Source organism: Cupressus sempervirens, chromosome 1 (genome assembly GCF_028749045.1).
Source record: "Cupressus sempervirens isolate cs-2001-9-10 chromosome 1, ASM2874904v1, whole genome shotgun sequence".
Classification (NCBI taxonomy): Eukaryota; Viridiplantae; Streptophyta; class Pinopsida; order Cupressales; family Cupressaceae; genus Cupressus; species Cupressus sempervirens.
Window position 1 is genome coordinate 83,007,993 of NC_143118.1, and position 72,089 is coordinate 83,080,081.

General features: G+C 35.9%; 1 protein-coding gene and 1 long non-coding RNA gene across 3 annotated transcripts; both read right to left on the bottom strand.

The window, feature by feature from the left end:
• Nucleotides 1–17,326: 17,326 nt before the first annotated feature.
• LOC149576337 (ubiquitin carboxyl-terminal hydrolase 4-like) lies at nucleotides 17,327–45,723 on the bottom strand. Of its 2 annotated transcripts, none has more exons than XM_089816898.1 (6): nucleotides 45,411–45,723; nucleotides 41,892–42,005; nucleotides 19,060–19,158; nucleotides 18,734–18,922; nucleotides 18,442–18,623; nucleotides 17,327–18,265 (listed from the first exon to the last, which is right to left on the bottom strand). In XM_089816898.1, the coding sequence occupies exons 1-6, from the start codon at nucleotides 45,531–45,533 to the stop codon at nucleotides 17,857–17,859; spliced, it is 1,116 nt and encodes a 371-aa protein (XP_089673024.1). In that variant the 5' UTR covers nucleotides 45,534–45,723; the 3' UTR covers nucleotides 17,327–17,856. The 2 variants fall into 2 exon arrangements, with proteins under 2 accessions (XP_089673024.1, XP_089673018.1); XM_089816892.1 differs by having other exon boundaries at nucleotides 19,060–19,212.
• LOC149576338 (uncharacterized) lies at nucleotides 32,804–33,620 on the bottom strand. Its single transcript, XR_016361445.1, has 2 exons — nucleotides 33,393–33,620; nucleotides 32,804–33,156 (listed from the first exon to the last, which is right to left on the bottom strand). It is a non-coding gene; the product is annotated as an uncharacterized LOC149576338 (long non-coding RNA).
• Nucleotides 45,724–72,089: the final 26,366 nt, after the last annotated feature.

Consider the following 72,089-nt stretch of genomic DNA (forward strand, 5'->3'; position numbering starts at 1 on the left):
TCTCGATCCTTATATAGAAACACTTTTGTGATTACATGATTGTTTGATATTGTGAATCAATTGTCTTTTTTCGTAGTTTGTGCTGAAGTAATCAAAATTACATTCATAACCATTGGTGTATCACCTCACTTAGATTAGTTTTAATCGTTCATTCTTTCATTTCTTACCCTCATCTCAAGTACAATTTAGGATTAAGTGATCACAACTTAGGAACTGACCTAGCTTCTGAAAATTCTTCTCTCATTTTAGCACAACCCACCACCCGAGAGAGTTTCTATTGTTTCACAGGATAGCTTGATTCTACATCTCGCTAAAGGCACAAATCCTACGTGACAACAATAGCAATTTTTGAATAGCAGATCATATGATTAAACTTTCTGCAGAAGTTCAAGTGGCTCTCTCCACCTGCAAAATTTTGCAAGACAATTGGGATAAGACATTATCTCTTATTCTCAAGGTACACTCAGATTTTCTCTCACATTTTGGTGTCTAAATTTAAATTTATTGTATATACATTCTTTGGCATTATTGTCAAAAAGGGGGAGATGAGACTGTTGGTAAGGGGAGATAAGATTGTTGACATTGGGAATATGAGATGAATAAGGAATAAGAAAGACATGGTATAGATAAAAGCTATGCATACCATATGTATGGGGGAGATATGTGAGACATGTAAAATATGTAAATAATAGAGTAAATTAGAATGTCAGTTTTGATTCATAAGTGTTTTTGTCACTAATGCCAAAGGGGGAGATTGTTGGCATTATGATTATTTTGTCATTAGTGACAACACTTACTCAATTATGTATGCTTACCGAGCATCAAGTGGTTACCTTGTAAACTTAGCAGTTCAATAGTTTACACCGAGCAAATAGTGGCTACTGAGCAAATTCAGACAATGTGAAGTCTAGTAGTGTCTACCGAGCTTATCAATATCTATCGTGCTTCACAGTGTCTACCGAGTAGATAATTTGTGTAAGGAAGATTCGGTGCAAACTGAGCTATGAAAGATTCAGTGCAAACCAAGCGATGAAAGATTCACTGTTTACTGAGTGAAGCAAGGTAAACTCAGTGTACAGTATCTACCGAGTGACACTACATCTACCGAGTCATTAGTGGTTACTGAGTTCAGAACTACATCGAGTGATTAGTATGGATCGAGCCTTCATTTCCACTGAGTGCATGATGATGCCAAGTAATTCAGTGGACACCAAGTATCAGAAGGTCACCGAGTCAGTTCAGTGAACCTGAGTTATTTACTATTGGGCCGACTCTGTAATGTATTTGTTTACTTGTATTTTGGCCAACCTTGTAATTTTGTAAGTTTGAAAGGTATATATATAAGATGTATTGTAAGATATCATGTATGTGTGAATGAATGTATGATGCATGGAATGAGAAGGAATTGTGAAGTAATGTGAAGTATATGCAAAAGATCATCAAAAGTAGTTCAAGGTACACAGCAAGGTCAATTCAGAGACTGAAAAGTTATATCCATCACATGAGGTGATCAGTGCATAAGGGATCTTATCAACAATCAGTTGCAAGTAGATCCACTGCTTCATCCTAACAGGTGAATTAGATTTTCAAATCCTCTAACAAGGTAGACTTAACAATCTTTGTACAAATCTCCTAACAGAGTGCATACTTCATTGTATGTTTGCAAATCCTCTAACAAGGTGGACCTAGCAGTCCTTTGTGCTCCTAATAGGGCAGATCACCAGAAGTGGTCAATGTAAGCCTTAAGCGGCCAACTTTATACTACAGTATTGAAGTTTTGTGGGTATCATCCCCACCCCAATTTTACTTTCTATTTTGGAAGGTTTCTGGGTCACCAAATATTGTGTTCACTTGTGTAATGATAGTTTTATGTTTCAAAATTTATGCATGCAATAGTATAGATGGATGTGTGGTAAATTAATAAAAAGTTTTAAGGTTACTGATTCACCCCTCCCCTCTCAGTAACCTATCATATCCTGAATATTTCCAAAATTATGAAGTGCATCCACATACATGAAGTGAAGTTCTATCAAACATTCAAGCATTCAAGTGTTCAAGCATCCAATTCATCAAGGAGGACCACTTTTAGCCATTGAAGGATTCAATCTCTATGGAGACCTCTTGTTGAAGATTTCTCCAACCACATTCATCCAAGCCTTCTTCTATGAAAAGATGCTTCAAGATTGGTGTTGAAGATCTAATGACATTTATTTGAGACATCTTACATACATTTGGAGCATTTTTACTTTTGGATTCAAGGATTTGAATCCTCCATAAGGATGTCCACATAAGCAAGGTGAATGGTTCTGTTTACTTTGTTTATGCATATTATAATTTCAATTATATTTCAAGGTTAATTCCAAACTTGGTTTTGACTGATGTAAACTCCCATCCAAACAAAAAAACCATTTTTCTTACAGATACAGGTGTGGAAAAGTGAATTGGAGAGCAGATTTGGATACCTTTTTCGTCTAACTTGCGAGATCCGCGAACATAGATTTTGTCAAAGTAGTGTAGGTCAAGGTTGACTTTTTGGGGTACAATTGTACCCCAAGGTAAGATTGTGCCCTACCAATAGGCTCAAGCTCAACCTCCCTTCAAAAAGACAAAAGATTTTTGGGTTTTGCCTATCTCGACATTTCCAATCTAGAACAGGGTGCAGATTTTCCAAAAATTACATACAAACATCAAAAAATAGTATTTTCCATATTCAAGGTTAGTATTTGTCTTTTATCTATTACAAGATTTTAGCACATACTCCCCCATAATAAGAAGATCGTATAACCTCCTTTCTCCCTATTTTCCATCACTTGATCCATTTCTGCATTGAACACTTTCTTGTGCTTAATCAATTTGGATCATTCCTTTTGGAAATTAGGGTTGAGAAGAGGTTTCTATTTTCTTCGTATTCATTTTGGTGAACCCAACACGCTTACCCTCTTTTCTTGTGTGAAATTAGATGCTCTATTGTGTTTTAGATTTTCCTTTATATTATCTTGTTGTGTTATATTTCCTTTCATTCATTAGGTATTTTCTTGCATTAAGATTAGATTTAGTTTATGCTCTTGCATTTTAAATTAAAAAATTAAAAAAAAATTGAAAAATCTCTTTCAAAATACAAAAATACTGTTGTTTTATAGTTTAGTTTATTTTCATTGTATTGGTTTATGAGCTTTATTACTTCTAATCTTAGGGTTAGACACAGTAGTAGACTTATGAGTACCTTTGAGTCTGAGTCTTCTTCTCCTTTCCTTAGGATTTTGGATGAAACTTTGATTCTTCTTGATTCTAGTCCTCTTATCAAGCAAAACTCTTCTTACTCATCTCATGATGAGGATGATGCTTTAATAGTTCCTCCTGAACAAGTCCAAAAGCTTTCAAATGAACTTGATAAAATGGATAATTGGCTTCTTCAAGAAAACCATAATCAAAATTCTATTCAAGCTATAGAGTCTCTTAAGAAAGTTCTTCATGATAGTGACCAAGGTTTTAATCTCTTGTGTAATATTACTCACCTTGTGCATTCCAATGTTAAACCTTTAGCTCAAGAAGCTCAAGATTTAGGGTTGTTTCCTCATGTCACTCGTGTTGAACCTTCTTATGTTCCTCTTCCTAGTGTTCCTACTTATACTCCTTCTTTGGTGACTGTGACAATTCCCTCTATCCCTACGAGTGTTCCTTTTGTGTCCCTTCCTATATCACAACCTTCTTATCATAATGTTCATTTTACTTATTATAATCTTATGCCAACTGTAGTGCTTAGTGTTCCTCCAGTTGTGTCTTCCATTCATGTAGCTTCTTACACTTTTAACTAGTGTATCTAATGTTGATATGCCTCCTATTTCTTCTCATGATTCTACAATTATCAATTTGGCTCAAACTGTGTCATCTTTGCAAAAACAACTTGCATCCTTGACTCAAAACAAGTTTAGTATCCCTACTTGTGACATGGGAAGTCCTCTGTCTCTGGATATTATTCGTAATCTCGTTCCTCAGCAAGCCAATATGCCTTGTCTTGAGAATTATAATTGTAAGGGAGACCCTATTCATCATGTTAAAATATTTCAAATCCTTTGTAGTGATTATGCTCATGATCATAGGGTTTTAGCGAAGTTGTTTACTCAAACTTTTCATGCCAAGGCCTTACAATGGTTTTGTTCTTTGACTCATTTTTCTATTCATTCATTTCCTTGACTTGCTAATGCTTTTATTCAACAATTTCAAAACAACATTGGCCTGCAAGTGTCTTTGACTGATTTGATGCATTGTAAACAAAACTCTAAAGAAAAATTGACTAAATTTATTAGTAGATTTAAGAATTTGTGTCCTCAGATTTCCTATCATGTTCCTAATATTGATATTCAATGTATGCTTATTTCAAATTTTCAAAAGGATATTAGAGATAAGATTTGTCTTACTAAATTTACTTATTTTCAACAACTTTGTGCAGTGCTTCATCATTATCAATTACAAGTGAGTCAATTTGAGAGAAGCACTCCAATGGCTCATGTTCCTATTGATAAAAGTGATGTTGCTCCTAATCCAAATAATATTCAAAAATTCAACAACTATCTCAAGGTAAATAAATAAGCAAATGTAGGTGTTGATCAAGTTGTTGCATCTCACAATGTCACTTGCATCCATTTCTTTTCGATTGAATCATACATTTACTCCTCTCTCTAAATATTTACATTCCATTATGAATGGGTTGTTAACTGCTAATATGATTACTTTACCACTTATTCATCCTCTTTTACCTGCTATAATGGCAGCTAAATCTTTTGATCCAAAATATTTTTGTCAATATCATTGCCAGAATGGTCATGATACTGAAAAATGTTATTATTTAAAACATAAGCTTTAGGACTTAATTGATTCTAATGCTTTATCCATTGATAATTTTTATGGTAGTGGGAATAAATGTGTTCCTCCTCCCAATCAAAATTTGCAAATCTATACGAATTCTTTACCTACACATGATACTAATACTATTTTTCAGCCATCTTCTATGGATATTGTGTATGATTTAAAGATGGACGATCTTAATCATGTGGTTAATCAAGTGGAGCATGTGGTCCAGTTTGTACCTCCACCTTAATCTCAACCTCCACTTCAATATCAAGTTTCAACTCCACCTCAACCAAAACCTAAGCCTAAATTGAAGCCTCAACCTAAACCTCAACAACAACCTAAGAAAAAATGACCTCGGGAATTTTGATTACCTTTGATGATTCTGAGACTATCAAAGCTCCTGATGGTCCCCTTTATACACACTCGTAGTTTTCTTGTTGATCCTACTTCCTTAGTCAATGTTATTACAAAAGAAAATCTTTTTATGAAAAGTTTGCACTGTGATTTTTATGATAAATCGGATGTATGGATTCAAACTTGTAATGGTTATCTTTATCCATCCTTTGGTTCTATTCATTTACCGGTTGAACTTTGTGGAAAGATTGTAAACACCACCTTTGTTTTTGTTCCTTCTGATCAATTTCAAGTTAAGCTTGGTTTACCATGATTAAATGTCATGCATATTGTTGCTTCACCTATTCATAAATGTCTTAAGTTTGTTTATGATAATGCAGTGAAGATGGTTAATCATAGTTTATACCATACTTATAGGCCCACGGATGTTGCTACCATTGACTTCTTTTGGCCTTCATTACCTAATTCATGTCATGCTCGACCTGAGCATCTTTTCCATTCATATCAAGTCTATAAGCAGCAGAAGATTCTTGAGCTAAGCTTACCTCCTATGGATCTTTACTGTGGTCTTTTTCCTACACCTTCTATACCTCCTTAATCTATGGCTTCTACATCTATTAATCAAGCTTCTCTTGTTTCTTGTCAGTCTGCTAGTAATCTTATTAATCCCATAGAACATGTGAAGGATCTTGTAATTGTTCCTCCTAGTTCTCAACAAATTTTAAGATAGACAAAATGTAACCGATCTGCTAACAAATGTCGTAAAAAGCATTGTGCTCAAGCTAAAGCTCGTGATTTTGTTATTTAAAATCTTTATCTTCTTCGGATATACCTATTGGCGCTAAAAATTGCCTGGTCAACTTTTAGCAGCTTTGAGAAATCATGCCCCTTAAATCCTTTTAAATGCCCATGTCCCTGGTTATACCTCTAAGGCCTAAGAGGTGTTTAATGCTTCTAGTGCGTCTACTTGTTCCATAGTGATAAATTGCCATTCTGAGCTATTTTGTGAGATCCCATTTTGAGCAATTGTTAAATCTGCATTTTTACCCTTAGTGTCAAACAGCGACAGGAGGCTATGTTTGCTATTGAATATCTCGCACCCAGAATTGCATCATGACTCACCACTTTGGGAGTATCTAGTGTCCATACCCGAGAACCTATGTTTCATATTTTGAGTTATTTCAAGTTCGTTTGATTAGGTTTTGAATCCCTCAAAGTTAGTCAGTTACTGTTTTCACACGTTTGCAAAATGTTCATAATTCTGGGAAGCCGTGTTTGACAAGTTTTAACTTTGACCCAATTGACCAAAATGTTGAATTTCCTTTTGCGTTGTGTTGTAGACATCAGAGACTTGTTATGTTTCAAGTTTCAGCTCTTGACAAATTCGTTTGATCAATTTTCAAATGCAATTCCAAATGCAATTTCTAACTTTCCACTAGTGTCAGCATTTGCAGATTTGTCAGTACCCTTGTTTGTGACATCATAACTTGAGATCCATGATTGGTAAGATCGAATGGATTATACCCTTGCATTTTCCTCTGAAAATACTTTAAGTGTGCCAGTTTGCAAGTCATGACGAATCCATTTGCACACTTTTCCAGGTCAATTCCATTTGCAAAAATTGATTTCTTGTCTTTCTTTCCAGTTAGCAAATCCAAGTAGCTCACTTTGATCGCTCGCCAAATGCGTCCTATTATTCGTCATGAGCCCAGATAGTAGATCTACAATGTCCTCATGACAGAGAACCAATGTCCCAGTTTTTGTTTCCCCATGTGCCCATTTGCCCAATTTTCAAAGCCGATTCTAAACCCGATTTAGTGTTTTCTAACATGTTTATGTGCAGGTGATTCTAAAAGGTCAACTTTGACTACGAATATCTTTTGACCTCAGATTCAACATGAGACGAGATCTGACAAGGTGAAAGTATGCGGAACAGAGATTCAGTATGCCAGTTTTCAGAGCCTGGTCAGAGGTTTGAATCAATTTCTAAGGCCAATCAATGGACCTCTTGGCACCAAATTGATAGTTTTCATAACAATGCTAAAATGGTTTTCAGTTGATTAATCAGTGGTTGAACTTGGTTTTAATCAATTTGAGAAGGTCAGTGGATTAGTTTGAAGGTTCAGTTGTCCAAAAATGAAAAAAAAGAAATTAGCCAGACCCGCTTTAGGGTCTGACTGATTCCGTCAGATCAATTTAGTACCATGCATATCAAGGTTATGTTACTGGGTCCTAAATGTTTGCAATTATCAGATCTCTTAGTATGCTTGTATTTTCATTTGAGGTCAAAAGGGAATGGGAAATGTATGGAGTGAATGATTCTGTCTGTGCGCAAGATTGTGAGCAAGACATCACAGGCTCATCTCAATTGTGTTGATGATAATGTTAGAGATGAATGCAACTCCAAAGAAGATAAGGTGTTAAAGCCTCAGATGGATGGTGTGTGAAGATGCTAGATGCCAAGCAGAACATGCATAAATGAAAAAGGAGACTCCAGTGAAACAAGTTAAGGCGTCATAAGAAAGACATCACATGTTTTGAAAAGAAAGCCGCCAAGGAGGGGATTCATACCAAGAAGCATGAAGCCCATTAGAAGGGTATTAGCATGAAAACGTGAATTAGAACACGCTAAGCAATGGGGGAGTTGTTTTAGAGAAACCATGATTAATGTGAGCTGAATCCGCATAGTAAAAAAGTTGAAACATATCAAATAAGCTCACGCATTCATTGAAGAGAAACTCAGTCAAAACCATTTGCAAGTGAAAACCATTCATGAGGAGAAAGTGTGGATTGAAGGACAGTCAAAGTCGTAGCAGGGCTAATAAGAGCGCACGGCTAAGAAAAAGCCATAGAGCATCATTTAAAAAGGCTCAAGTTGCAGCCTATAATCCATTCATGCATATAAAAGCCACCAGCATGTTTAAAAAAGACTCATGCCCATGAAAGAGCAGAGGTAATGAGCATCAAAAGTAAAATGAGATCACGCAATATAAAATAGGAGGCCACCAAATCATGTTGCAGAGGAGGCGTTTCAAAGAACAGACACCAGGATAGATATTGAAAGGAACACATTAAAAAAAAGGGGACCCAAGTAATTGTGGAGGATTAGTAGACAAGAACACACCAAGCAGAGGAGGCGGCTATGATGAAAAATGCAGGTAAAGTGTATGAGAAATGAAGGAGCTCAACGCCATCTAAGCAAAGCAGCCACGTCTCTAATCAACAGCACACCCACATTAAGCAAAAGGACTTTCACGCATCATAAGCAAAGGAAAACTCACGCTAAGATGTCGCCATGCCAAGTAAAGAACGCAGACATGAAGCAAATCTACGCCTTGCAAGGAACAGGAGAGTCCTCACGCTATGAGAAAACCACAGCCGGCTATGAGGGAGCCATGTTAAAAAGAAGCCCATGCCATTTATAAAAGAACACACTAAATTGAATAAAAAGGGGGCAATTAAGTTTGAAGACAAAACAATGAACAGGGAGTTTCCACGCTATGTTTAGAAGCAAGCTGCAAGTTTCAAGGTGAACGATCAGGGAGGCGTAAAACAAAATAGTAACCCACGCCTCTTAAAAAGGCAGCTCACGGCATTGAGAAGAACTCAAAGCACGCCAATCCAAAGTATTAAGCCGTCGTAAATGGAGAAAGATCAAACACTCAACACGCAGTTTCAAAGACCAGTCCACACCATAAGTAGGGCATTAAAACAAATTATCCCACATTGTTCATGTCGGGGCCTATTTAGTTCTTTAAATACTCCAAAGGCTTTTGTAGCGTTGTGGTTACTTGCGGGTCCCAGCCAGTTGAATGATGACGTCAGTCAAAGGTAACAAATGCAAAATTTTAAATGAGAGTGCAGAGACGCTGATGTGGCAAGAAGCGTTCGGATCGTGCCATGTGTCCCGATCGTGTGGCTTATCGCAACGCTAATGTGGCAAGAAGCGTTCGGATCGTGCCATGTGTCCCGATCATGTGGCTGGCGCTTCCCTGCGATAACAAGATGTGCACTAGATAAATATTGCGAGAATGCGAGTGACTACCACGTGGCAACAGGTCCCGCACATGACGAGGTGGCGCTTAATAGTAGGTCCAGACGGGAAGCGCTTAGATTGTGACACGTGTCACGATCTAACGGCCAGCGCACGCCCGCATTTTAGAGATGCACCCCCGTTAAGTAATGCGGGTAAGCAGGTGAGTGACATGTGGCGCAGGATCAAGCAACCAATGTGAGATTGCCACATGGCAGAGATGTACAGGTGTTGATTGAGCAATGAGGTGGACCAATCGGGCGCTGCCATGTGGCAACTTGGTCAAATTTGGTTTGACCTGAGGGGCCATATAAGGTCAAAATATATATATATATATATATATATGTTTGAAAATGTAAAATTTTTAATATATTTTCAAAAAGGTGCACGTCAATAATTTTTAACTCAAAAAGATTATTTTCTAAAGTTGATACTTCAGAAAAAAAATTAATTTTGAAAAATGAGTTGCAGATCAGGGTTCAATAGCAAGGGGGGACTGTTTTTCAAATTGACTTTCTGGGGGTTTTAGGTACTCAAAACATAGACTCCAATATACCGTTAGAATTGGAAAAAGATGAGCTATCCATTTTTGGAGCTTTTTTTTGCACAGAACACAACTGGTTCATGCTACAAGAGCTTTTGTCTCTCTGGTTGATTTGTGTGTTTCATCAAGTATTTTGAGTTGCCAGCCGGAGAATTCAGTAAAGAAATACCTTAAAACATATTCAGTGGTCCTTGTATCTGATTTGGTAACTTGGCACATATTCGGATTCAGTTAGCAAAATTTTGTCTTTTGTTGAGATATTTTGCATTTGAAGAGGCAAAACCAAATGATGGAGATTTGATTCTGGCAGTTAAGGAGAGAAGGTAGAAAGATTATTTTCAACTTCTTGAGGGAGAATTCTGAAGGGACACTTGTCGATTGCAGATTCAATCCAGGAATTCCTTCAACCTATATCTTTCTCATTGATTAGAGGGGTTCCAGCTTTTGTCACTGAGAAACCAGTTGGTTCCAGTCTTTGGAGAAAAATCAGACACTACTGAGACACCAAGTTTTGGATCCAGTTTTGATGTGTTCCCATACTGTGATACCATATATTTTTCAGCAATTTCTCTTGTATGAACAGTTGTAGAAGGTTAATACAGATAGTTCATATCTGTTAGGTTGATCCATGTTTTCATTTTCATGCATGACTGTATTAATTTCAAAGAAATAAATGCAAAGAGCAGTAGATGATTGAGTTTCAATTGAATCTTGTCTCCTTTATCAGCTAATTTTCAATGTTTTACAATCTTTGACATAGAGCTTAGGTTGTAGTTGCAGTTGCTTAAGGCTGTATGTTATTTCATTGTTGCCTGTGACTCAAAGGGTTACATAAATTCTTCAGGGAAATCAACAGGGTTGTGAGGTTACTGATGGGGATATCATGTAAGAATGAGGTTTAAGCTAAACATTGATGTCTATTTACAAGTTGAATAGATAGATCAGATATCTGAAGATACAAATAGGTATCAGATATCCATATGTGTGTTTTTGATTCATAGATTTTCCCAATGGTTAAGGCACTGATCAGTTTACAGGATCATTAGGTCTTACTACTGCATATTTGAGGTTCTGCTAAAAATCAACATTATTAATCAAATGTGTTTTTCCCTTTCATGTTGAAGGACCTAAATGTTTAACCCTCACTCAACTTATGAGATTCATAGCTTTGCATTTAGCTACTATATATCTGTGTCATTTCATGAGTCATTAGGAGATATAAGGGTTCTCATCTGCTTAATAGATTTAGAGATATGTTTTTGCACCGGTATGGTATCATTTGAATCTGAGGTCTACCAGCCTAGGTTTAGCAGAGCTTGAAGTAGAAGAAAGGTCAAGCCTTATAGTTGGCCCTGTGTCTAAAATGATATGTTGAGAATGGGAGTTAGCTACCTCTAGATATGTCATGTTCTCATGGGGATAATTGAAAACCCTCCAACGTTTTCAAACACCAACAACACCTATGCATGATGTGTTAGAAGAAGTTGTTACTAATAATGATGTTAACTTATTCTAATGATTCTATTCGTATCTTAGATCTTATTTTGTTTAATCTAGATGATAAAGATACTCTTGATGATATTGATGATGTTAGTGATGAGTATGAAACTATTGGCATTGACATTGATTTACCCAATATGCTTTCCTCACAATTGACACTTACACCTAGTATTGAACATTGTGATTCTCAAGAATATCCTTGTTTGGAACTAGCTATCATTCCTATTGTTTTGGAAATAGTCCCTCTTGCGAGTTACCCATGAGTTACCCACCTTCCCTGAATAATATAAAATGAGATGGGGAGAGTAGGCGGCATGCTTGATTGGCTTGTCTTTCATAGTAGTCTTTGTTGTGTGTTTGTTTGTTGTATTATATTTCTCTCATAATATGTTTGCTAAATGTTGTTAGATTCTTTTATACAATCTGGTTTGCTTCATTAGTGCAAGGTGATAAAAGAATCAAACCTGTTGTATTATTCCTCTACATATATATATATATATATATATATATATATATATATATATATATATATATATATATATATATATATATATATATATATATATATATATATATATATATATATATATATATATATATATATATATATGCTTTTTCATGTTATGTTGTACTTGTGTTATTGTTTGTACATGTTTCCTTATGTAATCTACTTGGATTCCCTACTTGGTAGCACTTATTCTTTTTGGTCTCTAGGTCATGGTCTGAAATAATTCTTCTTTGTATTTCTTATGTGATCTTTCCTCCTTTGTGATTGTAGTTCTACTTTCTTTGGGGAATGACGTCAATTCATTTGCAATAATATCATATATATATTATCTTATGATCATACTGAGGCCACAATAGGTAGATCCCTTCTATGTTCTCTATATGTTTATGTGGTATTTGCCTTGATTTGTCTTTGTCTAGGGGCATCTTGTAGTGGAAACATAATCAGTGGAGTTATTTATGTTTCCATCAGTCATTGCTCATGTTAAAGTGTTAGCAATGACTTTAACATGGGGACATATGTTGTACTCACTTATTGCACACACATACTTTTCAATACATATATATCATTTTTCAAGATAACTTTTCTCCCTTTTTGGATTAGTGACTAATCCTTAAAGCATGGCTTTATATTTTAGGATCTCTTAATCCCTCCAATTTCAAATATTGTTGATCCCTTAAGGTCAAAGGTGTCCTTAAGATTGGATCTCTTTTTCTTTTTGGTTTTACTTTTATAGAATAGAATATTCTTAAGAGTGAATCCTTGATGGGTTGACTAATGAGTAGCCACATTTATTAGGCGGTTCAATTATATCTTTCTAGTTGCATAGTTTCCTTGTGTGGTTCACAATGGGACATAAGTTCTCATTGGGTGAGATAATCACACTCATTTTTTATTTTCTCTTTTTTCTAAAGCTATCTCTCTTATTGTGATTTTAGAGTTGATGAAGACTTAAGTCTCTAGGGACTTGAGGATTTCTTTGTCCCTTTGATTTTAATAAGATTATATTTTTGCTACGATCTACTTTACCAAGAGTTTGCATCGAGCCCATACTCTTGCTAAAGTAGGGACTTAATGTATCATCTTAAAATGGAAGCACTTCCATGTTAAGAGCATTTAGCCCTCTGAGTAAGTGGTTTGGGGTCATGTCAAGTGCCTTGAATGGATCTTTACATGGATCTAGTATTTTTTTCCTCTGTTCTACTTCTCTCTCTCTATTTCCAACCTATTTCTAATAAACTACTCTATAAAACTGAGGACTTTGGCCTTTGGGTCAAGGTCGACCTTGACCCTAACCTAGGTCAAGGATGATCTCAACCCTAACCTAAGGTAGGGTCGACCTCGTCCCTAACCCCAGGTCTTATTTTCAATTTTTAGGAGTTTCAAGATCTCAAGCTTCAGAAAGTTTCTTTTCCAACTTTTGGGTCAGTTGTTTTGGGTTTTGAAATGGTAGACTCTTAAATTATATTTAATTTAGGTCTATTTCTAGGGTTAGGGTTAAATGGGATTTAATGCTCCTATGTCAACCTTCTCTAGGAGATCTCTATATAAGGAAGTCTTCTTCACTCATTTTGACATCTACAATTTATCCACTTTCTATGAGCGATAATCTACAATCTATGCATGATTGATCTACTTTTCTATGAGCTAGGAGCTACCCTTTATGAAGTGCATCCACCTACATAAAGTGAATTTCTATCAAGCATTCAAGTGTTCAAGCATCCAATTCATCAAGGAGGACCATTGTTAGCCATTGAAGGATTTAATCTCTATGGAGCCCTCTTTTTGAAAATTTCTCCATCCACATTCATCCAAGCCTTCTTCTATGCAAAGATATATTCAAGATTGGTGTTGAAGATCTAATGACATCAATTTGAGACATCCTACATACATTTGGAGCATTCATACTTTTGGATTCAAGGATTCAAATCCTCCACAAGGATTTCCACATAAGCAAGGTGAATAGTTCCATTTACTTTGTTTATGCATATTATAATTTTAATTATATTTCAAGTTTAATTCCAAACTGGTGTTTCATTGAGGCAAACCAACCCCCCCCCCCCCATCCAGACAAACAAACAAACCATTTTTCTTGCAAATACACGTGTGGAACAGCGAATTGGAGAGCAGATTTGGATACCCTTTTCATCAAACTTGCAATATCCGTGAACAAAAATTTCGTCAAAGTAGTGCAGGTCAAGGTCGACTTTTCAAGGTACAATTATGCCCCGCCAATAGGGTCAAGGTTGACCTCCCTTCAAAAAGACAAAATATTTCTGGATTTTCTCCATTTCAACAGTCTAGAACAAGTTGCAATTTTTTTTAGAAATTACATACAAACATTAGAAAATAGCATTTTCCATATTCAAGGTTAGTATTTATCTTTTATCTATTTCAGAATTTAAGCACATACTCCCCTATAATAAGAAGATCATATAACCTCCTTTCTCCCTATTTTCCATCACTTGATCCATTTTTGCATTGAACACTTTCTTATGCTTAATCAATTTGGATCATTCCTTTTGAAAATTAGGGTTGAGAAGAGGATTCCATTTTCTTCCTGTTCAGATGCATATATTAAGATGAATAGAACTAGAGGTGGTGTTATTCAGTAAAAATGATGTTGCCAATACAGTTGATGTTAGCATTGAAACTTTTATAAATGGCATCATAGAGGAAGAATTGTAAGTGAGTGGGAGATGAAATCAGAATGAAACTAAGAATATTAATGAAGATCTATATCAAGTCATAGAGGGAGTTGTTAAGGAGCTCTTATTATTAAATCATGAGAATGTCTTTTGCATTTTCATGGTAAGTAGAGGTGTTGCCAACAATTCCAAAGAGGGAGATTGTTGGAAACTACAATTAGAACAATTTTTATGTTGTCATTGATATCAAACCTATTGTGTTAACCAAGTCTTTCAATGCTAACCGAGTTACACCAGTATTTCAGTTTTAGCAGAGTTTGGTTTTGTTTTGTGTTGACATCTAAAGGGATCTGGGATTTGTTTTTGTGGTAACTAATTTACCCCTTCCCTCTCAATTACTATTCTTACATTTCCAACAATTGGTATCAAAGCTTTTGGTGCTTGCAAAGAAGGTTTCAAGAACCTAAGCTAAAGATCAAGATGTCTTACAAAAGGGAGATCCCTAAGCTAAACAAAGATAACTTCAAGGCATGGCATGAACTCATGAGACTGCATTTGGAAATAATTGGAGATTCAGGCCTAAAGTACCTAGACACCAAGTATGTGGTACATATTGGAATTATGATTATTGAAAAAAAAAAAAAAAAAAAAAAAGAATCATAACATTATGATGATTGATATTGCTTCAACTCTCAACTATGTTGAATTTGATGAAGTCAAAGACTGTGATACTGCTTATGAGATGTGGATCAAATTGAAAGCTGCCTATGGAGGTGATGATAATGTGAGGGGAGCTAAAGAAGAGAGTCTCAAAGGTCAATTTGATCAGATGAAGATGAGAGAAGATTAGAACATTAAATAGTACAATGAAAAAATCAAAGCCAATGTGTTTGCAATCAGAGCCTCAGGTGGAAAAATTGATGATGTAACAATGGTAAGCAAGGTACTCAAAACCATTCTTCCAATTTATGCAATCAAAGTGTCTGATATTCAAGAAATGAGATGTGATCCTAAGAATGATATAACCTTGGATGACTAGTGGAAAGGTTGACTACATTTGAGTTAGATAATTTTGATAATTATATTCCTAACTCCAGTAACCTTGAGTTTGCATTCCAAGCCAAGCTATCACTCAAGAAGAAAGATGCAAAGTCTAAAAGAAAGAAGTTTGATAGTCACAAGGAAGATGGTTATGATGACGATCTTGAAGTCATTAAAGCATTACTTGCAAGAACATTTCCCAAAAGCAAAGGAAAGTACAAAAGCAAAATTCCTTTGATCTGTTTTTCTTGTGAAGAAGTTGGTCACAATGTTGTTAGGTGTCCAAACAAAGAAGGCAAAGAAGAAAAGAACCGTGACAAGTACAAAGGCAAGAAGGATTTCAAAAGGTATGAGGACAAAGGTAAGAAATCTTGTTGCATTGCTAAAGATTCTAATAGTAGCGAAAAAGATGAAATGGTATACATTGTTGCTAAAGATGAATCAGATGATGAGAATGATAAGATGACCCTTATTTCATATTTTCGTAAGAATGATACATGGATTATTGATAGTGTTTGTTCTCACCACATGACTGGTGATAAATCTAAATTTGAGCACTTGGAACACTATGATGGTGAGAGTGTCAGATTTGGAAATGATGAACCATGTTATGTGATAGTGATCTTTTTCAGTGGATAAGGAAGAAATGGAAAAGGAAAAGGAAGTTTCTTGTATACATAGTGTAGTACACGTGGCCTACATACAACCACATTAGTGGCCAACAAGAGTGGCAGAAGGCTACATTATGCCTTTGATACTAGATTGATTTTATTTTAAAAAAAATCAACCATCGTCAATATTTTGATGTTAATTTGTGATGGCAGTTGTGACGTAAATGTTATATGACCAATTAACGGTCCTTTCCCACGGATAGTCATTGGTCATATGGGAGACCTCAAACATCAAACACCAGACATCAAACATGATGACATCTATATTTTATATTATAGGTTGTATGACCAATGAATCATATTTAGATAAATATATGTAATAGTTTATTGTCACTTCTTCAACAAGTTTAAAAAAAAAATGGGCAACTTTTCTTCCATTAGAGATGTCAAACATTGATAAGGATAAGAGTCTTGCATGTGGGAAAAGCCAAGAGAGGTTAGCAAAATGCCTTAGTTGGGAGATTTGGTTCTTTTTGCCCTAAATTACTAGTTTATACGCCTATATTTAGGAAATATGGAAAATTACTAGTTTATACGTCTACATTTCGAAAATATGGAAACCCTTATTGTAGAGGAAAGAATTGTGATATTTATGTCATCAAAGGGATTTTTGTAGTCATTAAGACTGCTAAGATGGGGTCAAAAAGGAATTATGGTATTTAAATATCTCGAGTGGAAATATATTGTCCATGCGACTAATCGTGGCGCACCCAAAACACAAGCCACTCAATACCCATATGGAATTGGTAAGATACCCATATGGAATTGGTAAGTTGTGTAAAAGCATTTATCCATTGTATGTTGAAAAAAAATGATCCAACAAAAAAGTCATCTCTGCTACACTCTGAAAATGTCTAATTATGTGACGATGAATTTCCCAATTTCAAGATACATAAACCACATGGAATCTCTTTGGACGCTGACCCTGTAACTTAATTTGTAGATCAATTTTCAGTCAGACAAAATGGCACACACACAAAATAGACTAGTTTGACAAAAATAAGATGTTTCGCCCTTGTTCTTCTAACATGATAAAAATAATTTGTATTCCTAGGAATAAGTATCTTTAATAATGAGATTCTGTAAAGAGGGACAAACAGAGAAAATAAATCGATAGGAGCCGTTACTTCCAAGGATTTTCATAATTAGTAGGTAACGTCTAGAAACCCAGAAATATTTTAATAGAAATCATGTTGTATAATCTGCATTATTGCCTATACGAAATTCATTATAAAATATCCACTCTATCTTCGTTGTCATTACATTATCCACTCATAGTAGGGAAACCAAAGCATACCATTCTTTATAGTCCAACTTTATTCCAATTGCAAGCATAACTCGTTTAGAAACGACGAGCAGCTGAATAGCTTTCATCCAAAGTCCCATTCATCGAACCACAAAGAACTGGAAGCCAACAATGCAATATTACACCAATCCTACTTTTCAACATGTAAAGGAAAGAAGCCACTTCCATTTTCATTGCCCAATAATGCACACGTACAGAAAGCTTTTACCAGTCTTGACAAATTTCTTGATATAATACCATTTCTTCTGTGCGAATTGCAAAAGCTGGTCTTGATTTGAATTGTATTGGAGCTTCTGCATATTGCAGCCTGTGGTAAAAAAAATATACACCTGGCCATACGCATCTCTCACTAACTTCCAAGATATATATGATGGTAACAATGTACAACAATAGCAATGTCTTATGAAACCTGAGCTGAACATTCATAGAACAGAATATATCCATGATCCGTGTTATTTGAATATTCCTGTGTTGAGCCAAAGAATGACTGCACAATAGACTCATCTATCATTTCTACATTTTCATCATCAAAAAAGAGCCAATGATTATGGCTCTTCACAAGACTGATATAGTGTCCATGATTTGGACCACTTCCTACGTGAACCACAACTGCAAACAGTGAGTACTCAGCATCTGAACCTGGGGCATCATCAGTTGTATTACATAACTTTAGTTCCATGGGGAAAACAACACGATAGGATAGCTTCTTGTATCGTCCAAGTTGTTCTATATACTTAAAGCGCTTCAAATGGATCACAAGTATACGCGGTGGAATCTTTATTTTCATTCTCTTCTGTGCTTCTTGCAGGCTAAAAGGAAGCACAAAACACATATACTGTATCAGGAATCAGATGAGAAGTTCCAATAATGAGAAAATAAAGAAGCAAAGGAATACAAACAGGTAAAGTTCTGTCCAGTTTTGCAGAGATGCACAGTACTTGAGGCATTATTTGATAACAAATGGCGAAAATATAAAAAAATATACCTGCAGCACTTGTCGCAAAAAAACTTATCCTCGGCATTGAGTGTTTCAGTTGAGCTGAAGTTGCGCAAACAGCTTGTAATGGAGCTATTCTGTTCAATATCAAGACTAAGATCCAGAAAAGTTTCATCCCTGGCAGTAATTGTCTCGCAGCATAAACATCTTGTCTCGTTTGTAAGAGTTCCCTGCAAGAAGGAAAGTAAACACAGCTTTCAAGATCTACTGAAACTAACACTTAGCACCTTCTGGATGAAAAACAGAACTAAATAAGTTTCAAAGTTAGCTGGTCAAATACCTGAAAGATTTTATGAACCCATGTAACAGGCTGTTGTTGTTGGTTACCATTGGCTGTTCCATTCAATTTTCCATTTACAACCTTGTCTGGCTGGGCTATGTTTCCAGAAAGTTTCTTAGCTGCATTGGCTTCCTTTTCCAAAATGTCCACAAGCTCATTCAAGAGAAAATTCAAGAATTCATGTGCATCCTATAGAAAATTTAGAGCACAAAGTAGTAGCAATTAGACTGATGTATACCTCAGTGTTCCAGCCTAATACAGTTCCTTCGCAAAGATGAGAAAGCAAATGAAAAAAATAAGATATAGTATGAATGGGTGAAGCATACCTGGTGCATATAACTTCGGAAAATTTCATTTTGTTTCCTCACCCGTTGCACAAAACGTTTCGGTGCAATGACACCTGTCTTCTTCTTCTGGGAATAAATCTGGATGCAAGAAAAATTGAGACATTTCAGCATGCAGAAAATATTTTGTTGGTCCTGGGATACAGTAGAAAAAGTGCATGGTTCAGATGTGAAAGAAAACTTGAGGGGAACAAAATTAGATCAGAAAGATTTGGTTGACTAAAAAACTTGAGATCATGTACTCACATAAGTAAAGGACAAATTCAATAAATTACTGCAACGAGGTTATGCCATATCAAAATGTAATAACAAAATCCTACTCAACAGCTTTATGTCAACAAATAAATGCTCTCAAAATTTAAGGTTTTCAACTTCAATGAACCCCCGAGATCTCAACAAAGGATTACTTGATGCCTTGCTGCCCTCATACTTGCCTCCCTATACAGAATAGTTGTCTACAAATGAGTGAAGGTTTCAAAACCTTCGATGACTTTATCAAACCATCTGCAATCTATATTAGCCTGGGAGATGTGCTCCCAACACCCCCACCATTCACATGGAAATCATATTGAGACAAAGGATCTCATTGGTAGATTTCCTTGTGCAAGGCAAAGAAACCAACTGGTCCACAACGAATTAGAATGACGTAATTTAAAGAAGTGCAATCATAAATCACTTACCTCCAAGTTAGGTGAGTCCAAAATGTCAATATCTTCATCATGAATCTCCAGTTCCCTTTGTCATAAGTATTGCTTGTATCCGATTTGATGATTGTATTCTTGTATTGAGACTAGAGATAGAATGGATGATCTCATGGGTGGTGATTATACCTTTCAAAATCATTCCTCCAGGTACAAAACCAGTCATGGGTGGTTATTATAATTTATAACTTTCAAAATCATTCCTCCAGGTACAAAACCACAGCATCAGAGATCAGGGCGATGGAACAGTTTTCAATAATAATGTTATCATTTTTTCGAAATTTTCACTTAGGGTGTCACATAGAAAGATTGGCCTGAAGTCAATATTTCGCTCTGCAAATGTCAGTTTTTTTAATGAGGGTGATGAAGGCACAGTTGAGTGTTTTCTGAATCCTTTTGGACTTCTGTGACTTGATATATGCCTTCAGTACTTGCTTGCGCAAATTGTGCCAACACTTTCGGAAAAAGACTCTGGATTACTCACATTCAGTGCATGCTTTATGTTGGTGCATTGATTTAAGGCCAATTCAATCTCATCTTCGAAGATAAGACCCATCAACATTTCATTGTTCATGCATATAGAACCTGGGGATTCTAAAGCCTTGCTACTATTTAAACCTAGATGGTTATTCGCTGCTAAGGAGTGCAGAGAGAAGTGAGATTGCCTCCTCATTACTTTCTTCCTGCTTGCTCAGTTTCAAACACTCAAGGGAAGAGAATATTTGTAAATGATTAACATTATTTTAAGAAAATGAAAGGAGATTTGGGACATGATGTGTCTAGTGCCACGCTTAAGTGATTTGGACCAGACACTGGAATAATATAACTTACAATGATAATTTTTAGAATCAACCATTTGGCTGAAAGTTAAAATCTGCCTACTCTTTCTAAGATGTTAAGGGAACCTTCTCTCTTATTGGTCCATGTGAAGGTCCCAATTTCTAGCTATACTTCATCAAGGGAGGTCTGTTGTACAAAGTTGGAGAAATTATATTGATATTGAGTAATCTTACTTATAATTACATGCTTGTAATTTAAATTCACCACAAGATTGAAATCTCCCCCTTGAACTATCAAGTGTTTCTGGATAGAAGACATGACCATGGTTAAAAAATTCTTCTGAAGAGGGACATCTAGGGAATAAATGTCAATAGATTAAAAACAGACTGGAGGAAATGAAGGCTCAGTGAAATAGCTGCTAATTGGAACCTTGATTTGTAGATAGATTTGTAGTTCTGTCAGACCAAAGGACAGCTAGACCCCTAAAACTCCATTTCCTGTGGTAAATATCCCCTTCCATATAAACCATTTTTTGGTTAGTTTTGCAGCTTCTTCAATGCTTAACAAGGCTCCTTGTGAATGGAGAATATCCAGGTTTCGCACATGTAGTTGACACTTGATTGAGTATCTAAACACACACACCTGACATTTCATGAAAGGATCTTCACGTGGCTACTGAGGACCCTTCCCACTCACTTTTTCTTTTTGTTTCTCAACATTTAAGATCACTTAAAATCCTACCATAATCTCCTCCATGGTTGGTTCCTCTACTTTTGTCCTTCCTTTCCTTGTCAAACGATCACTTGGTCTAACTTATCTGTTTTGGATTGAGAAAAGAGAATGTTACGAGGGAACCAGCCTGTCTGCATTCCTTCCCTAGTTGGTTGTTCCACCCTCAATCTCAGTTTTACATTCACAATAATGATCAAAGTCAAAACTATCACATGGAGGACTACAAACAAGAATACAAGGCTTATCAATTGCTACTTTCAGAGCTGAAAAGGGAGTGGACCCATCAAACCAGGATAGCCCAAAATGCTATCTTTTTTACTTGAAATGGGGATGGGGGAGCAGGAGTTTCCAGCCTCACCTAGAGAGACTGCGCATTATTTTCCTTTGTTGTGACATGGATCCAATTTCCCATTTCTCTTTCTACCCCTCTACCCATCTCAGAGAGTTGTGCTTACAACTGGAACAGATATGGAATTTTAATCTGATAAGTCTACAAATGCAAGGATAGAATTCCATTTCTAATTGACTCGCTCCATTTGCCCAAACCTATATCTAGCAAGATATATTTTGGGAGAATGTGAGCAAATTCTAGCATATACTACTAAGTCATTGTTGATGATTTATACCAATCTCTCCTTCAATATTAAATGCTCTCAATTCTCTTCCTAACGATTGTTGAGACTAACCCAAGTTGGAACTTCCAAGATCTAGAAGCTTCTTGGGTCAAAAATAATTAAGAACATTTCTTGATCTACGAGCTAGTGCCTTTCACTAATGTTGGAAATCCAAGCACAGTTCATCCCATTCTTTTTAGGAGTTCATAAAGTTTTATAGGCCTGAATAACCTATCCAATCTTTTTTAATCTATAACAAGCAAGCCACAAAATGCAAAAAAATCCAATCAATATCATTTGACAATTTTTCATATCAACATTGCCCAATGATAATAAGATTTCTTCAATTTTGCTATCAGAGTTTCCATTTGAAACCCAATATTTAGGTGAAACTAAGGTCTCTGTTTGGTTCATTAGACAAGTGAACCAAGAAGCCCTTTTTATTTACATAAGGGTTTTCCTTGCAACACTTCCACAAAAATCTTTTGTTCTCTACTTCTCCCTAGATCATAAGCATTATGTCTAAGAGAAAAATTGAGCTTCCCGAAGTGGACTTCATCTTCGGGAACAATTCTTATCTTACATAGGGGCTTTCCCTATGACACTTCCACCAAACACTTATTACGCAAAATAATTGGTCCAAAAAATGATTATATTAGCAAATGATCGAGAGATCATTAAATAGAAGTTTCAAGGAGAGAAAAAATTAGAAAGTTTCCAATAAGAAGCTTAAGTAACAAACTTATCTACAATAAATTATTCTAATACCCTCCCCTAATGGTCAATCTATGCACAAAACCAAGTTGTCCCTTGAATTTAACTAACTCATTTGGACCAAGAGGCTTGGTAAGAATGTCTGCAATCTTATCCCTTATTGGAACATACTGCAAGTGAACAGATTTGTCTTCAAACAACAGTTGAACGTAATGACAATGAACATCCACATATTTGGTTCTTTCATGGAAGACCGAATTCTTGACACATTTGAGAACTCCTTGATTATCAAACAGCAAGGGAGTCAAGACTGTTTGAGACTTCTACCTATTTGCAAGCATCTGCATAGCCAAACTACTTCACAAGCTGCCTAAACAATAAAGTGCAACAAATCCCGAACTGAACACATATCTAAAAGTTGATGTCTTATCGTTAGTGGAACCTGCCCAATCTGAATCTGTGAACCCACGAAGTCTAGAATCATGACTCTTAGTGTCCATTATCAGGGGTATCCTTCACACAATGCAAGAGAGTCAAGACTGCTTGAGACTTCTACCCAGAGTAACGAGAATCGCGTTGAAATTGCGTGAATTGCCGATTCAACAATCAGATTCATGCACGCCGATTTTTTCGGTGTCGGAAATCGTGATCGCCGATTTCATCGGGTGAATCGCCTGAATCGCATGTATCGGCGATTCACTCAAAAAATCGCCTGAATCGCCATTAGAAATCGCCAAAAATCGGCTGGCAACAGCAAGCATGTTTAGTTGGAAATAATAAAAAAATCACTTATGTTTTTTGCTTTCTTTTTTACCTTTCCTCTTTGTTATAAGCCTAAAGGGCCTTCTAATTGTTAACCATGACTAGAAGAGAGGAGAAGAGAAAAGAAGAACCATAGGTTATAAAATAAATTTAAAAAAAAAAACGACAACAAATAAAAAATGTTTAGAATGCATAACGGATGATGCCCAAGGGAAGGGAAAGAAATGCATCCCCAAGGGGGGGATGCGCTACCCCTCGACCCCGCCCTGTATCGCGACAGGGAGCGCGCCTGGGGTGCTACCCCAAGACCCCGCGAGGGCGCTGCCCCTCGACCCCGCTGGGGGCATTGCCCCCTAGACCCCCAGTCGCTGCGGTTATTAGTCATGGGAAGTCTGACTAGTTGATGAGACCTGAAGCTGTTGCAGGCATGGAGTGTCTGTGGTGGAGAGAACAACAGAGCAAGCCTTTCGAGAGGGGTGATATGCTTTGAAGCACTTGGAGTAGGTGTTGGATGTGAAGCTGTCTTATAAAAACTCTTTACCCCATGTGGTAAACACAAACTTCCATGTTTATATATGTTAAGTTTCAACTTCTATTTGATGATGTTATAGTGTGTTTAAGTTATATTCAATAAAAGGTGCATGAAATAAGTCTTAAATTGTTAAAATCTATACATTTAAAGGGTTTTTTCAAATTTGCCGATTCATCACCGATTCACCGGCAATTCACCCCCGATTCACAATTCGATTCGGTCGTGCCGATTCCGATACGATTCCGATTCTTGTTACTTCGCTTCTACCTATTTGCAAGCATCTGCATAGCCAAACTACCTCACAAGCTTCCTAAACAACAGAGTGCAACAAATCCTAAACTAAACACATCTAAAAGTTGATGTCTTATCATTAACTGAACCTGTCCAATCGGAATCTATGAACCCACAAAGTCTGGAATCATGACTCCTAGTGTAAAGAAGTCCATTATCAGGGGTATCCTTCACACAACGCAACACACACTTCGTTGATACCTAATGATCAGCCTTGGAGGCTGTTGTAATGCATAAAATATAGCTCACTGAAAATCTGATATTCAGGTCTAGTGTAGTGAGATAGATGAGACTACCCACTTGTTGCCTAAAGTAGTTTCATCAACAAGAAAAGCAGACTTGGCTGACAACTCCAATCCTTTCTCCATAGGTGCAGAAGCACATTTACAATCATGCATACGAACCTGTCAAGCAAGTTCCTAGCATACTTTGAGAAATGAATCATATCAAAATTCTTGCATAGATCTTGTTTGATATCTGTAATCAAATGTGGTAAACTACCAATAATGATCAAGTCATCCAAATAGACAACAAGGAAGAGAATATCATCATCAGAGCATTTGATATACAAATTATTGTCAGAAGGGCAGCACTGAAAATCATCAGCAACCAAGTACTAATCAATTTTGATGTACCACACTCAAGGAGCATGTTTGAGTCCACAGAGTGCTTTCTTGATTCAACATACTTGGTTGTCTTTGCCAACAACCTTGAAACCATGAGGTTGTGCCATGTAGACTTCTTATAACTCATTGCCTGAGCACACTGCCTAAAGGATGAAAGGTGTAACCACCTTCCTAGATAACAAATCCAATAAGCTTGAATTGACTGAACAAAAACACACTTGCCTTTACAATTCCTTTTAAGTATACTAGGAATAATAGATTCCACTCATACCTCTTCTCAAAGCATCTACCTATCTTTCAACTTTGCTTTGATATTCTAGCATCAAGGCTACCATGCATAATCATTCCTCCATATACCATTTGCTCCATGCATTGCAAATGAAGGAAATTACTTTCCTTTGCTCCATGCATTGCAAATGAAGCAAATTACTTTCCTTTATACCAAAAACAAACAAGCAATTAGGTCAGCCAGTAAGGACTTCCCCAATGCACAATTAAATACATAGGACCACACTAAGGCATACATGCCTTCTTAAGGAAATATACACCACTATAAATACTAATCCACATGCTAGAATCCATAATTAACTCTTGTCTATAAAAATTAACACACTAAACCATCCAATCAGCTGCCAGTATAACGTATTGACATCAGCGACCATTTCAGCATTAACCAAATGATCCACAAATCCAAACGTACACGCACAACAGAGTTTTCTATCATCTTCTATTTTGCAAACATTAAGTCTGGCTCGCCAACAATTTATATCCAAAATACAACTGCCTTTGGCATAATTCCATGTCCACTGGTTTGCAACTAGTCTTCACCAAAACAATTGCAACTCCAAATCAACGCATAAGATACTATGACTATAAACATTATTTCTACACTTAACCTACAACACAAAATCATGCTCACATACTCAGAACTACCAATCATTCTCTGCACTGAAATGATCAATAGTCTACAGCATACAGAATCTTAGTCTTTGTGCAACCACAAAACATATGTTGACATTAATGACAAAACTTTTCATCAATGCAACATGTTTGTCATTTCAACAATCTCCCCAAATGTCAAAAATCTCTTCCATTCTCAACAATCTCCCCCTTCGGCATTGATGGCAACATATGGTGAAAAATCATCAATCCAAAAAGTCTTTTGAATAAAACTTTCTAAATATCCTCAACATATACAGCTTCCCAGCTTTTCATATAGACATACCGTCCCAAATGAAGGTTTTTCATATGAATCACTCCCCCCTTTGACATGCCATTTCAACAATCTCCCCAAATGTCAAAAATCTCTTCCATTCTCAACAATCTCGCCCTTTGGCATTGGTGGCAACATATGGTGAAAAATCATCAATCCAAAAAGTCTTTTGAATACAACTTTCTAAATATCCTCAACATATACAGCTTCCCAACTTTTCATATAGACATACTGTCCTAGATGAAGGTTTTTCATATGAATCACTCCCCTTTTGACATATGGCAAAGGGTGCCATAATAATGTCAATACATCCAATCAGATCAAGCCAATCTACAACCAAAAAGACAAATCAAGTGCCAACAAACACTATTAACCAAAACTGATCAAATGAGCTAGCTCTCAGATTTAGCTTTGCTCAATGCAACCACTCCCTCTTAGAAGTGGTACCAAGCATCATGTCCAGGTGTCTGAATGTGCTTTGATCTATAATAGACTAATGCATATCTGCATCAATTAATCTTCACACGGCAAGCCATCACCCCAAGCATACCTCTGAGATACTCAAAGGTGTCTTTAAGCAAAGGCTTGGTGAAAATATCTACAAGTTGTTTCTTTGTGCTTACATGTTCCAATCTTACTTTCCTCTCTACAATTTTCTCTCTCAAAGAATGATATTTTATAGATATGTGCTTAGTCTTTGAATGTAAAACAAGATTCTTTGATATGTTTATAGTACTTGTATTATCTCAGTGCATAATAATAGGGTCATTGAAGGATATACTAATGTCCTTCAACATTTGTTTCATCTAAAAATCAACAGGGTGAAATTAATTGCAACAACAACATACTTTGCATCTGTAGTAGACTGAGATATACAATCTTTTGCTTCTTGCTTAGCCATGAAACCAATCTCCTACCTAGGAAGAATGTTACTCCACTTGTGTTTTTCCTATCATCAATGTTTCTTGTCTAATCAGCATCAGTATAAACATACATGGTAAAATCATTAGATCTATCATACCATAGACCATATTCTATTATTCCTTTCAAGTATCTAAAAATTCTCTTCACAACTGCTAAATAATATTTCCTTAGATTTTGCTTGAAATCTTGTAACAAGTCCAATTGTATTTTCTATATCTGGTCTAGTGGGAGATAGATATTGTAATCCTCCAATCATAGATCTATACCTTCTCTGAAAAGTTCTAGGTGCATCATCAATAGAACTCAACTCACATCCAGTCACCATAGGAGTTCCAACTGTACAATTTTTCATTCCAAACTTTAACAACAAATCCTTGAGATACTTTGTTTGAGATATAAATATACCATCCACATTTTGAGTTATTTGCAAACCAAGAAAATATTTCATTTCACCTATCATAGACATCTCAGTTTCACCTTTCATTTCATCAGAAAATTTATTGCTCATTTCATCATTTCCACCCAAAATAATGTCATCAACAAAAACCTCAATTGATCAAAATACCTTCAAGATTAATTTTCAAGTATAAGTTATTGTCTGCACTACCATTCTTGAAACCTAAATTCAATAAATACTTGTCTAACCTTGCATAGCAAGCTCTTGGAGCTTGCTTCAATCCATTCAATGCTTTCTTCAATTTGCATGCCATATTTTCCTAATATGTCATAGGAAGATATCAAGTTGCTCAATGTATACTTTCTTTATCAATTCTCCATTCAATAGAACAGATTCAACATTGATCTAATACATTGTAAAATTCTTGTTAACTACATATACCAAAAACAAAAGGCTCGCAGCCCTATTAGGAGTTGATGAGAACAAAAAGCTCACTACTCGAGCATATTGCCTAAAGGATGAAAGATTAAACCACATTTATGGATAACAATTCCTTTGAAGTCCATTTGGACTGATAGATTCCACTCATACCTCTTCTCAAAGCATTTGACGATCTTTTAGCTATGCTCTGATATTCCAGCATCAAGGCTTCCATACATAATCATTTCATCATTTACCATTCATTCCATGAATAACAAATGGAGGAAATTACTTTCCTTTATACCAATTATAAACAAGCGATGAGGTCGGCCTATTAGGACTTTCCTAATGGACAATTAAATGCATAAGACCATACTAAGGCATACACACCTTCTTAAGCAATTAAACAACCATTTCAAATATTAACCCACAAGCTAAAATCTATAATTAACTCTTGCCAATGAAGATCAACATGCTACACCATCCAATCGGCTGCCAATATAACATGTCGCATGTTACATATCAACAACCATTCCAACATTAACCAAATGATCCACAAGTCCAAACACATGTGCACAACAAAATCTTCTATCATCTTCTACGCTCGCAAACATTAAGTCTAGCTCGCCAACAAGTTATATCCAAAATACTATAACTGCCTCTGGCATAATACTCTGCCCACTGGTCTCCATCCAGTCTTCACTAAAGCAATTGCAACTCATCCAAAACAACAATTAAGATATTGCAACCATAGATATAATGCCTACACTCATCCTGCAAAAACAAATCATGCCTAGATACCCAAGATTGTCAATCATTATCCGTACTAAACTGATCAATAGCCTGCACCAAACAAAATCTGAGTGTCTGCAACCATAGCACATATATTGACATCAATAACAAAACTTGTCATCAATACAACATGTCTGTCGTCTCAACAATCTCCCCAAGTGTCAACAATCTCTTCCATTCTCAACACTTGCCATAAGGAATCTTAGGCAACTAAACAACTGCAACAGAGAGATTGAGAAGCATGACAACTTCTCAATTTCAATCATCAAACATGTCTTAGTCTACTTGGATTGTGATACGATGAGTCTTTGTGCCCAAAACAGTTGTATCAAGACAGAGATATTCGAGGATTATCAACATGTGCTTCTTCCAGGTGTTTTATTTTTTGTTGTTGAATCTCTAATTGCCTTCCAACGTTAAGTTGGTCAATGGCATCATCTTGTATGTTTCCCAATGCACAGAAAATTAGAAAAAGAGGAGAGGTGATAGCACAAATTCTAAAACATGAATTACAATGTAGAAAACAAAGAAAAATGCATGTACAGACTCCAAAAAAATTATGAAGTACAACTAGCATGGATTTTGAGGAGAAAAAATCTAGTTGACCTTGAAAAATCTAACAAAGCCTAAGAAGAGCTTTCAAAAAACCCAAAAAGAATTTGAAATTAGAATGAAATTTTGAGTAGTACAATATACGGGGCACAAGAACCGAGGTACCCAAAAAATATGTTGACGACCTAGTTGAGATCTTGAAAAACCCATCATGAATCTACAATTAGTTTTTCAAAATGACAAAGGATCTGAGAGTTTTGAGAGAAACACTAACCGCTTGAAAAAAAACATCAAAAATTGTAGATGAGCTTCAAAAATGAAACAATGACCATCATTTTTAACAAATACAACCTTATGGAAGATCGAAAATCATTGATGGAGCTTAAATGTTTCAGACGTGAGCAAAGCACAATAAATCTTCAAAAATGAGTGAAACATCCCCCAAAATGTGTCATGATTCAGGCCATAAATGACAACTATTTGCAAGAAAAAAGACCCTAAAATGGGCTCCAAACATAGCAAGTTGCAAAAGAACAATAGGTGGCTACAAGTAATATTAGAATATTATAATGTTCCTTTAATGGTCATCGTAGTTAGTCTTTAGTTTATTAGGTAGTTTCTATTTTCATCTTTAGTTCGCAATTGTTTCTTTTAGAAACATCGTCTTTGTATATCTATACAAGGAGCTTTTATCTCCTTTGTTTAAAACAACTACAACATCATCATTTTACCATATATCAAAGCAAGTTATGAGATTTCATAGAATTTGATGAATTTTTTAACGAAAATTCGAGCCTCTTTTGATGTGGAATTTTTTCCAGAAATTTGCTTTTCAATTTTTAGAAATAAAAAACGTTGGAGGTATTTTATGAAACTTTTGTGGTTCATCTTCGAGGAATTTTGCTGGAAATTGCAAACCTTGTTAAGGGTTTTGGTCTTGTGATTTCTTGGTTATAGCAAAAGTCTCTGATTCTTAGGGTTGCATGTACTTTCATGTTTGTTACATGTGCTTGCATGTATTGGTTAACCATGCAAAGTCTGTGTTTTTCCGCCCTTAAAAAATTCTGATGGGTTTTTTCATAATTTTTTCCTTTAAAAAATTTCTTATGGGTTTCTATAATTTTTCCCTTAAAAATTTCTGATTTTGTAATTCACAAAATTGTGTGGGATTCCTTGGTGGGTTTATAATTTTTTCCTCAAAAATTATCTGTTGAGTTTTACCATTTTTTCCTCAAAAATAAAGCTTTGTAATTTGGTTTTGACTGATTTTTCACCTCAAAAATCATGTTGGGTTTTGATCGATTTTTCATCTCAAAAATTGTTTCGGTTTTTCAATTTTTCTCCTAAAAATCACGTCTTTTTGCAGTCCGTTTTGGAGCATCATGCTTGTTTGCAAAGTTTGGAGGTTTTGTCAATTTTTCCTCAACATCGTGCTAGTTGTTCTTAGTGTTTATCTTTGTCTCTAGGGAAGAGCAGCTTCATTATCCAACATCAGGTTGGATGTTTTGTGATGATTGATGATCAGATGTTTTGCTGATTCTGGGAGGGTATGTGGTAGACTCATCGCAATGGCAGGCTCTTGTCTCATTTGCAAAGCATTTTGAAGAATGGCACACCCTTCGCTTTCTTTTATTGATGAATTTTGGCTTCTTGGTCATTAATATTTTGCAGATCTAGAGCAGGTCTCAACAACAACAAAATATTTTTTTGAATTTGTGACCAAATTACAATTGTTAGACAATGACCATTAAGGGAGAGTATTAGAATATTATAATGTTTCTTTAATGGTCATCTTAGTTAGTCTTTAGTTTATTAGATAGTTTCTAATTTCGTCTTTCGTTCATGATTGTTTCTTTTAGAAACATCGTCTTTGTATATCTATATAAGAAGCTTTCATTTTTCCTCTATTTAATACAACTACAGCAACATCGATTTACAGAAAAAATGGTTAATGTTCAAAGCCATGAAAATGAGTGCAGATCGTGTTGTAAAATGCATGAAAAACATCTGCAACAAAAACCACGACCAGACCACAAACCATGCACGGGATTTGCAGAAATAATGGTGATCAAATTAACACTAGTCAGATTTGTACTTCCGCAAGGAATACACAGTTACTTCAAAAAAATTGAATAAATAAGTTTGGAAAGGAAATTATAAATTTTCAAAAAGAAAAAATAGCCAAGGCTCTAATACCATATTATGCAAAGTAATTAGTAAAAAATTTATTCTATCAACAAATGATCAAGAGATCATTATAAAGAATTTACAAGAAGCAAAAATAGAAAGTTTCTTATAAGAAGCTTAAGAAACAATCTTATCTACAATAAATTACATAACCAACCATTAAAGAAATAATAATATTCTAATAACACTTTTGTCCTATGCTTCTCCCTTGATCAAAAGCATTATGTCTAAAAACAAGTTGAACTTTCCCAAATGGACTTCATCTTTGGAACCAATTCTTAACCCCCCTAAAAGAGACCTGTCTCAAAACCATAGCACAACTTTTTTCTTGAAGTATATCTAGGCAACAGAATTATTCAAGGTATTGCATGTGGAACTGATATAGCTGCATTTTGCATTTCCTTTCATACATTCTCCCATCATTATTGCACGATTCAATGAGGGAAATCTGATTTGGAATCTTAAGTGCCTCTGTTTCATCCTCTCCACTGCAAAGTTTCTCCACAAGAAACACCACCACCCACTGATGTGTACCACTGTACTAACATGGGTACAGTATGGCACCAATACAGCTTGGATATTGTACTTCTCAAATTGTAAAAATTCATACCCATTTAGCCATGTGGATTCATTAAGATCTTGTTTCTTGAAAAAACTGCAGTGTGAATCTTCAGGAAATTTTCAGTAGAATCACACATTTGTGGGGAAAAACTAGGTTTCTTTAGTAATAAGTATACTTAAAAACAAATAATTTGTACAGCAATTGTTCCATGAGTGATTTTCCTGAAAAAAAGATTCCTGCATAAATTTTTTGCACCATTTTTCTAGCATGATTTTGTTCCATGGTTTTCCTAGGGTTTTTCTGGCCATTTATTACCATCTGCACTATTTTCCTGGCACTTATCTACCACGTGCACCATTTTTCTATGCTTTTTCTGTATGTTCTATCAACAAACCTTTCTCTTTGAAAATGACCTTCCAAATAGTTTCATGTGAGACACAATTTAGGTCACAATCAAAGAGTTTACGGTATTTGCTCTTTCTTAATCAACATTTTTTTTTTTTTTGTCAAAATTATGGCTTACAAGTTTATAATACATATTTTTAATATATATTACAATTTTTCATATTGTTATTTTTATCATAATTTATATTTCATTTTAAATTAATCATTATGTATTAAATATTCCTTGTCAGTTTTAAATATTCCTTGGCAGTTTGTCTTCAGCCTTCTACCAATCAAATAAAAAAATCATTTGTCAAAAGTGTGTTTTTAATTTAAAGTACTTCTCTTTATTTATGTTTGTATGCATATTTTAAATTTACATTAATAAATATTTCCCTTTAATTATTTAAGAATTAGTTGGATTTAGAAGTGTTATTGTTAAATTAGTCAATAAATGAGAGCACAAAACAAACAAGCTTAGTCTAGATATATTTAAACATAAAGTGGGTACAAAATCGAATTCTCTTGAGGAAGACTCATGGCTGGAAGCAAAATAGTTAATTTTTTATGTAAAACTAAAAGTAAATACATCATTCCGATTACATCTTCCTCTTCTCAGTTCTAATAAAAACTAAGGGAGAGGTGGAACTATAGGGTCTAATCTTATAAGTCTGCACTGGCCATGATTGCCTTCTTGCTCAGTATGTCTAACTCAGTTTGTGGCTTGTCCTCAATCCTAGATATAACTCTACCTCTAGCTTCTCCTGGTACTAGCAGCGACTACTAATTCAATTCAACTCAATGTCATCCAACATAGAAACCAAATCCACGCCTTCCTCCATAGCCTGCCTCTTCAAATCATTGATGTCATCCTCTTCAAAAACTCCGCTCCAAACCTGCTGCAAATGCGCTTCGATCAAAATCAATTTGCAAGCATTTGGAAGATTTTTCACTTCTCCGCAAAAAAACAAGTGAAGAAATGAGAAATGAAATTGATTTGGGCCATTTTTTGCCTTCAACTGCTGTTATAAAACTACAACTGAGTTTATAACAAAAATTCAGCAAGTACTTGACAAGTTCTTGCCAATAATTCTGCAAGTTTTTGGTGCCAGTAAAAGTCATTAAAACTCACCAAGCCAGAAAACTCGGCCAGTTTTTGCAACTCGCAGAGTACTCTGCCAGTAGTCCATCTATGGTTATATTTATGGGTATGTAATTCTTATGAACGTCGTATCTCGCCATATCCATATCAATGGTATTGTAAAATGGCAGTATGGGTGTCCATGTGCAATACTGCATCCTCACATGTATCCATGTCCATGCAACTTCCTCTCAGAATTCTATGCAAATCCCAAAAAACGACACAGAAGATATGTAATTTTTTTAGCCTTCTAAATTAGCATGGTGAGAATTTTTACAACCTTCAAAATTAACATTTTGTTTGTTTTACCAGCTTCCACGGATGGAAGAAACATTATGTGTGGTAAAATAGGTATTATACATGATGTCAAAACAAAACAGAAGGTGTAAGGCATATATTAGGATTTCAAAATGTATCTATCTTCAAACTCTAGACGTATGTAATAAACTCAGAAATAATTTCAAAATTTTTGTAGCAAATAATTTCGAAAGAAAGAAATTATTAAATTTTCAAAAAAAATTGAAGTATCGACTCTGATATCATATTACGAAGTAATTGGTAAAATACTTGCTTGTTATTAACAGAGACCAAGAGGTCTATATATACAAAAGAATGGAACGATGTTCCCTTAGGAAACGATCATAAAGAATAGAAACATTCTATTCTAGCTGAACGAAAGCTAAAAAACTAAAGCTAACTAAATATTAGAAACATTCTAATATTTACGATAGCTTACAAATAGATTTTCATTAACTAATAATACACGATTATCTATTATCGTAATATTCTCTTCCTTTGATCTTTCAGTTTGGCTGGAAGAACATTTTAGCAGGGATTTCACATTTCACAACAGGAAATGCAAGGCTTCTCATTCTATTGGTTGCTTAAATCTCTCAAAGGACCACTACTGTATGTTATTGCATAATTGTCCTTCATGTAGAGAGAGGTTATTGGTACCATGAGAGCTCCCAATGCGTCAGTCAGTTCTGTGGGTGTCAGAAGTATAGTAATAACCTGTTTTCAACATTGTGTTAGTTTTCTCTCATTTGTAATGAAGAATGTGAGAGTTCATAATTTATGGATGCAGATTTTTAGTTGTCTCTATTGTTTAGAGTTGGAGTTTGTAGTCCTTTATCTTCCCACAGCTGCAAGTGTGCTACATGTTGTTGAAGATTGTGGCTGCAATAGAGATTTTTATCTCTGATTTTAGAAATATGATCATTATAACCGTTATGGTCATCTTCAGCTGAAGAAGACATTTGTGATAATAACTAAGATACTATTAAATATATTGACATGTGCCATACATCATGCATAGAGGCATGCATTTGGAAATATGAGGAGATTTGTTTTAGGAATTTGAAGAGACCTTCGGTTGTGATGTGCAGCTTCTTTCAAACTCTATATATTTGTATGATTACTTTGTGTATGTACATCACATCAAACAAAACTATTGTACTTAAACATTTTCTTGATCAATTAAAGTGTTATTTTGTTGTGTGGCTGGATTTTTCCCTTAGATTGAAGTGTTTTCCCAGGATATTCTTGTGTGTTTTTTGGCTCTTCCTTATTGTTGTTTATCAATTAGTTCTCAGCAAAACTTATCATGGTTTCAAAGTCAAGTTAGATAACAACAATTTTAGGAGTTCCTCTTATTTATGCTATTCGATTGGCTCTAGTTGTCAATGCTTGCAGACCTCTGATCTTATGAGTTTATGTGCATAGTTGTTTCTTAATGATCGGAGTGTTTATTTCTTCTTTTTGCATCCAGTTGGCCGTATGCATGATCATTGATGATGGCAGCTTGAAGATAACAGCTTCTCCATGAAGAACATGCAGGGGCAGCCGTAAAGTTGTTTTTGTCGTTGCTGAGGGAATCGGGCAGATTGAGTGGCACCTTCCAATTTAAATCAAAATGTAAAGGAAGTCATCATTTTTCATAATGGAGAATGTGTTAGAAAGAAAATTCAGAAAGTAGCAGACCTGGAGGGAGAGATGAACAAGTATAATGAGAATCAACAGGGCAGCTCGTGACAAATCTGCCAAATCCTTTGACATTATAGCTGAATTCTATCATTTCTAATGATCATGTCTGGATGCTCCTGTTATGTTTGATCCTACCAGCAGATCTGTTCTTGTCTTTTTCTATTCTGGCCCCGTGTCTCAACATCTAAGTCAGTTTATTGCTTACATCAAGAGTATTCGATCATTTATGGGTTAGATTGTTTTTGTTTTGATCCCATCGTTTATTTGGAAGTGCTCTTCATGTAATCATATATCAATGAGTGCCAGTAACAGTTCTTGTCTTGCTGCGATGGTGATATATGGTGATCTTTGTAATCTTTGGAGTCAATACTGATTTCACACAAAGCTTTCTCGGAGTCTATGTCTGGCAATTGGTGGAAGTCTTGCAACTCTGCTGGCTGATGATCGATTCACATTTCAAGTCCACAATTGTTTTGGAGTCTATGATAAATTGAGGAGAGTTTGTTTGAGGAGATACAATGCGTGTGTCTCGCTGGAGCTGGTGTTTTGTCTTTTGTCCTACTTGCCAAAGTTTGAAACAACAGAGGAATCTGTCAAGGGAATTCCAATCGAGGATAATGTAATGCTTGAGCATTGTGCTTTAGTATATGCACACTGGCTGGAAATATTTATGGAGCACTTTCTCTAGCAGATTCACCTAGGTGAAGGCATTACTAAGTCAGGGCCTCTTCCTTGAAAAAGATGTTATATCTATATTCAACACTCTGTCAAAACATTCCGGGTATATATGAGTATCATAGATAAGAAGCTTGCCTTCTGCATCTTGAGGTTCGGGTCAACACGAATCTGTATGAGTCATATGCATTCTGGGTCGATTAACAACTACCGTTCGTTTTCTTGGTATCATATAGTTCCTGGACATTCGATGGCATGTACAATTAGCTCATCATGTTGGAACACTGAACTCTTATGAGTTTTGTTTTGTTTGGTCAATGAAGCAATGCGAGTACATAAAAATGTGGAGGCGCAGAGTTTGTACTGAAGAAAGGGAAGCTCATTTTGTTCAAAGAAATTACATCACCAGGGAGTCGAAGCCCCACACCTTTTCTTACCTGCCTAACTGTCAAGGGTGCAAAAGATGTTTTGAAGAAGCCGTTTCCATTCAAGCTCTCCACAAGCAAGGAGAGAATGTATTTCATTGTGGATAGCAATAAAGAGAGAGGAATGGATAAATTCCATTAGGCAATCGATTGTTCAGCATTCCAGGTTCAAGAGGATGTTTTGCAACTTGTTGAAGACTTTATTGCTTGAGAATTCAATGATTGTTCGGGATCTTGGGGTGTAAACAAGATAGGATTTTGTGCCAGAAACCCACCTGCAGACCATTTGATTGCTAAACAATGGAAAAGTGCGATTTGAGATGTAAAGCCCTCAAATATTCAGTGCTGAGGTAGGTTTTTTGGGCCTGAATGCCCGTCCATTATCAGCTTCTCTAAAGGTCCATTGTTTTCCTGTATTTGTTTCTTAAAAGGAATTGGTGATTTGTTTTAAAAGAAGCAATTTCAACCGACTTCTCTGGGCAGCAGTATAGAATCTGGGAAGTGTGAAGATTTTACTGTGTATGTTGATTGAACTATGCATTCAGGCAGAATTGCATAAGCCTAGTGCATGTGTGAAAGATTACTTTCAAAAGCTAGGCAAGTTTCCTTCTGATATGACTTTGGGCAGGGGACTTTGCAACTTGTTTACAATAAATTGATGGAAGGGCTTTCCGAGCAAGGGCCTAATAAATTTAAATAGGCAACGGGTCTTTAAGGTCACATGGTTAAGACAGAAGTTCCTTCTTTTACTTTCAATACCATTTTGAATTATTACTGCGAGTGTGACCAGATTGAGTCCGTTTTCAATTCTTAAGGCAAACTTGGTTATGATCCTAGTGTTGTCATTTTTGGCACAATAATCAAAGGGCTCTGTAAGCTCGACAGGGTGCTGGTTGCGATGAAAATTTTCCACAGAATGCTGAGGAGAGACCACAGGGTTGATGCTGTTCTGTATAATACAATGATGGTATAAATGATGTTGTTGTTAATCTTGAAGAAAGGGAAGGCCATTCAGGCATCTATCTTGTGGTAGATAGGAAAGAGCAATGTAGAGAACATAACTTTATGAAGTTGCAGAGATAAGTATTCTATGATTATATTTTTATTGACTGGTAATAGTATGCAATTTGCATTGGTCTCTCTGATAGGTTGACCTTATGAGTTATTTTATCTCTCTTGGTCGCAGGATGCAACAATAAGCATTGAGACAAGAATGTTGCTTTGATGATACATATTCAGAGGGAGATGTTTCTGCTCAAGAGGGAGGTTACATCAACTATCTTATTGTGGTGATCAAAGGATCCCTGCTTAGAGGGAGCCTCTGTCAGATGATGTTGCCTTGATGATACATATTCAGAGGGAGACATGTTGGAAATGAGTCTCAGTTGTGATTTTCTTTCTTATTGATTATGATTTATTATTCATGTGAAATTAATAAAATTGTAAGGACGGCTAATGATAACTCTTTCACTTATGAGGTAAATCATAGTGAACATCATGTAGAGAGAGTCCATGATGTCATCATGTTGAAAGATTTTGTAATGGGAGTTCGATGTCATGTTGAGAAATTCCAGGACAGCATCACATTGAGAGAGTTTGTGATTTAAGTTGGCTGTGATTCTTACAAGCTTGTCATGTTATGAAATTCCATGACAACATCATGTTGACAAAGTCCGTATGTAAGTTGGCAGTGATACTTGCAAGACTGTCATGTTGAAAGAGTACATGACAGCATCATGTTGAGAAAGCCTGTGATGTAAGTTGGCTGTGATCCTTGCAGACTTTTCATGTTGAGTGATTCCATGAATTATGTTGAGATAACATGTCTTCTATGAGAATCTATGTGATAAGAATTTATCATTAACATTTTTGGTTGCAGCTATGTGTGACTTCTATACTAAAGATCTCTCTCTTGTTAAGAGGAACTGTTGAAGATTGTAGCTGCAATAAAGGTCTATCTCTATTTTTTAGAAATATGATTGTTGTAACCATTATGGTCATCTTCAGCTGAAGAAGACGTTTGTGATAATAATTAAGATAATATCAAATATATTAACATGTGTCATGCGTCATGCATAGAGATAAAGGCGTGCATTTGGAAATATGAAGAGACTTGTTTTGGAAATTTAAAGAGACCTTCGGTTGTGATGTGAATAGTCTCTCAAACTCTATATATTTGTATGATTACTTTGCGTATGCACATCACACCAAGCAAAAGCATTGTACTTGAACATTTTCTTGATCAATATAAGTGATATTTTGCTGTGAGGTTGGGTTTTTCCCTTCAAGTGGAAGGGTTTTCCCAAGATAATCTTGTGAGTTTCTTGTATCTATTTTTGCTCTTCCTTATTGCTGCTTATCAATTATTTCTCGGCAAAACTTAACACAAGTAACTGTATTGTTCCCTTCAAAATAGTCAGTAATATCTACTTCAAAAATTTCTTTATTTGCACATATTGACCAAACTCTACCCTACGAAAATGGCACTACGGCAGCAGATAAAACCCTGGTTAAGGATGCTCAAATAGTAGATGAACCCTGGCATTTCAATGAATTTCCACTGGTATCTCTACAATCTCAACAGCTGAGTCTATCCTGAATTTAACCTTCCAATCTGCCCCTTGACTGTCAAAGCCACTGGAGTTTATAGCAGCAATTCACCCCTGAAAATTTAATATGCTTTCCACTTGGACACTTTCCAAAATTACCTCAAAACTGCTGCCTTCCTTTCACACCTAAAGTTGTACAGCCTGTTTGTAAATGTAAGAACACTGAATTTATTCTTGAAATCAAACCCAGACATATCCGAAATTTCCACAAACTGTATTGCAGGTTCATTCCAGCCAAATTATATACATGACACTCCAATTTGAAGAATAAATCTTGGCTACAATCTGAAATTCAATCAATTATGCCCAGTGGTCAATTCTATGTGAAATCACACCAAGGAATTGTGGGTTATAACTTCTTGTTATCCACTTGGGTTTCATCCTCAAGTTAATTTGAAAATTAAGGGCAATGCTAAACCAAAGTGTAGAAATCAGCAATGGATTGGTTGTTCAATATGCCCCCTCCTAGCTTGTCCTTTCTCAAAAAGAGTTCCACTCCAAAAAATATAGCTCTTCAAATTTCCTTCACAACCCTTGATTGATGTTTAAGAAGAATTATTAAAAGATAACTTTAATATAAGTGAACACCTTATTTTAGAGTTTCACTTTACTTAAAGCTATCTGTATTACAATTATATTTTATATTAACACTTACATGTCCCCTTGAATGAAATTAAAATCCTCTGGAAATATTATTATACTCCCCATTTTCCTGGTGCTAAATTACCAAGGCTCGCAGTAAACAAATGATGGGTGTTTGGATTTCAACTTGGCTTCATTTCAAAGAGGGGGCATTACACAGTATGGACGTATTGTAAAAACCACTGAAAATTGGAATTGAACCCTTGTAGAGCATGTATGCATTGTTCACTCTTCCTAGAGTTTAAGGTCCAGTTGAAAGGTTCTCAAGCAGTAACTCCTGGGTTGCAATATTTATTTCATTCCACCTGATTGTTTGTGTCCTTTATTTTTACTTTTTGAGCATACATACCACGGTGATTGGCATATATTATAGATTACACTGTTGCTGGATGAGTGTAGCATAACAGTCTTTAGAAATTATGCCTTTTTCCATTTTCTTTTGGTATCAACCCCTCTCACTGCTTTCTTGCCCACTCTAGCCATCTAAGCTCTCTGTCACACTCTCATGCCCAGTCTGCCACTGCCAATGGGTCAACCTGATCTACATCAATCATCTTGTGTCAAATTACTGGTTCATAGAGATTGTACATTTGATGTCTTATAAAAGTAAAACTGCTGCTTAGAAGTTCAAAGCTTACAAAAACTTGACAATATACCAAGAGATTGCTTTCATAGCTCGATGCTGAGAGCCAACCAAAACAAATCACCACTTTCAAATGCAGAAATATGTTTAACTGAACAAAACTCACAAGCAATCCCTTTTGCATGGTCTTAAGATTATTAGACCCTAGTTAGCATACCCCATGAGACACTTAGTAGTCACCAAACAAAATTTACAGTAAGAGTTTTATAGTGAGCTTTTGATGATTATCAGGATCTTGCACAAAAAGCCTGGATTAAAGACTTCAAATATATTTTTTGGCTTGACAAGCATTATTTTTGCCTTTCAAAAATTATGAAAATGGTGTGCACCATCAAGGTTTGAGTGGTTTTAAGGTTAGCATTTGGGCTTGGCAGTGTTGAATCCACCCCTCAAGCTTGCACGAAATTGTGACAAGGAGTACTCCCCCCCACCTCCTTGAACTCAGGGCACCACCCCTAGAACCCTGCAGACTCAGTTGATACACTTTCTAGCTGATTTAGCAATTCAAAAAGTTCAAAAATTCAAGTGTTACAGATTTTTTTAAGATGTCAAGTTTAGGTGAGTTTTCCCCTACTCAGAAATTTTCTGGTCTAGCAAATCCAAGTTTGTCAACTGTTGCTTTGACTAATTGAATCACAAAAATGTACATCACAAGAGTATTAGTCACTAGCATCCAAGAAATGATGTCAAATGGGATTAGGTAGCACTTTGAGCACCAAACCCTGCATTAAAAGAAACACATCTTGACATTTTGCAGCTTACAGTCTTGAAGCTTGCCAAAGACACACTACCATTTTCAAGCACAGAAAAATGTTGACTGACATGACCAATATCCAACCCATTTATTCAATCTTTAAACAACTAGACTGAGTGGATTACATAAAGAAATACATCGAAAGAATATAGAGAACAGTATCCATAAAATACACAGAAGAATGTTATCAAATGAGAATATGTAAGCACTCTGAGCACCAAACATAGATTTAAATTTTACAACTCTCAGAGAACACATCTTGACATTAGTGAAGTATACTATCTAAAAGTATATTGTCTTCCAGACAAGAGATAACTCTCCCTGACCTCAGAGGCCTGCAAATCTTGTGAATCAAATCAGATGAGATAAAGTACAAAATGTGTGAAAACCTAAGGAAAAAGACACCTCGGTGCATTAATATTTAATGTTGGGGACAGAATCCTCCAGGAATGTCAGCAGTCAAAAAGAAATGTTAAAAAATATTCAACACACGATTCACACTCTAACAAACCACGATTCTTTGAGCACATAAACACGGCAATTGACCAAATGTGATGCCAATTTTCTGTACTACACTAGGTTTTTAAAAAGAGTCAATAATCTCTTTTAGTGATAATAATAAATAGATCTTCAGAAAAGTCAAATCCCACTTATGCATTTGCATTATTGACAAATATTTGTAGGGAACAAGAAATTATAAATATAAAAAAAGAGTTCTTGTAATCTTCCCTAGATTACAAGAGCTAAAGTTTGTACCTGAGTAAATAGGTCAGCCAAGCATGTCAGTAGATTCTCCTCTGGATCCCCTGTCTTTGTGCGATTATAATATTCCAGCAATTGCTCTCTAAAAGGAACACAAAAATAAAGTGCCTGTTTAATTCAAAAAAGGGTCAGTTAGATCACCATTTGACCTGAAAGTCATGCTTCTATATATTTTTACCTAAACCTTAATTGTCATGATAAACTCTAAGAGTACTATGCTAGATGGAGTCTGTACCTTCAGTTTAAAGGCCAATTCCACCATTGGCTATAAACAGTGACTTGTAATTTACTAAGGTACTTAACAACCAAATAAACAGTTCAAACTAGATCAGAATTAGTCACCGCTCATCGCTAAGAAACCAATCATAGCACTAATTAAAACTATGAATTTTGACATCAAGGGAGAAAACAAAAAGGATAAAGACAGACATATCCAGAGAAGATATTACAAATTAACTCCAACAGTTAAGATCAACCAAAGCCTAAGCAACCATCATACTAGGAAATTTAACCAGAACAAGTCAAATATATGGCTATAGTTTGAAATTTGGATTTGCAAAATCTGACAAGGATACATTTCACATTGACAACCCAGCAAATTAGTACCACCCAAAGTGGCCTTGACACTAACACTTTAGACAGAGATGAAAATGTTGGTTAGCATAAACTTGTGAAGTAATATGAAAGAAAGTGACCAAGTTCACAGCCCAATCAGGGTCAACTACTGCAATTACATAAATAAATCCACCTAGATCATAACCAGTCAAGACATATTACACCTCACTAGTTCTTGGGTATAGCATTCATCTGCACAATGATCCGACACAAGAAGCTAGGCATATTTGTGGGCGCAACAGGAAGTAATTACATTCATTTCAAGCAGATCACAACCACATTGATATATCAGATTCAATCAGTCCTATGGAATTGTTTAAAAAATTTAGCACACCTTTAGGGAAGAATTACAGGCCACAAAGAATTCGGAGAACCTTACCACTTTGTTGAAGGTAAAAAAGCACAAAGAAGGAAACTGTAATTAGCATCAAATCACTTTTCTGCATCCAAGATGAATTCTGAAGGCCAGGCCATTTCTGTAAACAAAACATGGACTGCCTAGATCTGGGCTGCAACTCTTAACTAATGATACAATATATTTAAAGTTGTCCGTGACAAACAAGCTAACCAAAACAAATATTTCAGAAAAATTAAAGAACACCCTCATGTATACGTAATTTACAAAAATATGAAGAGATAAAAACAGATCCAAGCTACATAAATTGAGTGTAAGGAAACTTTTAAATATGTTGAACTTTTAAAGAAAAGATAAATCACATTACTGCTAAATTTCCAACAATTAAAATATCAAGATGACCTGTTTCTATACTTTATCACCTTGCTCTAAGTTCAAAATAGCTTTATCAAACCAGCTATTAACACTGAACCATGCACTAGACAGGCTACCAATTTGTGATTACAACAGCTAGACATGGATAATTCAACCTCAAAGGAGCATGCTTTCAAAAAATATACATATATATGGAAGAAATAGTCCCACCTAAACTGTGTGAACAAGAATATCAAGAAATAATTAGATCTTACAGACCGCCATGACAAAGGGTGCCCTTTTCAACTACCAAATAATGATTAAAGAAGAGGAGTTCTGAAGCCTCTGGTGCCAAAAATACAGGCCATTCTGCATTCACTCCTCAAGAAAGTTAACTATTATGGGAATCATAGATCTATTATCTCGTACATACAGCCAAAAAATGTCACAATAGGTTATAATAGAGACTCCCCAAAAACTTCAACCAAAGGAAACTTCCATTGTAAGCAACATACGGACTTATAAGGAACATTATTTTTAATTGTAGGCTCTACTCTCTCATAAAAAGTAGCGGAACCAGAAAAGATCAGGCTAACAGTGTAAAATTAAAGGTCCAAATGTAAGAGATATGGCAACAGAGACAAAGCCAGAGAATAAATTCCAACTGTTATTGTGTGCCCGGAAGAAAAAGCTAGTAACAGAATGCAGACGAGATAGTGACTAGCCAGTCTTGTTTGTAAAAATAGGAAACCAGAATAAGATACAAAACCTTCAAAAAAAACAAGAAATATGGCGGCCACACTAAATCTCGTGCATGCAGAATGGAACCACAAAACATGTAATACAATCAGATGAACTAAAATTAATCAATTTTCATACCAGTGATCATTTCAAGAAGACGGAGAATACAACTGGAAGAAGATACACCATTCACAAACCTGGAAGAAGATACAATGAGCTCTATCACTAAAAAGAATCAATAATGTATAATTAGATTTTAGATAGATTGGTACAGGAGAGGCTCAAGGGTAAGTTAATGTGGGGATATCGTAAGATTCATGATCAAGAAAAATTCATGGTCACCAAAGCCCAAAATTTCTTAGAGATTCCTTACAATAATATTCTGCACCATCTTTTTTTATGCATTGATTAAGTAATCAGAACATGTCCAAAATCTAAATCGAATGCTATATATTCAAGGTTCCTGGTTGTAGAAAAGACTAAAATATTATTATAGTACACTATATTAGTGTCAGAGAATAAGCTGGTTTAAATTTAATAAAAACCGATCCAGCTCTGTGGGGGGAGGACAGCCAATTATTTACGGAATGCTAAAACTGCTCGGACTGCCCGAGAAAGGCTTCAAGGCTGCAAAGAAAACAAATTGTCCAGTGCCTGAGGTGCTTGTCATAAGCATTCCAGCGGTACGAGTGGGGCAAAAGCAGTGGACATTTTCACCAGACTATGGTATGACCCCTACTTATCCCGTCCTTCCAAGGATTCATCTTGGACGGTTAGCAGGCACCATTCGACCTCTAAGGCCACGTGAAATTCTGGTCTGTAGGTTGTTCTGGTCATGTCAAGTTTCAAAAGGACATGGGTATGCTTTTGGTTGATTTCTGGCTTCTGATGGTTCAGATAATGTTTCTTTCGTGGGAGATTGCAATGCCAGTCGCATACCATAAAATGTCTCGCCAAAATAAGGCTTCAAACATGATGGAACAAGTTTACAAACTACATGATGCAATGAACAAAGAGATTTGCATAATTGGAATTACCTTGTGCGAAATTGCTAATTATAACCCGGCAGAATCAGTATACAAACAGTGCGTGAACATGTGGGTTCCATCATTGTAGTTAACTGGGGCTAAGTTTTCAATTACAAAACGGGAAAAGAAATATACAAGTTGCATTGACAAAAAGGGGGTTCCATAATTGTAGTATTTGGAGCAACTGATGAAGGGTTCCAACTTCCACTTCCCTGAAGCGATAAACCGTGTCAGTACATCTCTGTTTTATAATACCCTATCAGTGCAATTCGTAAATTCTATCGTATTACACAATCTCTAATGCACCACAGATTATATGTAATTTCAAATCAATTGAATCTAACTTATAATCCCATCCATACTGAAAATTCAGTTTCAAGAAATTGAAATACGAGACAAACAAATTTCATGAAAACCTGCCTGAAGAACGCTATTGCAGTAGCAAGTATTGCCGAAATTCTCGAGGCCAAAGTAGCGTTCGCCTTCGGGAAATTGATCTCCGAGCGCCCTTTCAAGTCTTGAGCCGGTAGCTCCCATGACCATACGCCCACCGCTTCCTGATGTTGAGATTTTTCTTCCGGGGAGGGGCGAAATGGAGGAAGGGTTTTTTTTACAGATGTTTCATAAATACCAAGAAATCATTTATATGTTGCCCACAAATTCATATTGTCGTTCTGGAACAAATGGAATCTTGTTAGAATGTATGCCCGCCTAATTCAGAGCGCTAATCCTTCGCACTGTCAGTTGTCAACCGGCTTATTAAAAGGACCAAAACAATGTGGCGGTGGCGGGGGGCAGTGTCGCCTTCGGTGCAAAGCTACACTACACGCATTATTTTATTTATTTTATTTATTATTATTTACATAATAATATTTCTTAGATCGTTGTGAATAATTTAATCAGTTTTATGTTTCAAATGTCTTTAAAGGTTAAGGATGGGGAACCTTAATGCGTCTTTATAGCTAACTTCGTGTATTTAGAGAAGCTAAATTACACGAGTTTTTATGGTTTTTTCTTTAGGTTCACCTCAATTTATTAGGTCGGCATCTATTGTTCTAATTCTATTCTGAACTTGAATAAATGTTTGAGTGGGATGAGAAACTCTATATTTATGGGGATGAGAATACATGGGATATAACTAATCAATGTTTTACACTTCATAAGAATTTTAGTTAGGATATTTACTATGATGAACATGGGATTTTAAAGATTTAATTTTTTTTGTTCAATTGGCTTGCAAATTCTAAAGAATTGATGTTTAATTTTGTCAACCAAAATCAAAAAAAAGATCTAGTATCCTCATACATGCAATTATTTGGACATGTTATGTCTTATTTTTGTAATAATGTGTATTATGGCCCAAATGTCAATTTCTTATTTCTTGTAGTTTCCCTAGTCCAATTTTGCATGTGTGTTCTTGTTCTTTCCACACCAGCAAAGTGTTGGAATATTTTAGAATAACTGAGAGGGGGGAAGGGGGGTGAATCAGTTATCCAAGGTCTAGATGTATAAATTAAACTTTTCAAAGCTTAGTGAACCCATAAAACATCCATACTCATGCATGCATCCATAAGATTATGCAATGACCAAAAACTTGTAGGTTACTGTCAAATCAACTTGCAAAAATGTAAAGCATGAAACATAACAAATTCATCAACACACTTGACACAATGATTTACGTGGAAATCCAATTTGGGAAAAACCACCAATAACATGCTACTCCTTTTCACTCTTCTAAAGTGATGCCCTTTCTAAAGTGATGCCCTGTGAAAGGTCAACCCTGTTAAAGGTTACAATACACACTATTAAATGTGACCCTGTTAAAGGATTTCAATCACCCTATTAGAAGTGAGCCTTGTTAGAGGACTTTAGGCCATTCACTTGGAGTGCCACCAAGTTAAAGGATTTACAAATGATTGTTAGGTCAACCTTAATCCAAAGGATTTTCCCTAGACTGATACAATTGTTAGAGAGTAACAGTAGAGCTTTGATCTAATACAACTTACAACTTCTCTTGCAGATTACAAATCTTTGTTCAGTCCTCAATTCTACTTGGCCTTCATGCTTTGCAGCCCTGATAGCTTATTCATCCTTCAAGCATACATCTCCTTAAGCCTTAGTGCTTAACATGCCATTGCAGACTCTATTTTTAGGTCTTAACATGCCATTGCAGACTCTTCTCTTAGGTCACTTGATGAAGCAAAACCATTAGCTCCTTGTCTCCTTTAGGTTCTCAAACATGACAAGATTGCTTCATGATCAGACATTCCTATAAGTAGGAAATTGATGCAGTGCAAGGCAGGAGAATCCCCAAAGGAGATGTCCTAGCCCCCTGTAAATAACCACACAGTGGAAACACAATAACAATGCACGATCTGATATCAAATTACAACTGTTTATTCATAAAATAACTGTTGCAATGTGTCAGGCTATAAGGCCTTCCCGATTACAACCAAATACATAGCAATTACAATAACAGTTCTACAAGATCCCTTAAGATCCAATTCAAACCCTAACTAGTCCAGATCCACACTCTGGTAGAAACCTCTAAGGAAGATCTCAACTTGTGCTCACAAACCCACTAAGCAATCTCCTTATTTTCCAAGCCGCAACTACTAGCTCTTCTCAAAACTCGCTCCTCTAGCTCCTCCTCTTCTCCAAGATGGATGAATAATGACAAAAGACTTCCCCATAACCCTTACTTATACCAATCTAAGTCACAAGTCAGCCCAGAACACAAATTAAGTACAAATACATAAATTAAATGCCACAAGTTGGCCTGCAACAGCAATTAAATGCCCAAACTTGATGTCTGGGTAAAATTGTGATATCTCCTAGCTCTGATTGAATTAGAATTTGCACTTTGAACTGTAGTTAGTACTCTAGGTCCTCTTCAATCCCTAAAATTTGCATCTTCTAACTCATTGTGAAAAATTAGTTATATGGCCTGCAACAGGCACCAAATTCCTAAGCAAGGTCGAGCTCCATAGACCATGTCGAGCAACCAAAGACCATGGCGAGTTCCTAGACCATGCCAAGCAACCAATCCTTCATCAATCGAGTACCAATGCAAGAAACCTCCAAAGAAACAACTGAGCCTCCTCCCATGAACTCCAAAGTAGTCACCAAGCAAACCCAAAATGCTCCTACATCAAATTCCCCAGGTAAATAGAAAAGTGTGTCCCACACTTTGATGCCCAAAGAGAGATCAACAACCAACTTCATCTTTATCAAAGGCTTCCACTCCAATGGGGACAAGAAAACTAATTTGATCATCCACACCTATATCATTCTATCAAACAGCAAAATCTCAACCATTTGATCAACATGCTCACACCCAAGAACAAACTAAACATAATGCTTCAACAGTAAACCTTCATCCACATCAGCAACAACATGTAGATCTCCATCAACACATGCCAAACTCACAACACCAATAATCTCATTGCTCACAACAAGATGCTCTGCAATACATAACTCACCACCAATAGCAACCCGATCATCCACGATCAAGTGTCTGCAATTTCCATGTCAGACTCAGCCAACTGATCATGAAAACCAACCTCTATCCTAGCATCAACAAGGTTAGGAATATCCTCAACAACAACCTCCAACTCCTCTATAGGTTTTGTATCAGAATCCACAAACTAATTAGCAAAACCAAGCTCTTCCACCTCGAGCTTGTTATGCCATCTTCTTTCATGAACAAGTCTCTTCACTAGCCAAACAACTCTCTTTCGAATCGGTAGACTCTAGCTCTACAGACATCTATAGAGGCCTTCCTCATCCTATCCCTATCTCGACCAACCAAACTAGTTTCAAACCAAGCAACCTCCTTCTTAGCTCAGTCAACTAAACTAGCTTCAAACTGAGCAAACATCTTAAAAAAAATCCTCTCCACCACCTCACAAAGATTCGCAATCATCCCAGGGTCCAATCCTCTCAGAGCCATCTTCCAAGATCTTTGTAAACCCTCTGCAACAAATCCTTCCTACACTCCTTGTGACAAAACTATTTTTTTTGCAAGTCAGATCGCATCCTGCCACCTCACGTGAATAATCAAGAGCCACATCACAAGTCCAAGACCACGGATTTGCAATCCACAAACTCTTTACAATCATGCCTCAACAAGATTAGTCTTCCATCTTCGCATCCATCGATCCATCTACAAGCCCTCTAAAATTGCAAGTTAGAACTATGATTTACCACCTTACAACCAAGAGATCTATGACTCCAGAAAGAAAATCCACCACCAGATCAAGATCAAATCATATCTACTTCTCCACCCAAGTCCTAGTGCAAACTGCCACAACTTTAGCGATCTGTCTACACGCTTAGTAACAACCTTCACTCTGATACCACTTCACATAGTACAAGGTAAAAGAATCCTCAAAGGAGATGTCTTAGCCCTCAACAAATAACTAGATAGCAAAAATACAATAACAATGCACGATCTGATATCAAATCACAACTCTTTGTTCATAAAATAATTGTTGCATGCAATGTGTCTGGTTGTAAGGCCTTCCTAGTTACAACTAAATACAAAGCAATTACAATAACAGTTCTGCAAAATCCCTCAAGATCCAATCCAAACCCTAGCTAGTCCAAATCCACACTTTGGTAGAAACCTCCAAGGAAGATCTCAACTTGTGCTCGCAAGTCCACCAAGCAATCTCCTTGTTTTCCAAGCTACAGCTACTAGCTCTTCTCAAAACTCACTCCTCTAGCTCCTCCTCTTCTCCAAGATTGATGAATAATGATAAAATACTTCCCCACAACCCCTACTTATACCAATCAAAGCCACTAGTCATCCTAGAACACAAATTAAATACAAATACGTAAATTAAATGCCACAAGTCAACCTACAACAACAATTAAATGCCCAAAATTGATGTCTAAGTAAAATCATGATATCTCCTAGCTCTGATTGAATTATGACTCACGCTTCAAACCATAGTTATTACTCTAGGTCCTCTTCAATCCCTAAAATTTGCATCCTCTAATTCATTGTGAAAAATTAGTTACACGGCCTACAACATGCACCAAATTCCTAAGCAAGGTCGAGCTCCATAGACCATGTCGAGCAACCAAAGACCATGTCGATTTCCCAAACCATGCCGAGCAACTAAAGACCATGTCGAGTTCTTAGACCATACTGAGCAACCAATCCTTTTTTAACCAAGTACCAATCCAAGCACCCTCCAAAGAAACTACTAAGCCTCCTCCCATGAACTCCAAAGTAGTCACAAGCAAACCCAAGATGCTCCTACATCAGAAATTAAGATATTTTGCCACTCATTTTTTATCATCCAAATTTGGGGTTCGGATGGATTAAGTAGGATACAATGTATCTACCACATATCTCATATCTCTTCTAGAAACTTCTTCTAGAATCCATTTGAATTTTCCTAAAAATGGTTTACCTCAAATTCTGTGCCACCAACCTTATCTTCCACTTGGTTCACAAAATCCAAGAAAACAAACTTGTCGGCTCAGATTCATCAAATCTTCGATCTTTTAAATAATGCAGCAGCTCGGCATTATCAACCTTCTGATGCTCAGCACATACTTCGTTACTCGGCATCCACTGTGAAATTACTTGGCACCTACTAAAGTTTACTGGTGCTTGGCATCAACTAAACTTTGCTCAACATCAACTATTTTGCTCGACATACACTAGAATGAATCTTTTACTCGGATCCAACTAATTTTTTGTTTGACTTGCACTGACTTCGCTCGGCACCTACTATCCACTCAATCAAGCTTGGCAGACAAACTTTGTGTAACTTGTTCTTCTAAACTTTCTAAGTGTAACCAACCTTTGTAACCTTAAGTAGATTATCAATACATCATGTCATCACTATCTTAACTAATCCTTATACTTCATCACATAATCATAACTCAACCTTTCCTCTAGGTGCTATTGTTACCTCTTATTGATTAAATCCTCTTCATTAATCAACTAAGTGATAGTACTTGAATCTTATAAAATTTGTCTTACCAACAAATAGTAGGTGTGACAACAGTGACAAAACAATGATTGAAACATATAGTTTTCTTCAAGAATCTCTTTTTTTCAATAATCTTTCTCAACAACGATCTTTTCAGTTAGATCTCAACAATCTCCCTCTTTGGCATTGATGACAAACCAAACTGATCAACCAAATTAACAAAATGGTAAACAACTTTGTTCAACCAAACTAACTAGGTTAAAATAGTAAGACAATACCAAAAAGAAAACTTATATTGATATCGCTCCCTCTATCAACAACTTCCATCTTCTTATTAGGTTACAAAATTCACTCTTTCTCATAACTCCCTCTGACTAGGTAGATTAGGATTTCTCCCTCTTTCTTAAATTGTTCTCTATCTCTTTGATCAACAATCTCTTGATATCTCTAATATCTGTCTTTCTCATTAATAATATTGATACTGGCTTGATCTATCTCCCTCTTTGATCAGTAGAATATCTCCCCCTATACATTATGGTTCTTGATTAGTATAATATCTCCCTCTTTGACAACAATGCCAAAGATATATGCCAAAAACTTGTGATCTTAAACATACAGATATAGGCTTTTGTAGTTTCTTCAGTTTCTCCCTGTGTCAACTTGCTTGTGACTGATTTGAAGTTTTAGTTTTATGACTACTTTAGGCAACTCCTAAAGTAAGATCCTCTGCATCAATGTGTAACATATGAATCTCAGTTTGTTTGATGCAAGGCACTCCTCTTGTTACTTAGATAGCCTTTGATAGGGGTATCGCCCCTAATTTACCTCTTAGATACGCATGAGCATCCTTAGGTAATGGTTTTGTGAAGATATCAACAATTTGCTCCTTTGTGTTAACATATTCCATCTTCACCTCTTTATCTTGAACTAACTCTCTCAAGTAATGATACTTGATTGCAATATGCTTTGTCTTTGTGTGCATCACTGGATTCTTTGATATATTAATAGCACTTGTATTATCACAATAAAGTATCACTGGTTTTGTGATTTCTTCCTTCATTCCTTTGAGTAACTATTTGATCAATACAATGTTTGTGCAATTTACAGTAGCAGCAACATATTCAACTTCAACAATGGATTGTGAAGTACAACTTTGCTTCTTACTAGTCCATGTAACTAATCTCTTGCCTAGGAAAAATGCCCCTCCACTGATGCTCTTTATGTCATCAATGTTTCTAGCCCAATCAACATCAGTGTAGGCTCTCAATTCAAATTTTTCATTCTTCTTTTAGTATAGACCAAACCCTTATGTTCCTTTCAGTTATCTCATTATTCTCTTCACAACTATTAAATGATTCTCCCTGAGATTAGCAAAGAATCTTGCAACTATCCCCACAGATAATGCAATATCAAGTCTACTATGTACTACATATTGCAATTTGCCAATCATAGACTAGTACATTGTTTGGTTCACCTTAGCAGAATCATCATTCTTTGGAAATTTGTGTCTTATCACCATAGGTGTACTTAATGGTTTGGAATTCTTTAATCCAAAAAAAATCAATATTTCCCTGACATACTTTGATTGAGTGATGTATATACCATATTTCATCTGATATACTTGCAAACTCACAAAAAAATTGATCTCTCCAAACAAATTCTTGCTTCATCTAATTTGTAAAATCCTCACATAGAGCACCTTGACCTCCAAATATGATATCATCAACAAATATTTTAGATAACAATATACCTTTGCCTTTTTATATCTTTATGTATAGATTGTTGTTGTCATCAGTCCTTTCAAATCCAATCTTCACAAGATAATTATGAAGTCTCTCATACTATGCTCTCGATGCTTGTTTCAAACCATATAAAGCTTTATACAGTCTACATACCATGTTCTTATTGTTAACATCAACAAAACCTTTTGGTTGTTCTATGTAAAATTCTTCCTCTAATATGTCATTCAGAAATGCAGATTTAACATCCATCTGATAAACTTTGAAACCTTTGTATATGCAAAATAAGCAAGTAGAGTTCTTACTCCTTTCAATCTAGCATAGTCAATTCCTTCTTGTGCATATCTCTTGCAAACTAATCTTGCTTTTTTTCTTGTGACTTCACCATTTTCATCTAGCTTGTTCCTGAATACCCACTTCGTACCAATCACTTTTTTGTCTTTTAGTCTAGGAACAAGACTCCATGTTTTGCTCTTCTCTATTTGTTTAATCTCTTCTTCCATGGCTTTGTACCAATCAACATCTTCTAGTGCATCTTTTACTATTTTGGGTTCTTTCAACCTCAACAAACACGTTTTCACTTCTTAATCTATTTCTTATCATTGTTCTAGCATATTTATCTCCAATGATTTGAGTAGCAAGATGATGTCTTTTGACATACTTAGACAATCTTGGTTCAACTCTTGTTTCTTCATTTTGTCTTTCAACTTCAGAATCACCGTGTATATATCTGTCAAGTAGTTCAACATTTCTTTCATGTACACTAATCTTAGAATCAAAATGTGCATCCACTTCATTCTATAATTTGGCATCTAAATTCAGCTTGGTTCCTAAATGCAACTCGACTTTCATAGGATGTGACTCGATAGTTACTGTAACTTGTTGTTGATTTGTAACTTGATTCATGGCATCTTATTCAGCAAGCATTCCTTCATAAAAGTATACAAATGATTTGTATTCTTCTAGTTTCAACCTCATAAACTTCTGTATATTCATCGAAGTTCACATTTGCACTTTCCACAATTTTGTTAATGTTAGTGTTCAAACACTTATAAGCTTTACTTCTTGTGAACTATCCTAGGAATATACCTTCTTCACTTTTTGCATCAAGATTGTCATTCCTGATATCTTTAAGAATGTGACAATTACTTCCAAATACCTTAGAGTATTTTACATTGGGTGAGTATCCATACCATAGTTCAAAAGGTGTTGAATAAGTACCTTTCTTGATTTGCACATGGTTCAAGGCATAGATAGTTGTGCTTATAGCTTCTCTCCAGTATTTTAGAGCAACATTCATCTCCATCGTGAGTGTTATAGCACAATCCATTATAGATATGTTCCTCTTTTCAGCTATTCCATTTTGTGGAGGGGTTCTCGAGGTAGATGTCTGTCTTTTGATTCCTTTGTCATTAAAAAAATCTCAAATTCATTTGATGTGAATTCTCCTCCTTTGTCAGATCTCAAACATTTTAGACTTTTACCTATTTTCTTTTCAAGTCTTGCTAAGTAACACTTAAACATTTGAAAAGCATTAGATTTCTATTTCAAAAACATAACTGTCATCATCCTAGAATAGTCATCAACAAATAGCATTGCGTACTTATCTCCCTTGTAGCTTTGCACTTCAATTGGTTCACACAAGTTAGTATGAACAATCTCTAGCATTCCTATAGAGGTGTAAGTTTTACTCTTAAAACTTGACTATGTCATTTTTTCTAATTGACATTGTTTGCACATTACATTATCAGGCTTCTTCAACTTGGGAAAACCTCTAACTTTCTTCATGTTACTAATACTAACCAAGTTATCAAAGTTAACATGACATAACCTCTTGTGCCATAGCCATACATTATCAAATTTTATAACAAGACAAGTAGCATCCTCTATATTAAGATAGAATAGATTACTGCTAGTTTGATCACTTTTTCTAATTAGTTTCCCATTTGTGTCATATATCTTAGCAATATTGTTTTCAAATTCAATCTTACATTCCAGATTATTCAGTTGTGACACACTCAACAAATTATAGTTTAGTCTTTCAACATAGTAAGCATTGTCACATGAATCTTATATGTGAGTTTGATAGAACCTTTTCCTTTTATCAAACATGGTGCATCATTACCAAATCTTACACTATTTCCATCATAACAACTCAAGGTAATGAATTTACTTTTGTCTCCAGTTATGTGATGTGAGCATCCACTGTCAATGATCCATCTATCATTCTTGTTCACACAAGTCACAAGTGTAGTTGCATCATTTTCATCAGATTTGTCTTTTATTGCAACATATACCACCTCACCATCATGTTCATAAAAATCATTCTCTTTAGCAATGTAGCAAGACTTCTTGCCTTTGTCTTTGTAATCTTTGTTGTCTTCATCTCTTCTATTCTTGTATTTGTCACCACCTCTGCGGTTCTTCTTCTATGGGCATCTAGTAGCAATATGACCAACCTCATTGCAATTAAAAAAAATGATGGGTAACTTACCTTGAACTTGCCTTTACCTTTATGGAATCTTTTTTCAATAATCTTTCTCAACAATGATCTTTTCAATAAGATCTCAACACAAAGGCCTTCTTGTGAACATTCACATTTATCTTCAATTGAGCTCCCCAGTAGGTTGTAAAATAGCCATCCAAAACCTTGGAGATAGTCATTGATTGACTTTTCAAAAGAGTGATTCGAGAGAATTTTTGTCATTAGCATCATGCCAAATAACTGCTCAAATAGAAGTAGCGCTAGAAGGAGGGCCTTTAAATTATTATGCCTAAAAATTGCATTGTTATTTGACAGTTCTACAAATTTTGCAGTTCTATTTTTTAACAATCTGTTCACAGTCACAAGGTGCACTTTTTAGAAGGTGCACTTTTCATCAAGGTGGATCGAGATCCATAGTGTGCTTCCCCAAAGGTGCACAAACTATAAGATCTTGACCCACTGTCACCCTTTTAGTGAGCATTGAGGTCTTTGCCCAAAAAATAGGAGTTATTAGAACTCGATCACTTTTGCAAGTCTTGTAGGGAAAAGGGATACCCAAGCTTCAACCACTCACATTACAAATTCCATCATCTTCATCTATTATGCATTCTACTTCACCCATACCTATCATTCCACCTAATCCTCCACCTATGGATTTCTTTGCAAATATAGTAGATTCACCAATCAACCTACAAGGTCCACTCAATGATCTTCCCAAGAACCTTAATAAATTTTTCCCAAGGTTCATTTATGGAGAGACATGGACAACATAAGATCACATCAAGGTTTTCAAAGAAATGTGTTATCGGAAACAAATTCAAGAAGAAAATGTAATCCTTCATATGTTCACATACACCTTGCGAGAGCTTGTATTTAACTGGTACATGAACTTGTCATCAAGATCTATTCCAAACTGGGAAGCTTTTCAGAAGGTGCTCTTAGATCAATTCAAAACATTCATCAATCCAATCATTTTACATCACCAATTCATATCTATCAAGAGCGATCCAGTAGAGACTATATCCCGCTTCATTCATCATTTTCACATGGTATACTAAAAGTTGAAAACCCCTTATGCTGTACAAGTGGGGATTGTGATCCAAATCTATTTGAACTCTATGGACCACCTCATTGTTATCTTCCTAAGGAGATTGGTTGTTGCAGACATTGATACTCTAGAAAAGGTCTTTGAAAAACTAGACACCTTCACCAAATAGGCTAACCCTAATGGAGGAGGTATGATAATTCTAGCTAACATTAATATGATGGTATAACTATACCCTATAGGAGCACAAGAAATGCCTAAACAATTCATTTCGCTGAATATGATCCCAATACAATAGGCACCTACTACCTTAGCTCCAGTTATAACCTACCTAGGGTATGAGCCTCCAAAAGTTGCTTTCTTTGAGCAAAAGATTACACCATCCGCTGAGGTGGAGAGCAATGTTACAACTGAGATGGACCAAGTGAAAAAGATCATGTCTCAGATAACCAATGAGCTAACCCATCTTCAATTATTACAAGGGCAAAATAACAATTTCCAAAGAGCTAATATAGCCCCAAACAATAATGGTTATAGTCAAAACTACAACAAGAATTTTAGTGAGAAAAATGTTATAGGAAATAATTTCAACATGTCAAACTGAAACAATGGTTTTCAAAGGAAAAATCAACAATGGAATACTCGATCGAACAATGGGAGTACCCCTATAGACACCAATAATAATGCGCAATTTGTCTATATCAATCAACTTGATACAAATCAAAATGTACCAAATGATGGTGGCATGTTCTTTATCAGAAATCAAGAGACAAACCAAAATTCAAACAATGCCAACAAGAAGTCCCCTATTCAATTCAATGCCATGTTGTTGGAGTCTGGTGATTCTCCATAGAATACTAAAATGGGAGACCCTGTTGAAGTTGATGAAAGATCAACCCCACAACTCCCAAGAATCACCTGCATGCAAACACCTGTTACAGAAAGAGAGAGGCAAAAAGCTATGGAGGCAAGAATTACCAGATCCATAGATGAGACATTCTTGATGAGCAAAAAAGAGATTGCTAATATCAATAATGAATGAATAATTACAAAGAGAGATCATCCTTATAAATGAGATCGAAACCCTGAAAAGGTTTAACCTAGGTTGCATCATAATAATTAATAAAAGAAATTAATTATTAGATGCCTAAAGTTTAGCTTAAGCAACTAGAGTTAATTAGGAAATGTCTAATTACTCTAACACCCCCCCTTAAGATAAACTTAGGGAGTAGCTAAAAACCTAGAAACTACTACTGAAAGTAGATTTGGGTCCTGGCAACAAAGGCCTGATGAGGTACCCAAGCATAATCAAATCTCTGTAAAGAGGAGAAATAAAGAAAACCACATGGAAAAAACCCTACTCCAAAAATAGATGGAAAACATGCTGAAAGAAACTAGTGAAGGACCGAAGAAGCCTCCAAACCAGGAAATGTCCTAGAAGATAGGAATAAAAGATGATCATGAAGAACACCACTGGAGCATATAGAAGCTGCAAAGCTCTGTCAAAAGTAACTATTGATCTGAAGAACCTCCACTGAAATAGAAGATGACTAGGTAGAGAAAACTATAATCTGCATCGAATTAGGAAGCACACAAAGGAAAACAACTGAACTCAAAAATACAGATGGCATGAAACACCAAAGCCTAAAGAGCTGATCAATCGAACCAAAGAAGGTTGTAACTAAAGTAGGAATAAAAAGAAGAGTGTCTATATGGTAGATGATCCATCTCACTGAAATGCATAGGTATCCAGCCACTACAATCAACTAGCACATAGGATCAAATATTGAATATATAGCTCACTCCAACGAACCAAGGAAGCATTAGAAATAACAGAAGAACCCCCCTAATGCAAACAAGGTGAGCCAATAGCCAATTGTGAAAGTGGGCAAAAAAATACTATAAATCAAGGAACCACGATCAAGATGCTCAAAAGAATACATAAGTGTGTACTGAGGTGATCAATCTCAGACACGTAATGAGGCTAATGTCACGAAAGGGACACTACTAGACAAAGGAAGATGACAAACAAAGGCAAAACATCAATCCCACATGGCACTTTATCATGAGTAGTGAATGTACAATAAGGCACAAAACATAGTGAATCCCAAGAATACAATAATCTGTATGAGTGTCCTCAAATGACACTACTCGACTCGAAAGGCAAAACAAGGCAAACAACTGAAATGAAAAATATAGATGCAATATGACACTTTATCTCAGTGCTTTTGCAAGAATGCATAAAATAATGTCTAAATAGACCAGAAGAGACATAAGACTAATATAGTAGATAGTACAAGTCATGACAAATCATCTGAAGCAAAGAAATCAATCCCCGAACCTAAAACAACCAAGTTATCCACCAGAATGCAAAAATGCAGAAGATTAAATAGAATTTTCCTAGAGCAGAATTTGGAAAAATAACTAGCATCAATGGAAAGAGCTTTCCAATGATATAAAGAATTCCCAAATCAGAGATTGGATGCTCAAGATATGTCCCCTAGAGTGCAAAAAGGAACTCCAGACTTAGAGAGTAGAAAAAATATCAAAACAACATCAAAATTGAAAACTAAATGTACCACTATGATGGGCTTGGAACCAGCTTTTTGACGATATCTTGTTTGCAAAAAATAGACTCCGTATGCCTGAGATATGAGCAAAAAAGTGAAGGTAGGTCCAAACAGAGGCCGAGGAGGTGACAAGAAGTAGTGATGCAATGCTGACATGACGCTAACATCAACAAGTGACGAGCCCAAATTTGATAGTCAAACACCTGTCGAGGCAAAAAAAAGCCATAAAATGACCCCTACTGGAAAAAATCCAACTGTCAGAAACAAGAGCCAGAAAACTTAGGGCCGGTGCCAGATTAAAACCAATTACGAATTATGCATGTGAAATAAAGTTTTAAAAACTCCAAGCCAAAAAACCATACATAGTCAAAAAATCACACCCAAGATAGAGGGGAAGATTTGATGTAGGTTGTTTTAACATGAACATGCCTTATAAGTTGGCATGAAAAATTGGGATTCAATGTAATCCAAATGGGCTTTCAAAAATATCAGTCACCAAAACTACTTCACAAAAGTGCCTATAGCTCAGCGTCCAATCACAAAACATTACATGGTTCTTGATCCACATAACCCATAACCATGATTGGTGGTGCAGAGGAAAGCCTACCAAAAGTGGATCATTCTCTAAAAGCGCCGCTGGTACTACTGAGCTCCATATTTGGAGACCCCAGGAAATCCATTTCTCTAGCTCCACATCGATAGTTGTTGGTGAGCTGGCTAGTGGTAGAGGTCTTTGAGCATCTTCCTCCAAATTACGTGCAGGGGTTGTACACGTAAGGAGGTGAAAGTAGATAAAAAGCCTTCAAAACCTAGAAAACCACCAATGAAGCCGCTGTCAGTTGCAGCAAATTCCACATGGGCAAAGCTAATGGAGGGCCAAAAAACAACTCCTTCATGCTAATAAATAATCACGCCTATTGAAGACATTGCCCCATAAATTGAACATCGAGCCTCCAATCATAGACAAAGGCCCAAAAATCATGGCATGTTGCTCCCATATGAAATCCCTGATCTCTGACAAGAACATAATGCCAGTTTCGGCACTGAGATTTTTCTTGCCAAAATTCCTGTTTGGTTTTCTGACTTGAGCACCCATAAACACTTGTAAAGATGCATCCCCATCACAATTTTCTTTTTGTCATTCACGTTGCTGATGATGTTGACTATGGATCTTTGATTGGAGCTGTCGAGCCCCTGGTCTTTTCAGATCGCCCAATAGACATGGTGGGGGGTTCTGTAGGCTACTCAGGGTTCCCTGAATCAAAACCACAAGGCGATGTTTGTCGAGAAGGTGGATGATTCTGCTCTGCAACTGCTGTAGACCATTTCAGATGTTTGTGAATTCAAGCAGATTGGCTTCGATCAAAAGAAGTCACAAACGTAGAGAATGGGGAGTGGGGCCCACCCTAGCTCTCATGGCTCCCAAGAAAAGAGCGCAATCATAGACCACAGGCGATAGAAGACAAGTCAGGCCTGAGAAGGAAGGAAGCACAAATCACAGAGAAAACTACATGTAGAGGCACGAGATTCACCACTAGGCTCTCCCTACTCTAGCACAGATTATCACCAAGAACTGCAAGGTCAGAGCCCACCAAAAAAGACGTGGATCTCTAAAAAAAATGTGTGCCTCCAAACCTAGATATTGCCAAACAGTGCTTGATATGGATGGAAGCACAAAAATAAATGTCGCTTATGTAAGGATCTACACAGAGATTGACGAAGAACATTGCGCTTCCACATGCAACTATGTGCTCCTTTTTCTTCAAAAAAATATCCTCACATGCAAATTTTTGTCTAATAAACAACAAAAAATCACACTCCCATCTGAATATTTTTAATAATAAAAAAAATTATGTTTCAATTTGTGTGCCCAGGGTGCAAAAAAAATTTGTGTCAAATTTCAACAACGTCCAAATTGGACGTATTTTATATGGAAATGTCAATTTTTGAGCACTCTGAGCTCAACGACAATGTTTGTTTTTGCTCAAACTGCCTAAAAAAAGTGACCCCCAGATCCAATAAAAAAATTGTTGAAAGCTCAAATTTGAAAACCAATGCCAAATCTCTCAAAAAAGGATAGGGGCATGAAGATTTGGTGCTCTAATACCATGTTTTTGGCTTTTTTGCTCTATGGTGGATATCTTGGCTATTTCAGGTCTAGGGATAATTTTCATGGCATGGGATCTCTTCTTTTGGGCTATATTATCTGTTGTATCAGTTTTTTTCCCTTTCTGATCATTTTTGATATCATTTGTAAGAATTTTTATGCAAATGCACTGAGATAAAGTGTTTCTCCTTGCTTTTCGAGATCCTTTTCATCATCGTGATTTATTGTACTCGCACTATATTATAAAGTTCCATTGGGGGGGATAGTTGTTTCCATTTAGGCCAATTCCTTTTTCAAGTAAGTGTTCCTTCCATGACATTAGGCCCATGATGTGTTGATGACACATGCCTTTTTGGGTGTTTGTACCCCTTCCTCACTCTCGATGTGCCTGGTTCTTTATGTTTTGTAGGAGATTTTTGGTTCACTTTCTTAGCTACCTGTCACGTCACCCTTATCTACATTAAGGGGGGGTTCTTCTGTTGTTCCTAATGCTTCTTTGGTTCATTGGAGTGAGCTATGCATTTAATATTTGATCCTATGTACTAGGCGATTGCAGTGGCTAGATACCTATGCATTTTGGTGAGATGGATCATTTACCACATAGACACTCTTCTTTTCATTTTTAGAGGAGGGTCTTCAGATCAATAGTTTCTTTTTGACAAAGTTTGGGACTTCTTCATGCTTCAGTGGTTTTCTTCATGATCACTCTTTGTTCCTATTTTCTGGAACATTCCTCTAGTTGGAGGCTTTTGCAATCCTTCACTAGATTTTTTGCTATCTCTTTTTGGAGTAGAGTTTTTCCCACTAGGTTTTCTCTATTTCTCTATTTCATAGAGATTTTTTTATGATTGGGTACCTCATCAGGCCTTGTTGTTGGGACCCAAGTTTGTTTTTTGCATTGTTTGTAGCTGCATTGTTGCTCATCTCAAGGGGGGGTGTTAGAGAAAAAGGCTAATTCAATTTCATTTATTAAATTGCCTTTTCTCTCTTCTTAAGATTTTTCTTTATGCATTTTTTTAGCTTTCTCTATTTAATAATTATTAAATAGCTTTCACCTTTAGGTTCCCTTTGTAACTTATTAGGTTACCCTTTTGGGTTTTGATCTCCTTTTATAAGGATTGATCACTTTGTATTTTTTTATCTCTTGAATAATCTATTCTTCTTTTAAATATACAATTTTTGTATTTTTAGATCAAACCCTTGCCTCTTCTTGTCTTTTTCTTCTCCGTGATAGGTTTTTTGCATGCAGGTATTGTTGGGCTTCATGGATTTGATTTGCATATTTTCTCAAAGCCCAACAGAGAATTTGTGTTCTTATTTAATCAAGAACCTGATCCTAAGCCAGTTGAGATGTTTTCTTTTCGAAATGATAATCGGAGCACTTAAAACCTACGTAACCAAAGGGAACCCATGATTGATGGAATTCCTCAAAATTACAACCAACATCGCCTGATCCAAGGGTGAGTAATAATCTGAAACCTACAAGAGCACCCTTCTTAAGATAACAAACTCAAATACAAGGGAACATACCCACTATACTAAAGAATCCTACTTGGTCAACAGAGAAGTACAATGAAATTGAAGAATTAAAAAGGACTAAGGCCAATACCTTGATGTATGATATGCTACAAAGTTGTCCTAACCAATGGGAAGTGTTAGTTTGTGGTGACTAATCAGGAAAGTATTGTACATACTCCATAATTCCTCGGCAGGTCAAGAAATTTTTTGGGGGTTTATTTTATCCACATTTTTGGGCCAACATGTTGTAACTATTTTTAACCCTAAAGCAACAAAAATATTTGTATAAAAATGGCTTAGGATTAGGGATTTCATAGTGTATGATGCAATAATTGCTTCTTGTGACAATATTGAGTTGTAAGGGATTATAGATTGTAATTAGGCTATAATCACTAGATAATAATAAGATTTGACTCATTTTTTGGTGGGTGTAGCCTAGGGATTGGGTGAACCATGTTAAATCTCGGTGTCTTGTGTTCTCTTATGTGTGATTTATTTTTTGGTATTGGTTATATTTGCATGTAATTGTTATTTATGTCTATGGTTAATCCTAACAAGAAGTGTTGTTGAAGACTTGATTATACAAAAGCAACAGTTGGCACTAACACTCAGAAGATGGTTACTCCAATTAACACTATTGAGGCTATGCCCACTATGTACAAAGACAAAGAAAAGGTACCCACTTTTTTGCTAAGTCTCCTAATTTTTTGGAAAAATATTCATAATTACCTCATTGATTTAGGTGCTTAGTGTAATATTATGCCACTTTCGATATCCCAAATGTTAGGGCTTACTCTGCAACCTACAAATTAGATTGTATTCCAACTTAACAAAATGGAAGTAAAATTTGTTAGAGTATTGAAAGATGTTCTCATACAGTTTACAAATTCCAAAATCTAGGATGTCAACGACACTCATTTCATGGACATCCCAAAAACATATAGTTTGCTTCTAAGCAGAGAATGGACCAGGTGTTTAAGAGGATGGTTCTCAAAGGATTTCACTCAGTTATGGCTACCTTGGAAGGGATTGAATAACAAGATCAAAATAGACGTTGAACCAAAATTAAAGAAAATGATCATGGAATACAATGCTCCTAATGAAGTGTTGTTTCTTCAATCATACTTAGGCTCCTATAGAGTAATGGAATTTGATATGTCCTAGATCAAAAAATCCAACAACCAAGCTACTTCAGGATCACAAGAATCCTCCCCACGAGAAGAATCTTTACTCAATTAGTGGATGATATAGTTGCAAACTTACAATGCTTAGGAGAAGATGCAAATCCAAATATCTTACTCCTTCCAAGATTTTTTAGGTTGTACTGTATAGTCACTCAGAGTTTGAATGCTAAAATTGTCAAGACGCAATTACCCAAGTTTTGACTTAGATATAATAATCCACAACTAGCAAAGCTACAAGTGACATACCTGTAGATAACTAGGTTCACCTATATGAGCTTGAAGTCATGAACGATGTCCTTATGGAGGAAATTGAAGAATATTTGAACACTCCATACAACAATTATCTTTGAATGGTGGAGCTTTATTATCCCTTACCAAAGGAATTATCAAAGTTTATAGGAGGAGACACTTTGTGAAAGGTCAAGGTTGGGCCTCTATGGTCATCCATCCTAAACCTCAGACAACCCAAACCATGGAATTGATTGAAGATATTGAGGATAAACAAAGGGAACAAGCAATCCATGTGTCAAGAGAAACTACAATTGGTTCATCAAGTCGAACACGGGGAAAGATGCATTTGGTCCCCAAGAAATGATCTTTCAAGGATCAAATGAAGGAAAAGATTTAGTCAAATAAACACAAGCCAAGGAAACAGAAAGAAGAACCAATATGGACACATAGGTTTGACGGTTCCAAATTCAATCTAGGAGTTGGAGTTGGTTAATCCCAAAGGTAAGTCTTTCTACACTACATATCATCTAAAATTCATATGTACTAACAATGTGGAAATATATGAAGCCTTCATATGAGGACTCCTTTTCATGCTTGAAAAGAATAACAAAGCTTTCATAGTTAAAGGAGATTCTTAGTTGGTGATTCAATAAGAAAAATCAATTTGTTCTTGTGATGACAAAAGGTTGATGGCTTATCGTAAAAGATTTTGGGACTTGATGGAGGATTTTGAAGCACCAAATATCAAATGTATCCCAAGAAGAAGGAATGCAGTAGTTGATGCACTCGCAATCTTTGCTAGTGCACTACAGCTCGTGGAAAGCACAAAACTCAAGAGGTTCTCAGTAGAACTTATGGTTGCCCCATCCATTCCTGATAATATTGCTAACTTCCAAGTTTTCCAAGATGACCAACACATCTTGAAATTCATCATGTGTAATAGTTTGTTTAAAAGACAAGAAATCAACAACACACTTGATGATGTATCTAAAGAGGATGCACCAAAAGATAAAGATGGGGTCATAAATCTATAAAGTAATTCTATTCCTAAGGGGATGGTGGAGTTGGAACACATATTTGATCAAGACAGATCAAATCACCATAAGAGAACCTCTAAAGAGATGGGAATTGGTGAATGTGACTCTTACAACCTAGGCATAGAAGATGACCCCAAGATAGTAAAGATTGGAAGGGTTTGTAACTCCCAAGAAAGAGCAAACATGTTGCAATTACTCACAAAATATAAAGATGGATCACCTGGAGTTATGAGGAGCTCAAGACATATGATCCCAACATTATTACCCAGGATATTCCCCTAAAGCCTGATGCTAAGCCTTTTTTCCAAAGACAGAGGCCAATAAACCCCATTATTGAACCCTTAATAATGAGAGAAGTCTAGAAGTTGTTGGATGCCAAGATCATTTTTCCAATTTGACACTCTACCTAAGTCGCCAACTTAGTACCTGTATGGAAAAAGACTAGAGTTATTCACCTTTGTGTGGACTTCCAAAATCTAAATGAAGCATCTCAGAAAGGTAATTTCTCATTACCTTCACTTGATGAGTTATTACAAATTGTAAATGAATCCAAGAAGATGTCTTTTTTAGATGGATACTCAGGATACAACCAAGTGATGGTAGACAAAGAGGATAGATTGAAGGCAACATTCACCACCAAGTGGGGAACATTTGCATATAGAAGAATTCCCTTTGGCCTAATTAATGTAGGAGCTACATTTCAAAGAGCAATGGATGAATCATTTAAGGGATTGGTAAACAAATGCATAGTCATTTACATGGATGACCTCATAGTTTTCTCAAAAGAGAGAAGCACTCGTATTGTTGACCTGAAGCAAGTTTTCAACCAATGTAGAAAATACAACAAATCTATTAACTTGAAGAAATGTTCATTTGGAGTAACAAAAGGGAAACTCTTGCGACACATCATTTCTAAATTCGATATTTCAATTGATCCAAAAAGGATAGAAGCAGTTTTGAAATTATTGCCTCCTTATAGTCTTAAAGAGCTGAAGTCTTTCTTCAAGAAGATTAACTTTGTATGAAAATTCATCATTGGGTTCACCGAGATAATTTGCCCCCTTAATGATTTACTAAAGAAAGGAGAAAAGATTGACTGGGTTCCTGAAGTCAAGAAATATTTTGAAGATGTCAAAGTGGTTATTTCTATTGCCCTTATACTTGTGAGTCATGATTATTGTTGGTATAAATAAGTATTTACTGTTTACAAATTACTTAAGTTTACTTAGGTTAATGCTTTAGCATATTAGTTGTCATGTAGACACCTAGGAGTTTGTATATTCATATGAGTTTTCGTGTTGACAACATAGTAGTTTGCACTCCAATTGAGCACATGTTGTCTACTACATCTCTTTATGAGATACACCTTTGTATTATTATCCTTTCATTGTTGCACGTACATTTATGCATAATGAAGGATAATCCACTCTTGGTGGACATGTGCTTAATTGTTATGCTTGTTGGAAATCTGATTGAAAAGTTCATCATTGAAGATCAAGAAAGAAGATTTTTGTAAAAGAATGTTTTCAATCATTGTTTTGTCATTGATGTCAAACCTGCTACTTGTAGGAATGACATTTTCTTATAAGATCCAAGTACTATCACTTACTTGATTGATGAAGAGGATATGATCAACAAGATGTAACAAGAGCAACTAAGGGAAAGGTTGAGTTATGATGTTGTAATGAAGTGCAAGGATTAGTTAAGACAATGGTTAAATGATGTATTGATAGCATACACAAGGATACAGAGGTTGGTCACACTTAGAAACATTAGAGAAAGAAGTTGTAACAAGGTTAAATGCAAAGCTTAAACTAAAATCATTAGTGGGTGCCGAGCAAGTTAGTTGAAGTTGAGCAAATTCCCTGTTGGAGCCGAGTAACAGGAAATTTTAGTGTGTGCCGAGTGAAGATTAGGTGCCGAGTATCAAAATTCTTAGTTGGTGCCGAGTGATCTTTAGGTGTTGAGCATCAAGAAAAACATAGTTGATGCCGAGTAACACAGTATGTGCCGAGCACCAGTATTTCAATAGTGTCGAGCTGTTGCATTATTTCAAATGATGAAGATTAGCCAAATCTGAGCCGATATAGTGGTTACATTGAATTTTGTGAACGAGTTGGAGGATAAGGATGATGAGCTTGTGGCACAGAATCCTATGTAAACCATTTTTGTGCAAATTCTAAAGGATTATTCAAGAAGTTTCTAGAGGAAAAAAAATGGGTTACATGCAATGAATCCTACCTAATCCATACAAATTAAAATTAAAGAATGGAAGAATTGAGCGAGAAAAAGAACTCCAAGACTTCTATTTAAGAAGTCATAAACCAAGAAGTAGAGAATTGTTGATACTGTTGCTACTGAAGAGCCAAATCTGCAAAGTGGTTGGAAGGGTGTCAAGGAGGAGACATCTAGAGAAGGAAGAGCACAGAGGCTCTACTTCTATAAGTGGTCATGAAGAGATGATTGCACTAGTACATTAAGTGAGGAGACTCAAGTAGACTAAACTTGAAAGGAGGGCAAGTTGTCAGAGTTGCAGAGATTGAAAGCCAGGCAAGAGTATGAGCTGAGAAGTGATCTAAGATCTACAAGATAAGTTGTATGTTATAGTCAGGTCAAGATTTTATAATACTATCTAGCAATTGTATTAGATCAAGAAAATCCTATGGACTTAGGTTGGCCTAATAGTCATTTGTAAATCCTTTAATAGGGTGGCATTCCAAGTGAATGTTCTAAAGTCCTTTAACCAGGCCCACTTCTAACAGGGTGGTTAAATCCTCTAACAAGGTCACATTTAATAGTGTGTTGTAAACCTTTAATAGGGCAGGCCTTTCATAGGGCATCACTTCAGAAGAGTGAGAATTGAGTAGCATGTTACTAGTAGTTTTTCCCAAATTGGGTTTCTACGTAAATCACTATGTTATGTGTTGATTTCTTATGTGTTATGTTTGCGTGTTGATTTATAGTAACTTGCTGATTAGTAAAGTTAAAGCTTGGATGAATGAATGGTTGAATGGGCTCACTATAATTGGTGAAAAGTTTGATTAGGACATTTGGACCTTGAATAACTGATTCTCCCCTAGTTATTCTAAAGAAATTCTAACAATTGGTATCAGAGCCATCTGTTGATTTAGTTTCAAGGTACTAGAAGTAGGAAGATCAAGATGCCCAAGAGAGAAGTTCCCAAGCTCAACAAAGACAACTTTTCTACATGGCAGAGTCTAATGAAATTGCATCTTGGATCAATAGTTGACTATGCACAAACCTCAATTGGAACAAAATATGTAAATCCAGTAGGACCTCTTACTACAAATGATTTGAATAAAAAGAAGGAGCACAATCAAGCAATGTTGGAGATTTCCTTTGCACTCAATTATGAAGAATATGATGACATCAAAGATTGTGACACTACATTCAAGATGTGGAAAACCTTATCAAAAATCTATGGAGGAGATCAGAATGTTCAAAGAGCAAAGAGAGAAAGTTTAAGAGGAAAGTTTGATGACACAAAAAATGGAGGAATGTGAAAATGTTGCTCAGTATGCTACAAGAATGAAAGAAGTGGTAAGTGAAATAAGAAGTCTAGGTGGTCAATTGGAAGAAGAAACTCCTATCAGAAAATACTTAAGAACTCTTCTCCCTATCTATGCTATTAGAGTTTCAGCCATCCAAGAGCTAAGGTGTGTACAAGGGAACACAGTAACCTTCGAAGGAATAGTGGGAAGACTTACTGCATTTGAATTGTCCAATTTTGACAACTACAAACCTAAGAATCTTGAATCTGCTTTCAAGGCCAAGATGACAATAAAAGACATTGAGGAAGAGACATCAAATAGGAAGAGAAGAAAGGGAAAATATGCATCCAATGATAGCATCACAAATGAGGAAGATGTGGAACAATTAGAAGCACTACTAGCTAGGAGATTCCATAGAGGCAAAGACAAATTCAAAGGTAAGCTCCCTATCATATGTTTCAATTACAATGAAGTAGGTCATATTGCTGCAAGATGTACATAGAAGAAGAACTACAAAGAAGGAAACAAGTATGGGAACAAGAGAGAAGATGATAGCAAAGACTACAAGGAGAAAGGCAAAAGATGCTACATTGTTGAAAAAGATTCTGATGAGAATGATGATGAAGTAGTCTATGTAGCCATGAAGGACGAATCAGACAAAGATGAAGATTAAGCAAAAACATTGGTTACCTGTGTGAACAAGAATGTCAAGTGGATCATAGATAGTGGATGCTCACATCACATGATAGAAGATAAAAGTAAGTTCATTACCTTTACTCAATATGATAGAAATAGTGTTAGATTTGGTAATGATGCCCCATGTCAAATCAAAGGAAAAGGTTCTATTAAGCTCACAGAGAAAATTTCATGTGATAATGCATACTATGTTGAAGGATTGAACTACAACTTGTTGAGTGTATCATAGTTAGGCAATGTAGGTTGCAGAGTAGAATTTGAAAACAAAACTGCCAAAATCTATGAAATTGATGGAAAGCTGATAGAAAAAGGTGAACAAACTAGGAGTAATCTATTTTACCTAAATATGGAAGATGCAACATGTCTTGTTGTTAAACTTGATGATGTGTGGTTATGGCATAAAAGGTTGTGTCATGTTAACTTTGATAATCTGATTAGCATCAACAAAAAGAACATAGTTAGAGGGTTGCCCAAGTTGAAGAAACCTGAAAAACACAATGTGCAAACAATGTCAAGTAGGGAAGATGACTAAATATAGTTTCAAAAGAAAAACATACACATCTAATGAAGTACTACAGTAAGTCCATATAGACTTATGTGGTCCAATAGAAGTACAAAGCTACCTAGGAGACATATACATAATGTTATTTGTAGATGACTATTCCAAGATAATGACTGCTATGTTTTTGAAGAAAAAATTTGATGCATTTCAAATGTTAAGTGGTATTTGGCCAGAGTTGAGAAGGAAATAGGAAAGAACTTGAAATGCCTAAGGTTAGATAGAGGAGATGAGTTCACATAAAAAAAAATTGAGATATTCTGCAATGATAAAGGCATTAAAAGGCAAACATCAGCACCAAGAACTCCACCACTGAATGGTATTACTGAAAGAAGGAATAGGTCAATGATTGACTATGCTAGAACCTTGATGATGGAGGAAAATGTTGCACTAAAATACTAGAGAGAAGCTGTAAGTACTACATTCTACACACTTAATAGAGTTCAAGTCAAGAAAGGTACAAATGCAACACCTTTTGAATTGTGGTATGGTGACTCACCTAATGTTAAACATTTCAAAGTATTTGGTTGTAAATGCTATATTCTTAAAGATACTAAAAATAACAAGTTTAATGCTAAAAGTGATGAAAGTATATTCCTTGGATACTCCACTAGAAGCAAAGCATATAAGTGTTTGAATAGTAACACTAACAAGATAGTGGATAGTGCAAATGTAAATTTTGATGAGCATGCAGAAGTTCAGGTTGATGAGTCCAAGAAAATAGAGGATTATAGATACTTTGTATACTTCTATGAAGGAATGACTATTGAAGACAATGCTACAAATCAAGTTGGGAATCAACAACAAATTTCAGTATCTATCGAGTCTCAGCCTGTGAATGTTGAGCTACATTCAGAAGCCAAGTTGCAAAATGTAGAAAATGCACATTCTAACTCTAAAAATAGTACACATGAGAGGAATGATGAAGCGTCTAATGAAGAAGAACAAAATGATTCTAAAGCTAAAGGATCAAACATGGAAAGAAGGACAGAACCCAGATTAGCCAAGTATGTGAGAAGACATCAGCCTGCAGAACAAATCATTGGTGACAAGGATGCCAGACCAATGACAAGGAATAGACCGAGAAATGAATCATGTTTGCTGAGTAAGGTTGAACCTAAAACAGTGAAAGATGCACTACAAGATGATGACTAGTATAAAGCCATGGAAGAAGATATAGATTAGATTGAGAAGAACAAAACATGGTCTCTAGTTCCTAGACCGGCTGATAAGAATGTGATTGGTACCAAATGGGTGTTTAGAAACAAACTTGATGAAAATGGTGAGATAACAAGAAACAAAGCCAGATTATTTTGCAAAGGCTATGCACAAGAAGAAGGATAGGATTATGGAGAAACATTTGCCCCTGTTGCAAGAATGGAAGGAGTAAGAACATTACTTGCATATGCTGCATACAAAGGTTTCAAAGTGTACCAAATGGATGTTAAATCTACTTTTCTGAATGGTATACTGGAAGAGGAAGTCTACATAGAATAACTAGAGGGATTTGTAGATGAGAAGAATAAGGACATGGTTTGCAAACTGCACAAGGCACTTTATGGATTGAAGCAAGCACCAAGAGCATGGTATGAGAGGTTGCACAAATATCTTGTGAAGATAGGATTTGAGAGAACAAATGACACTAGCAACTTGTACATCAAAGTTGAAAAAGGTAAAGACATTTTGATTTCAGAAATCTTTGTCGATGATATAATATTTGGAGGAAAAGATGTTCTATGCAAAGATTTTGCTGATCAAATGAAGCATGAATTTGAGATGTCAATATTTGGAGAGATCAAATTCTTTGTTGGATTACAAGTACATCAATTGAAGCATGGAATATTTGTGACCCAATCCAAATACACCAAGGAGGTACTCAAAAAATTTGGGTTAGAAGACTCAAAACCAGTCAGCACACCAATGGCAACTGGACATAAGCTATCCAAGAATGATGAGTCTACTGAAGTGAATCAGACATTGTATAGGTCAATGATTGGAAAGCTGCAATATGTTGTACATAGTAGACTAGATATTGCATTAGCTGTTGGAATAGTGGCAATATTTTCTGCAAATCCAAAAGAAAATCACTTAAAGGTAGTAAAAAGAATATTGAGATACCTGAAAGGAACTGATGATTTTGGTTTGTACTATAAGAGGAGTGAAAAGTTTGAACTGAGAGCCTATACTGATGCAGATTGGGGAGGTAACATTGATGATAGAAAAAGCACCAATGGAGAAGCACTTTTCTTAGGAAAAAAGGTTGATTACATGGACTAGCAAAAAGCAAAGCTGCACCTCATAGTCCACCGTTGAAGCTGAATATGTTGCAGCTAATATAAATTGCACCAACATTGTATGGATCAAACATTTTCTGCAAGGTATGAAGGAAGAGGTAATTGAGCCTTTGATACTTTATTGTGATAATACAAGTGCTATCAACATATCAAAGAATCCAGTAATGCATG

What these genes read in the sequence shown, in the direction of transcription:
- LOC149576337 (XM_089816892.1), bottom strand. Translation starts at nt 45,533, where the DNA reads ATGGTCATGGGAGCTACCGGCTCAAGACTTGAAAGGGCGCTCGGAGAT. An exon ending in ACTGCAATAGCGTTCTTCAG is followed by an intron (nt 42,006 to 45,410) that starts GCAGGTTTTCAT and finishes TGAATTAAACAG; the next exon opens with GCACTTTATTTTTGTGTTCC. An exon ending in TGGCTGACCTATTTACTCAG is followed by an intron (nt 19,213 to 41,891) that starts GTACAAACTTTA and finishes ACTGTATCCCAG; the next exon opens with GACCAACAAAATATTTTCTG.